At 45.8% G+C, this 70,767-nt stretch overlaps 5 protein-coding genes and 1 pseudogene across 7 annotated transcripts; 4 read left to right on the forward strand and 2 right to left on the reverse strand.

Annotated features, from left to right (window-relative positions):
- Positions 1–429: 429 nt before the first annotated feature.
- Positions 430–4,067, forward strand: LOC118278622 (uncharacterized; annotated as a pseudogene).
- Positions 4,068–5,210: 1,143 nt separating this feature from the next.
- Positions 5,211–20,373, reverse strand: LOC118278621 (bromodomain and WD repeat-containing protein 3). Its single transcript, XM_050703362.1, is given in 21 exon segments — positions 5,211–7,653; positions 8,469–8,828; positions 9,273–9,381; positions 10,642–10,772; positions 11,434–11,608; positions 12,004–12,813; positions 13,832–13,942; positions 13,945–14,301; positions 14,384–14,582; positions 14,666–14,758; positions 14,875–14,904; positions 14,991–15,286; positions 15,368–16,267; positions 16,341–16,424; positions 16,503–17,118; positions 17,120–17,256; positions 17,259–17,363; positions 19,739–19,798; positions 19,930–19,959; positions 20,035–20,093; positions 20,179–20,373. Coding segments are annotated over 21 exon segments (4,875 nt in total). The 5' UTR covers positions 20,216–20,373; the 3' UTR covers positions 5,211–7,477.
- Positions 20,374–20,645: 272 nt separating this feature from the next.
- LOC118278620 (E3 ubiquitin-protein ligase COP1) lies at positions 20,646–28,019 on the forward strand. Its single transcript, XM_035597915.2, has 4 exons — positions 20,646–20,973; positions 25,662–25,884; positions 25,966–26,574; positions 26,662–28,019. The coding sequence occupies exons 2-4, from the start codon at positions 25,675–25,677 to the stop codon at positions 27,988–27,990; spliced, it is 2,148 nt and encodes a 715-aa protein (XP_035453808.2). The 5' UTR covers positions 20,646–20,973; positions 25,662–25,674; the 3' UTR covers positions 27,991–28,019.
- Positions 28,020–29,349: 1,330 nt separating this feature from the next.
- Positions 29,350–36,385, forward strand: LOC118278851 (serine/arginine repetitive matrix protein 1). Of its 3 annotated transcripts, none has more exons than XM_050703546.1 (7): positions 29,350–29,889; positions 31,067–31,141; positions 31,390–31,612; positions 32,394–32,569; positions 33,251–33,504; positions 34,237–34,368; positions 34,910–36,385. In XM_050703546.1, the coding sequence occupies exons 1-7, from the start codon at positions 29,627–29,629 to the stop codon at positions 35,233–35,235; spliced, it is 1,449 nt and encodes a 482-aa protein (XP_050559503.1). In that variant the 5' UTR covers positions 29,350–29,626; the 3' UTR covers positions 35,236–36,385. The 3 variants fall into 3 exon arrangements, with proteins under 3 accessions (XP_050559503.1, XP_050559501.1, XP_050559500.1); XM_050703544.1 differs by having other exon boundaries at positions 29,352–29,889; positions 31,390–31,963; positions 33,251–33,614; positions 34,910–35,189; XM_050703543.1 differs by having other exon boundaries at positions 29,353–29,889; positions 31,390–31,963.
- Positions 36,386–53,764: 17,379 nt separating this feature from the next.
- Positions 53,765–55,994, reverse strand: LOC126912227 (uncharacterized). Its single transcript, XM_050703363.1, has 3 exons — positions 55,740–55,994; positions 55,554–55,629; positions 53,765–55,149 (listed from the first exon to the last, which is right to left on the reverse strand). The coding sequence occupies exons 1-3, from the start codon at positions 55,992–55,994 to the stop codon at positions 53,765–53,767; spliced, it is 1,716 nt and encodes a 571-aa protein (XP_050559320.1).
- Positions 55,995–60,394: 4,400 nt separating this feature from the next.
- Positions 60,395–61,411, forward strand: LOC118278773 (uncharacterized). Its single transcript, XM_035598116.2, has one exon. It carries the CDS (start codon positions 60,395–60,397, stop codon positions 61,409–61,411), a length of 1,017 nt encoding a protein of 338 aa, XP_035454009.2.
- The last annotated feature ends 9,356 nt before the right edge of the window (positions 61,412–70,767 follow it).

The following is a 70,767-nucleotide window of genomic DNA, read 5'->3' on the forward strand; positions in this document are numbered from 1 at the left end:
TTTTTTCAATGATCAGTATTACTTAACTACTAATAATTTTTAACTTACACAATGTGAGTAAATATAAGTTACATTTTAAATAAGTATTGTAAAGCCGGCAATGCACCTGTGACTCCTCTAGTGTTGCGGGTGTCCATGGGCGGCACTGATCGCTTACCATCAAGTGACTCGTTTGGTCGTTTGCCACCTATTCCATAAAAAAAATCACCCTTTCGCGAAAAAAGGTATAGTATTGTCATCATATTTAATACCGTTTCCCCTCATAAAACGGAAAAAAGTATTGACGATGTTCCTAATTGGGATCGAAAAAAGGTAGTGGCATTCATGAACGTAGAAAGCTAGATGGCGTAAAAAGTCCGACGCTTTTTAAGAAAAAAGCCTTGAGTTCAAATACTAACTGGTATTAATAAAAACTTTTAAATGACAGCACTGATAAAGTGACAACTGACAACTGACTGACAGAAATTGACAGAAGTTTGGTAACACACGTCATTGTTTTAATCGAACGGGTCACAAACTGAAAGAAACAAAACTTATTAGATATTTAAAATTATTCGACAACTCCTCAAGTAGCAGGTTAATTAATTATTTATTAGTTTAGAGCTCATTACACTGTCATTATTGCATTGACTCATCATTAATTGAACAATTTCTGCGGTACATGGTGCATCCTGTTGTGTGGGTGGTAAAATTATCGTGTTTTTGTGCAATTCCCAAGGTTTTGCTGACACTATGGATCCTCTGATGGAAGAAGAGATATTCGCGGAGGAGCAGACCAGCACCAGCCTGTTCAGCCCCGTCACCAACGGTAAATAAAGTTGTTCATTTGTTTACAAGATTTGCAACAAAATGTAGATTTTCCTCACTTTAAAAATGTTTGACAACTATTTTAACTGAGTTTATAACAGCTATAACTTTCTAGAACACGAAACTGCGGAAGGAAACATAGCTTATCTGTAATAAGATCCTGTATTTTGCTTTTCATAGTTTGTCCAGTGTCCCACTTAAATTATCTGTTCCACCACCTACAACACAATATTGTGTAGAATACTCAGCTCTCAGTAACTATAGTTAACAGTTAGCTCAGAATCAGAGGCTTACATCAATAAATAGACAATTAATATTATCCTGTCTATTGTACCAAAATTGTTAGTATTTAATGTTATCTCTCAGTATTGGATGTGGCACCAAGCATCCTCAACATGCGATAATGATATTCTAGAGTAACAATGAATACATAGTTACTGTGATTAACTTTTCTTAATCACCTTACAATATTTGTTGGGTTTTATGTGACTCATTTTGGGATCAGAGATTCATGCATTTATATTGAGATCAGAGTATTTTATTTACAAATAAAATAAATGATAACCATCACTTTAAGGCACTTGTCCCACCGGCAACGATTAACGAGTAACGAGTAGAGCTAGAACTAGAAAAGAGTTAGCGAGACGCGGGGAACGAGTGCATAGTTCCGATATTTGTGTAGCTCGGCTATAAGCGAGTGTGCGAGTGAGGCGGCCGATTACTCGCAATGAAAAATTACTACCTACTGGTTGTTCTCTGGCGTAAGTTCTAATCGCTTGGCGAGTGTCGCCGAGCGAGTGTTATCTTTCATAGGTCTTGTCGCTCAGCGACAAACTACTGAAGCGAGCACTCGCCGGCAGTGTGAACAGTCAGCGATCAACTGTTTGTACATGCATCTCTTTTGTTTACACAGAAACTATATCCATTGTACGTTTCTTGAGCGAGAAAATAGCCGATAGTTAGTCGTTTTCTCACCGTTGGTGGGACAACTGCCTAAATAGGACTAGCTATGACAGTCAATGATGATATACAACTATCTGATGCTTTCCCCCAGCATTCCAGTTCCTGGCAGCCCACGGGTGGTTTGTCCTGGGCGGCATCGCCGTGGCTGCGTACATCTACCACAAGCTGCGGCCGACGCTCGACAGATGGCGCCAGCAGCGAGAGGACGCTGAGTACCACAAGAGTGAGTGCACTGCTTTATTGTAGGGTCCTGTGTCTTGTGTCGCGCAGCAACAGCGCGTTCTAGATCACTGTCGAGCTCTCTGTCACTATTGTATGCTACTAAAATGCAATATCTTGTAACCTGATGGATATGTTACAATAATATAATCCTTATGGATATGCAATTTCGGATATGGATCAGACTTCAGGAATTTAAAGTAACATACAAATAAATAATCAAACGGTTTTATTTATAAATAGGTTTTCATTTCAGGTACATCAATCTATAAGTAACTTTTCATAACTTGTTTCATGCCTCATTTAGACTCCGCTGCTATTTGAAATTATCCCATTTATTTCAGTTTCGGGTACGGAAACCTGATATTTTTTTAGGAAATCCTAGTTTCGGTCACGGATGTGTCTTTAACATCCTTAAATATAATCTCCACAAAAATTCAAATAAATTATAATATATCTTTTAATGCCTGTAACTAAGAAATAAATTTTCCTTTAACGACTAATAAAGGTTTTATTGAAATATCAGAACTACATGGGATAAGAACTTATCCGACAAAGCATTGTTAACTTGTGTTAAAATTTAATCCAATTTGTTGTTTTTACACTAAAAATTATGAATAAAATAATGTTTAGAATAGACATCAGGCATTACTTTGTTACGGAAATCCTTCCTACAATACAAGATTTACAATACATTCGATCTTTTTAATAATAATATTAACATTTCGTTGTTTGCATCTTTGTTAATAAATAACTTGTGTAATTGCTGTCGACAGACCCGGACATATACATTACATGGCCCGCATGGAGGCGGTGCAGCGCGCGCGGGAGGCGCAGCAACAGAGGCTGCTCGCCGACTCACAGAGGGCGCTCGAACTGCAGAAGGAGGTGCGGTACTAGTTACTATAGCGTCATACGTTGTGGTTAACAAATAGCCACGTTAAGCATTAACTGAAATTTATCATGGTTTACTCGCGTACATTAATGGAGAAAAGTTCTACTCGTTTTAAAGTACATAGAGGGATTCTTCATGATGAGCAGCGTGCACAGACGCGGCGATGTCGCGCAGCCTACTTGAGTAGTTACTTTTCTCCATTAATGTATGTGAGTAAACCGTGATATTTACATAGTTACTTTAGTTTCACAGTAAGAATGTTATTGAACTGATACACCTAGTTTTGTCGGTTAATATTGAAGAGCATTACTTACAGGAGTGGGAACATTCCTTCACACATCTTCCTGTGTGATACGTAATATGTATATTATATTGTTTGTCTGTATGTACAGCGCGAGGAACGCAAGCGCGCGGAGTTGGCGGAGCGGCTGGAGAAGTATGGCACTGCCGCCGGGGGACACAGGCTCGGGGAGAGGAAGGATGAGAACGGTATGTATTAAATAATCATTTATTAGTTTGTTATAATAATCTAGTTGACCTGGTCAATAAGATACAAAGGTGCACATGACTGTAGCACGGGGTCTCGGGTCCGATTCCCGGGGCGGGAAAGGTATTACTTGAGCTTTTTTCGAACTTTCGAAAAATTTCTCAGTGGTAGAACGAAATTGAAATTGTGTCCAGTATATGGCAATAGACTCACCCCCTATTACATGGACTTATAACACAAATGGTGAAAAGTGGGTGTACATTGTACAGTGGCATTACATGCCGTAACGTGCACCTCTGCCTACCCCTTCGGGGATAAAAGGCGTGACGTTATAATAAAAAATATAAATATTTGTGTCTCTACGATCTAATGACGCAGGAGAATATACTTGGTATACTTGTAGTAATAAAATTTATTGTATGTTTGTATTCGCAGACTACTTGCCACTGAGCGGGGGAGCGTCCACGTCGTCGTACCGTCCCCCCAAGAAGTCCAAGTGTGGTGGGGGGGGCTGCGGACGATAACTGGGGGGAGTGGGGGACACTGCAATATGTAGGACTATACACATGATGCCATGCTGTTGTTGAATCTAATAAATTAATAAATAAATTAATATCTGCGAGTGTCGCGTGTATCGTGTACTCTGTACTTATGTTCTAATTTTATGTTTTATAAATATATGTATGTTGGGAGGTATCTGCTTGTTTTATTTCTACACCCCAGTGGAGTGTCATCTGCCCGTTTCCACTCACCTCTTTAAATACTGTTTATTTTTATCAAACAAATCATCGCTACAAGTATAGTCTCCCTCGGTCAGGATGTGATTGGTGGCCTGTTTTATAGAAAGAAAAATAATTTGTTCAGCACCAGGCATGATGCACCAAAAATATAACACAAGCAAAAGTAACAATAGCCACAATAAAATTCACTCTAGTTAGATCAATACAATTAAAGCATTTTAGGACGTTAAACAAAATGAATGGCGATTTTTGACATTACTTTTACTATTATACTCTATTGGAGACGAACTAGAAGGTTTGTAATCAAATCTGTTTATTATTACTCTGAAATGAACTATAATAGCTATACTTTAATATATAAAGCTGAAGAGTTAGTATATTTTTGAATGCGCTAATTTCCAAAACGACTGGTCTGATTTCAATCATTATTTTTGTGTTCATAATCATGAGGACATACATGAGCCGTATGCGTCCAAAGCTGAACATTAGAAAGCCCTACTGCCCCACTCGGCCGTTGGTTCGGTCTCGCAAAGAAACTCCGAGCATAGATAGCTCTTTCCTTTTTCACGTTTGATAGGTCGACGTTTGGCCGCTATCTCGCCAGATGGTAAGTGATGGTGGCCTACGATGGAGCACGTCTGCGCGCATCAACATTGATGAGCTATTTGGCACGCCATTAAATGTGTTTTGCCTTTCAAGCTGGTATTTAGCCGAGCCGTCCCAAATGTGAGAACAGTACTCCATACATGACCGAACCTGCGCTTGGTACAGGCTCAGCAGTTAGTTTCGGTGTAAGTACCGTCTTACCTTCGAGAGGATACCCAATCCTACCAGCCAGATGCGCCTTCGACTCTATATAAGGCACTTATGGACGACAAACTGTACAAAACGAAGTAAAGGGGTTAGACCAAGGTCGGTTTATTCATTCCTTCTTAAAAACTATATTCTAGAGGCTAGTAGATCAGTATAATTAAGGTATGGTATGACGGAGTTTCTCTCCAAAGATTGAAGATCAGTTTATTAATTTATCCGTAAGTGAATATAGTATGTTCAATAACCGGAGTCAATTAAAACGTACAAGATAAATAAAACTCGCAGATATCTTAGAAAATTATCTTTTTATTCTGTTTCAGTTTGGTATCATCCGCGCACGCGCGCCCCACACACACGCACTATATACACACACACACACACACAGCTCGGTACAAAGTCAACAGATACAAAACGACATCAATTCGCTGTTCTTACAAAATTGTCATACTTACAGTATCCACTAGTCACTACTTACTGCTAACTTAACTAATATATTCACACTGGCAACACCACCACAGACACGCGATGATGGCAACACTGTACAGGAGTCTGTGGTCGGTGGTGTTGCCAGCAATAAATAAACAAAGATCTATGGACACAATGTACAGTCGCTAGAGACACCTTGTGCGTTACATACAGACAGAATTACTTCACTATACATATATATGTTACTAGCTTGTAGTTTGATCGCACACACACAGGGCCGAGTGTTGCCAGCGCACATCATAGCTGTGACGTCACAGTACTGTATCAAAACGTCGCTCTTACAGAACTGGCCAACAAACAACAAGACGTTTGTAACACAATACCTGGTCACACCGAAACTGAACTATTATCCTTAAGTACATCAACATTTGGGCTGGCAACACTGTAACACTAGAGTATGATAGACGCGGGGTGTGACGATCACACGCTATCACATCACAGTGGCTCCTCGCGACTTGTTGTTATACAATTATGATAGATATATTGTCTACAGGTACAATCACGCGGAGTGTGGACACTCCTGCTTACACCACTTTGTGTTACACTACTTGATAAGTATCAGTGAGCTATTTGAACGCCATCTATATTCATATTAGACATTGAATCGGTTTAATAATATTATAAATGTGAAAGTTTATTTGTTTCGATGTTTGTCCGTCAAATACGCTGAAATTTATAGATTATTTTATTGTATCAAATGAAATCAATTACACCATTCATCTTGACAAAGTCTTAAATTAATTTTTCATTGATTTACAAACAAACAGTATGTAAATAAATCGAACTCATTATACACTTCTAAAAGGGGACTTAAATACAATTTTAACACAATTTAGTTTGGAGCTCATCTCACAACATATTCATTTATTTATTATTAGCCGCCACGCTAGAATTATCTCTAGTGACGTGTTGTAGCTACAAACAAACAAATTCGCACACAATTACTAGATCAAAATACAAATCTGTTTCGTGCGGGAATAAAACCCATTTGTAGACCCGTTGTGTAGTAGCAACATTTTATTTCTAGTCATTTTTCATTCACGATACATTGTATAATGTGGAATATTCTGGCGTTCAATACAATTATAATATTATACAATAACACAACCTATGCTTACACTTAGTTCGCGTGTAGTCGCCTCCATACCGACTACAGTACAATGATACAAAGTAATGATTTGTTCTAAACATTCATTGTTTACATTATAATATCGCTCACCTAGTCATATATTGGCACATCTGCAAAATGCGAAATTGACTTTATATGCTTTACTTGTTTAAAAGTACATATTAATCTATTTATTTCCATATTCATCGAGAGAGGTCGAAAGTGTCATTATACCATTATTGTAGTTTCCCCCCTCACGCACGTAAAACAACGGTTCATTAGTCAGTAAAGTAAAAACTAAACAAGTCAGGTAAACTATGGAAACCGTAAATGTGCCAATATATTGCTAGGTGTGCGAATATATTTGTATCAACAGTTGTGTATGGGTCATAGATTAATGAGGACATATAAACTCAGGAATATAATCCACTGCGGCAACATTTTAGCTCGAAAAATATTATACTTACTACTACTTATAATTATTAAATATTTACAATGTTTCACTAGTCAGTCAGTCAGTCGGTCGGTACAAAAATGATATTATTACATAACATTACTGGCAGTACTGCGGGGGCACGTTAGTGTAGCGAGCTATACTCACACTTATAGCTATATGATATAAAGGTGATATTTGTGTGTACAGACAATGTTTGGAAGGACCTTATAAGGAACTCAGTTATAAGGTACCAAGTATAGCTCGTGTGTACAACATCGCGCTCTGTTCCGCATGTAATAAGGTGGAGTTTCGTGTAACAAGTGCTTGGAACTAAGGCGATGTCAGTCTGTCCGTCAGTACCACTCGCTCGCTACACTAGCGCCCCCCGGCGTCTGTAGTCCTAGTCCATAATAAGCTCCTGGTTCACTTACAGTAGGTTGAGCTTGCAGTACAGTGTACAGTCCACGGTATCACATCACAGGTCCGGCCGCGGGTGCAGGGCGCCCCGGGCGCGGCGCCGGGCTCAGTCGTGCAGCAGGCCGCGCGCCTTGGCCGTCAGCTTGCGCACGCGCCCCCGCGACGAGATGGACAGCGCCCCCGGGGGCGCCGCGCTCCCCCCGCTGCCCGCGCCCCCGGAGCCGCCCGCCACGCCGGGGCCCGAGCCCTGCGACCCACTGGAGCCCTCGCCGGCGCCGTTATCTGTATAATATAGAAAAAAATCGTAAATGAGCTAAATCAACACAAATATTCAACTTGTAGGCGCTGAGTGATGTATATCATACTATACAATTGTCGTCTGAGATCGATCCAGATTCAATCACTGATTAGTCGAGTAATGATCCACCACTGTGGGACCAAATACTAGATTATTTACTATCCATTAACCGTGTTTTCAAGGCGGACGATATTAGAAGAATACGCTTTATGATATAACTAGCTTTCCGCCCGCGGCTTCGCCCACGTGTAATTCGGTTATATATAGCGTTTTTTAATGATCTCGACAGGGCTTTTTCTTCCACCTTCCGGTAGAGTATACTTTCAAGTTGGTCCCGTTGTTACCTAGTCAGGATCTGATGATGGTATTCCAGGGAAATCAAGGGCAAACCTCAAATTTACAGGCAATTACGTTTTTGACAATTTCATAGATCTGTTTAAGTATTTGCGTCTGATAGTCATCATCCCATGTGAATGAGCTGATGAAATTTATAGAACATATTTTACGATATATTTGGTAGAACAATGTCTTCTACAGTATGCGGACAACCTAGGTAAGTTACCGGGACTCTGCCGGCTGCGACTTGAAGTAGGCACAGAATGATCTTTAACGAGTAATATCTTGTGTCCCACAATGGTAGTGAAAGTCTCTTACTATATATAATTATACTCGATTATTACAGGCGTAGTGCGAACAATGTAATAAGAGTTGGACACCTCCCCCACACGCTGAGTGGAGAATAAGTGTTATGCGATGACCCCCTTCCCCTAAAACAAGTGGAGTGCTACAGAGTACTGACCGTGTCCGTTGGTATATGTGTGCGCGGGCGCGGTGTGGTAGTAGGCGGGGTGTCGGCCTGCGTGCGCGCGGCGCCGGTCCGCCAGCGTGGCGCGCGCCGCCCCCCTCCCCCCGCCGCCCGCGCGCTTCGAGATGGCGGCGGCCGCGTCGTCCGAGCTGTCCTCGTTGTACCGCGCCGTGCCTCTCGCGCGCCGCGTTCCGACGTGCCACGCTTGTAGCGGCGCCCCGGACGAGGACGAGCCGGAGCGGCGCCGCTTGCGGCCGCGCCGCGCCCGGCCGGACGACACCGAGCTGCCCGACCCGGAGCCCGACCACGAGGACGCCGCGCCCTCCTCCTCGTCCTCCTCTTCCACTTCCTCGTCTGTACACATATACAACGTCAACATCAAATCGTTTATTTCGGATTATAAATCAGATCGAAAAATTAAATCGTATTTCCCGTCAAAAATGACTATAATAGTCGAGCTATTTACAAACATAGAACTGTCATAAGTCATTTTTATCAAATCTCTCAGTCACACTATGCCATTTGTGCGAGATAGTTTTTCACATTTTTTTAACGTGACATTTTTAATTCGTAATAGGCTCCAACTATAATATAAACCTTATAAACATGTCCAAACACGCGTCTAACAATAGTTTCGAACTATAGAAAGGTTGATGTCAACGTTTACCCAAGACTTAATTTATATAGAAGAGCAATCACTGGCAACTTCCATCTCCTGAACATATCGCTAAATATCCACAAAAAATACCGGTATTAGCAATAAAACGTATATCGAAAAGAACAAAGCGAGCCACATACCGGACAGGCGGGCGCGACTAGTGGAGGGCCCCGGCTCCGCGCTCGCGCTGCTACTCTTGCTCTTCTTGCCCACGCCCTTACCTGCAACACACAGACGGACATTACTACACTACAATATATATGCTGGACTGGCTCGACCGGAGTGATACCACGGCCGAGCAGTACACCGACGTGAAACAACGCGTATTGTGTGAGTGAGGCTACTGTCCGAGCCCCCCCCCTTGTACCCAATTTCCAATTCCCCAACAACCCTTAAATTCCAAACCCCAAAAGGCCTACAACGCACTTGTAACGCAAACGTCAAAACGGCTAAAGGGGGCCATCTATAAATTACGTCACACGAATTTCATGATTTTTGACCTCTCCCTCGTCCTTATCACAATTGGTCACATTTGTGAAACCACCCCCTCTCTAGTGTGACGACACATTATATAATTTTACATCAGAAATATAAAATAGCATTTCCGAAATTTGTTTAATATCATTTTTTTTAGTAACATTAACATAACATGAAATTAGTTTTTTGAATAACAGTTCCAAGTTCTTTTTTTTAACAGGGATAGTAATAATTGAAACGTGACGTCACAATTTATGACCCCCCCACCCCCTCGTCACAGCAAGTCACCTTCGTCAACCCCCTCCCTCCCCCTTAACGTGTGACGTAATTAACGGATGGCTTCAAGGGACTTTGTAGTTTGCAACAGGGGTAGATTATAGCCTGGCAAACACGTAGGGCACTATCCTAGATATCCCCCCATACTCGCACTATCAAGCGCTTCGCTTCAAGACTTCGGTTGTGCAATTTAACTGCTAGGGAGTGGCCAACTCCGGACAGCCGGCGACTGTGTTTCCGGCTCCGTACAACCTACTCTTGTCTTCAAAGCCCGAGTGAATAGGTTGCAACTTACAGACAGACGTGCTACCATTGTAGGCCGCATCATTGCTGATACCATCAGGCGAGATAGCGGCCCAACGTCGAACCCATTAAAGCGTAAAAAAAGTGAGCGGGCGGCGCTGCGGGCAGAAGCAAGTAGAGTATTTAGGAAACTCGAGTAAAGTTCTCTAAGTAAAGCAGTATCCTGCGACCAGGCGAGGTGATCGTGTACTGGCGGGCTTTCTGCCCAAATGTTGTTCGTTGGGCTTCTATCCGTGTTCCATTCGCATGTACGTCACATGTGCGAATTTTAGGATATTTATGACGTCATCTGTTGAATGCTGGTCATAGTCTATGTGCGACATCTGTCACTTGTCAATGTGACGCCACAAGTACATACTCATTTTACTCTCCGATAAATGTGTAGCGGCGCGTCGCTGTCCGAATTTAGTTTAGTCGTCGGACTTTTTTTTTTTTTTGCTGTCTAGCATGCACCCGAATTTTTCGGGAGGTCGCCGCCAGCGTCTCCGACTCCGAGTCCGACGAGCTGCCGGAACTGGCCGAACTGGCCGAACTGGCGGAACTGGCCGACGACTCCGCCGCCGAGTGACCGTTCAGTAGCTCTTCTACAACACGAGCGCAGTACAATTTTATTGTAACTTTCGTGAGACATACTAAATTAATTATTTACTGGTGTTATCGGCTAATGGGGGAATATGGTCAAACGCAACTCAATTTTAAGACGCTCTCAAATGTAGCGGGCGGCGCCACGTATCAGTAGCTTTATAAAGTGACAGATGATAGCACGATATTTAACGCGCGCGTACAACTTAAAATTGAGTAGCGTTTGAGTATTCGGAGTTACTCACGCATTATTTGACGAAGAACTCGACTAGTTTCAAGCCGTGCTAGAGGCTGGCATATTCATGGGCACTGGCCATTCCGCGCAAACTAGTTGAGTTCTCCGTCAAACAGTAATTAATCAGCAAGTAGTTGTGACACGGATAGAAATTGAATGTAAACAATGAATCTATAGTAATATCATATTATAAAGCTGAAGAGTTTGTTTGTCTGATTGTAATGTTTGTGACGAACGCGCTAATCTCGGAATTACTGGTCCGATGCTGAATAATTCTTTTTGAGCAGCCTTCCGCGCAAATAGTGCATTTATCGAGGTCAGGCTATAGGTATAAAACATCACGCTATGACCAATAAGAGCGAGCAGTAGGTGTGCGCGGAAGTAACAGTTGTTACATATTGTTATATATGTAGTAAGCTGGTACTGACCTTCCTGGTCGCTGGAGGGGGGCGCGGTCCGCGCGGTGCGTGCGGGGCGCGCGGTGCGGGGGGCGCGGGCGGAGCGCTGTGGGCGGCGCGTACTCGCCCCGGCGCGCGCCCCCGGGCCCTGCCGCGCCCACAGCGCCTCGAACAGCGCGGACAGTCGCACCGTCATGGAGTATATCTGTAGGGGGGGGGGGGATGTTATATTATTATTGCTACTTCTAATGGCGGCCGGCGACTGATGTTCGAGACCGAGTCGCTCGCAGTGGATAATTTACACGATGCTTGAGAGATTTATATCACGAAGTATTTAGTGAAGGGTATGGGGTGAGCAGTGACAACACTTACAAGTGTTTTTTTTATTTTTTGTCAACTTGTTATGTAGTGTTGGATTATAATGTCAGCTGGTTACACGAACATGTCGAAAAGGGGCAAATGGCCTTGTTTACATATGTTTGGATATGTACTGCTGAATTCAACAATGAAACTGAAGCTGATGTACTCAATACTTCATGACACAAGTCTCACAAGTATTGTACAAGTATATTATAGTGTGGCTGTACACTAGCGACTGACCCGGCTGCGCTTGTTGGTGTTGTAGAGGCGGCTGTTGGAGAAGACGAGGCGCACGTCGGCCGCGAACTGGTCGGCGCCGCCGTACGCGCCGGCCAGCAGGCGCGCGCGCACCGTGCCCAGGTCCATGGGCGCCGCCACCACGCGCGCGTAGTCCGGCGCCGCGCCCGGCAGCACCGGCGACCGGAACGGCTCCGCGTCCGCAGACGCCAGCAGCTCGGCCAGCACGCGCCCGCACGCGTCGCGCCACCCGCCCGTACCGCCCGGACCGCCCGCACCGCCCGCCAGCGGCTCGTCGTCCGAGCTGCGGTAGCCGGCCGCCAGCTCGTGGTACTTGGCCAGCACGTCCACGTCGCGCCAGTGCGCGATGATGTGCAGTAACAGGTCGCTGACGAGGCGCGCCTGGCGCACGATGGCGGAGTGCGGCTGGTTGAAGCGCTCGGCGTTGGAGGCCAGGCAGCGCGCGTCCCACTGCGCGGCCGCGGCGCGCCGGTAGAACAGGTGCTCGAAGCGCGCGCGGATGGTGGCCAGGTCCACGGGGTACGGCACCACGCGCGCGTACAGCGGGTAGCGCGCCAGGTCCACGGGCGCCGCGAACGGCTCGGCCGCCGCCAGCGACATGACGGCGCCCACGTGCTGGGCCGCGGCCCTGCATGCTGCAGCCCGGTCCCCCCGCGGGGGCCACTCGTCGGGCGCGGCGCGGTACAGCGCGGCCTCCAGCTCGTGCGGCAGCACGGCCACGGCGCCGCCCGCCACGCCCGGCAGCCGCTCCGGGTCCAGCGGCTCCAGGTCCCACGGGGACAGACGCTCCACCTGCACAGTACAATGTATTCTTGGACCTCTCGGAAGCTTTCGACTCGAGGCTATATCCCAATACTATACTACATTCTTATCAAAACTAATTGGAAAACATACAAGATCAGATACTCGAGAAATATTTAAAAAATGGTAGGATGTGATACAATAAACGATCCAACTACACAGTAACTGACATACTATGAGTGCTGCAGTATGGAGTACCTCAGGGCCGCAGTCTGGGCCCTATATCACTACATAGTATAAAACAAAGTCGCTTTCTTTGTGCCTATGTCCCTTTGTACGCTTAAATCTTTAAAACTACGCAACGGATTTTGATGCGGTTTTTTTTAATAAATAGAGTGATTCAAGAGGAAGGTACAAAATGTTAACCCACTCATATTTAGGGCCATCCATAAATTACGTCATAGAGGGAGGGGATTGACAAAGTGTGACATTATTTGACGAGTTGGGGAAAGTGAGGGATCTTACCTTACTTTTGTGACGTCACATTTCTTAGGGAACTTTACTCGCTGTTCCCTAAAATGGTATAAAACAAAGTCGCTATCTCTGTCCCTATGTCCCTTTGTATGCTTAAATCTTTAAAACTACGCAACGGATTTTGATGCGGTTTTTTCAATAGATAGAGTAATTCAAGAGGGACGTTTACACATATACATTTTTAGGGATGAGCATTAAAAAAATTAAGGTTAGGGGTGGAGGGTTAATCTAACGTCTCTCCACATATCAGCAAGGGGGAGAGGGGGTCAAAAAGTTGTAAAAAAAAACCTGACGTGATTAATGGATGGCCTATAATAAATAAATCAAAACTACTAAATCGATTTTAATCAATTTTCAGTGAGTGACATAAACTGTATCATACGTTATACCCGTGCAAAGTCAGAGCAAGCTGCTATGTTTTTATATATAACGGTCACAGTTTTTCTGTCGTGTACTTGGTATCAACATTGTACCACGAAGCCAAAGACGAGTCGCTAGTGTTAGTATAAGTATGCTAGTGTAGAATGTAGCTCACCTCCCCGTTGTCCCAGCGCACGCGCAGCGAGAGGAACTGCTCGGCGGCGGCGGCGGCCCAGGCGGCGGCGGCGGGCGGCGGCAGGGCCGCGGCGCCGGCCGAGTCGGGGGCGCAGCACCCGCCGCGCTCTCCAGCACGGTGCCGGCCCACCAGCAGTCGTCGATCATGCAGCGGAAGCGGTCGCCGGGCCCCCAGCGGCGCGCCGCGGCCGCGTCGTACTGCTGGCGCAGCACGAGGAAGTCGATGACGTCGGGCATGTCGTGGTAGCGCACGGTGAGCCCGGGCCGCGGCGGCGCCAGCGCGCGCGCCAGGCGCAGGCAGGCCAGGCGCGGCGGCCGGATCACGTACTTGATGCCCACCACCTTGACCAGCTCGCACGCGTACAGCTCCGCGCCCTCCCACGGCTTGTCGCGCGCCGCCACGCGGTACACGTCCTTCTCCGACACCGCCTCGAAGTAGCGCTGGTGGCCCTGCTCGCATACAGTCATACATACAGTCAGACAGAGTCACTACACTACACTATATACATAGTAGAAACAATGTAACACCCACCAGGCGGAAGTAGAGGCACTCGTCCCCCATCTGCGGGTGGTAGGGCGCCTTGCGCGGCATGACGGCGGTGATCCAGTCGCCGGGCCGGTACGCGTCCGGCAGGTCGTCGGGCGGCGCCGGCGCGGGCCCCGCGGCGCCCGGCTCCGAGCTGGCGGCGGCGGCCGGCGCTCCGCGGGCGGCGCGCTTGGTCACCGAGGGGCTGTAACTGCAGGCCGTGGGGTGAGGCCCGGGCCGCCGGACGCGGGGGCCGCGGCCGGGGCCCGGCGCGGGGGGGCTACGTACCGGTTGGTGGGCAGGGGCCGCCGCCGCGCGCGCGCCGGGGGCGCCAGCGCCGCGCCCGCCTCCCAGTCCGAGTACTGCGACGACGACGACGAGCTGCAACACAACGACCATCACTGTTCACTACTACACTACTCGCTGCGTCATACTCCGCCCGCTAATATAATATAATACATATATATATACGCGGCCACACATCGCTCGACACCCACCTGTCGCTCTTGCTCCCCGAGTTGTGCGAGCTGCGACAAACGTCAACGAGTTAGTAACATACAGCACTACACAATGTATACCCGGGGCACCGGAGGAGTAAGGCGGCGCTAGTCACCTGGAGTCGGAGTCGGTGAGGTCGAGGCTGGAGTGCTGCGTGTCGGCGTCGGAGCGCTGCGAGCGCTGGGAGCGCGCGGCGCGGGGGGCGCGGGGGGCGCGCTGCACCCACTCGTCCGACGTGTCGCTGCACGACGCCGCCGACTCGGGCTCGGGCGGGTCGGGGGCGCGCGGCACCGTGCGCGGGGAGCGGGGCGCGGCCCGGGGGCGCCGCCCCGCGCGCCGCCGGGGGCCCGCGCCCTCGGGGGCCGTGCTGATCATGAGCGGCCGGCGGCGCATCTCCCGCCGGTACCACGCCTGCAGGTAGTATAACACGTCACACACAACCACTCGTGGTACATCAGTATATAGAGTACAGTAGACTGTAGTTGGGTGTACCTGCTCGAGCGCGTTGAGCTCGGCGGCGGCGCGGTGCAGGCGCTCGGTGACGGCGGGCGCCAGCGGCGCCACGATGGCGCGGGGCGCCAGCGGGGGCGCCTCGCCGCGCTGCCAGGAGCCGGCCGTGTAGCGCACCCCCTCCCCCCGCCACACGCCGCGCGGGGAGCGCGCCCCCGCCAGCGCCTCGATCATGGCGTCGATGCGCGAGCGCGGCGCCTCCGCCATGGGGATGAGCTGCGCCAGCGCCAGGTGCTCGCGGCCCGGCACGAGGCGCTGGAACTCGGGCGGGTGCGGCGCGCCCTCCACGTCCACCAGGAAGGGGGGCGGCAGCAGGTGCGGCGGCGTGTCGGTCTGCTCGTCGTGCGCGCCGCCCTGCGCGTCCACCACCACGGGCCGGTAGTCGGTGTGGAAGAACAGCTCGGGCGGCAGCGCGGCGTACAGGCGGTGGCCGCGGCCCAGCCCCAGCAGCAGCAGGTGGCCGTGCGAGTCCGTGGCCGCCACGCTGGCGCCGCCGCCCCACTTGGCGTCGAAGATGGCGCCGTCGCCGTGGCCCTCGATGCGGTTGTGGAAGGCGGCCAGCGGCTCGGGCTCGCGCGCGTCCCACACGAAGAGCTGGCCGTCGTGGCCCGCCGACAGGAACACGCCGGCCAGGAACGGGTGCGCCTCCAGCACGTAGGCCTCGTCCCTGTGCCCGCGCAGCACGCGCACGGGCGCGGCCGTGCGCGCGCACCACACGCGGATGCTGTGGTCCGACACGGCGGTGAGCACGAAGGCGTCGGAGCGGTCCCAGCACACCATGGTCATCTTCAGCCGCTTGCCGTCGCCCGCCTCGCTCTGCGGCTGCAGCAGCACGTGGCGCCACTGCGTGGCGTGCAGGGTCCACAGCGCGGCGCTCCCGTCCTGCGACACGACACACGACATACAGCTACACTACACCGACACACACGACACTACACTACAGTCCGGTACTCACCTTACTGCCGGAGACGAACCGCAGCCCGCGGTGTGCCCACGCGATGCTGTCCACCGCGTCGTCGTGCACCGGAGTCTCCAGCACCTGCACACACACACAGACCGTGTCACACTCACACTACTATAGAGAGTATACATGTACGATGTATGGTGGGGTACGCACCCGCTTGGGCCCGCCGGGCTCGTGCTCGACGGTGTAGATGCGCACGTGGTGGTCGGCGCTGCCGGCGGCCAGGAAGGCGCCGCCCGCGGACCAGGCGGCGCAGATCATGTGGCACACGCCGGGCCGCATGCGCTCCACGTACTGCACGGGCTGCGACAGGAAGTGGCCGTCCGGCGAGCACGTCCAGAACGCCACGGAGCAGTCCGTGGACGTGGAGGCCAGCCAGCGCACGTCGCGGCGCGCGGGCGGCGCCCAGTGCACCGACGTGATGGTCCCCGCGTGCGCCGCCAGCACGGCGCGCGGCTCGCCCGACGCCAGGCACCAGACGCGCACCAGCCGGTCCACGGACCCGCAGGCCAGCAGCGCGCCGTCCGCCGACACGCACACGTCCGTCACCTCGGCGCCCACCCCGCGCAGCGTGGCCAGCAGGCGCCCGTCCAGCGCGCTCCACACCTTCACCAGCATGTCGTCGGCGCCCGTCATCACGTAGCGGCCCGAGCAGTCCACCACCAGGCAGTACACGGCCGACAGGTGGCCCAGCGTGCGCCGCTGCAGCTGCAGCCCCGCCAGCAGGCGCGGCGGGAACAGCGCCGCGCCCCCGCGCCCCCGGCGCCGCGGCCGCGCCCTGCCCCAGCTCGCGCGCCACCAGGCGGCGCACCAGCGTGTGGTCGATGGTGTGGGACGCGTACCTTGGCCGGGGCCGCACCAGTGTCTCGCTGAGCAGCGACAGGCGCGCGGCGATGCGGGGCGCGGCGCCGGCCGGGCCCCCGCGGCCGGGCCGGGCGCCAGGCGCGCCAGGGCCACGGCCCGCTCGCACACCGACGCCAGCCGCCGCCATGACACGTCGGCGTGTTGCGATGCCTATGTGTTACACACACATACATAATATATTGCACTATAATGGATATTTCTACATGTAGTACCTACACATATTGTGACTAAGGTTCACCTTCTGTTTTGAGTTATGTTTTATACAGAAGCAAGTCCTACTTACTACTTCCGAAACTGTCCCTCTTTGATTCACCTAATCCTTAGATAATAGTAGCTATTGAAGCCCTCCTACACAAAAACGGGATTTTAATAAATGAAAGCTAATTCAGTATCAAAGTGCGCGCATGGCGGTAGTATTGACGAATGTGCCAAATTATTTAATTGTATAATGTATGGTTTGTTGTAAATCACTATATAGATACTTTGTATAACTAGCGACATTGTTTCTGACTACTGTATTAAGTAAATAAACAAATCCCGCTGTCAAACAGATGGACAAATGGTACATGATTGTGTTTTTACACTTAGTACATTTATGTAGGTACCTGCCTGGTAGATAACTGCTGTACATGTACAGGCTATTTTTAACTATGTAATTAGTATTATGATTAATTTTGAGTTGCATTACTTAATTTTACAATGCATCAAATGTAGGGGAGGTAGGGGAGGGATGGGCAGTCGGGAGACATGGGCACCCCCCTTTTATTCTGATCCTGACATAGGTTTTTCTTTTTCTTAATTTGGTAGTTTACTTTACCGTCTGGCAAAACTGTTCATCCATAGAATATCTGTTATTTCCGTCAGTTGTCAAATACAAACACATTTGAAGATTATGCGCTCGTAAAAGTAAATATTTTGTTGTGGATTCGGATCGTAATACAGAAAAAAGTAACGAAATGTATGTGTATTTTTTATTATATATCTATTGTATACTTACTAACTAATAAATTAAACTAAAATTCACGTTTCAATACCTATACAAAAAAAAATGCCGGTAAATTGTGTTGAAAATGTGTACAGAGGGAGCAATGGGCAGTCGGATGTGAGGGAGGTTTGGGCATGCCCAATGCTCTCTTCTTTATATTGCGTACAGGAGGTCTTTTGAAAATTATAATTGCCTGCTTTAATTACACTATTTGAACTATTTTAATTACAGAAAGATGCAGTTTAAATTAAAAAAGAAAGGTTTGCGACCAGAAATTTCCAAAGATTTGATATTACGAGTCATAGAAGAGGTATCAAAAGGATCAAAAATAAAAACGACAGCTGATAGATATAAATATACGCCTTTATGGGTTATAACTAATTTAAGATAAGTCGTGATATATTTTTTGTTGTTATTACGTTTATTTTTGGAGTCTATTATAAATGTTAAGTGTTTTACAGGCCATGCCCAAGCCTCCCACCGGGTGTGCCCATATCTCCCTACCATAGGGAGCCTTGGGCACTTTTGACTTAATTTTTTAATTACCTCCTAATTAGGAGACTGATTATTATTATAAGAAAGTTCTTTATAAGATATCTAGCCAAAAGTATGGAACAATAGGAAGTGGCAATAAATGTTGATTATCTACAAAATCTCGCGTTTTATGTACATATTAAATTGTGAAAAAGTGCCCATCCCTCCCCTACCTCCCTTATACAATGAGGTTCCATACACATAATCTCCAGAATCATCCTTCCCGTTCCCGTTGATTTCATTGTGTAACATTTCTTCTATCCAATGCTTCTGAGTTTTTTTTTATTTTATGTAAAATTTTTGACAATTGTGTAATTAATTCTTTGTTGTTGGAGTTTTTACTGTTATCATAATACATAGGTCGCTCAGTATTTGGCTTACAACTGCGGTTTACTATTAAACTTGTCAGTAAACAATACTTTTATAAAGCAAGTGATATTTACTAATGTCTATCAAAAACGTCTTAATACTGCCAGTGTTTATGTTAAACTCGATAAGTTAATTAGTGTCTCGTCAAAGAATCGTTTAAAAACTAATCAGTAGTATTTCATTGTGCAACAACGCTAATGTTCGCACAGCAGTTCAAACATGGCGGCAACACACGTCACGGCCGTTCGTGCGCGCTCGGCCGCCTTCGGCGCGGCGACTGCTAATCGCGACCGGGCGCCGCTGCACTCGGCCGACAGAGCGAGACAGAACATGCCATGTAGCCACGCGTGCGTGAGGCGAAACGAGATAGAAAGCATTCTAATTACGACACTGCTCCTTCCCGATAGTACATGATATAACATTTTTTTCGCAAATTAGCCAAAAACATCAATTTTATCACATAAACACCATAAAAATATTTTTGCCGTTATTCCACCGAATTTAGACGATCAAATTGATGCATATTACAAATTGAAATATTTTGTCGTTTTTCAACAATTTAATGTATTCCAATAAGTTAATCAGGCCACAAAACGTAAATAAACAAAGTTTGGGCGCTAAACTCCGCCAAACTCACCAGTTCATCGTACGACTGGGCGTGCTCGTGTCCCTCCCAGTCCAGTCGCCGAGGCAGCACCTGCAACACGGTGCGCTCTACAAAAACTTTTCACGCAACTTTCAGCGAGTTTGACAGCCGCAGCCACGTGCGTCCGCTACCAAAACAACAATATAAGCTCAAACCCGGCACTAGGAAAAGCTTTAACTCACCTCTATAGTCTCGAGCTCTTTTAGCAAAGTCTGCAAAAAAAACACTCACAGTTAGCTCGTGAATCTTATAAAACATCTCTCTGATCACATTCCGAGCCAATTTACCTTTGCAGTCTCTTTCAGGGGTCCGCCCGATAGAAATTTCGCTATCAGAAAGTAGAGCTCTGAAATCGGGAAAGCTAACATTACACGACCTCGCAAGACAGTCACTCTTATTTTCGAACTATATTTTCTAAGAACTACGCTTACCGGGAACGACCCTGAGCTCGTCGTTGGACTCCTCCATAACCCTAGTTTATAAATCGAGGGTTAAAATATCACTTCACATTACATTCAGAGTAAAAATCCAGCAAACATTTCACTTTACATTGTTGACGAACAGATAATGCAACCTTCTGTAATAATAGCAAAATGGCGTTTTAGCTGTCAGTCAAACAGTTCATAGTGAATCTAAGTCGGTCCAACAGTCTGCATTATGGTATTATTGTGAAATTCTATACTAGATGTCGCCACTTACTTATTTTACTTTTATTTTATAATAAAATTATGATTTTATAAGATGCTATTACATGGGTACAAATATCGTATTTCTTCTCTTTTTAATTTCTGCTTATGAGTTTAAAGAAACGACTTCCTTAGCGTTGTGCTTGGTCTTATTTGTCAGTCCTTGACCTCAGTCAGCCGGGTTTGACCTAAATATCCACATACTATTTTCTGCTGGCAACTTCATTCTGTCAGATGTCAAACTCGTCAAAGCAAAGTGTACTGATACGCGAGTGTTGTTATAAATCGAAGTAAAATGAATAAGATAGTGATTGCAAACGATGGGGCTTGGTGTTGACCCGCGTATACTGAATGAAACATTAAGTGTAAACTGTAGATTAAGCGGACAATACAAGTTGTACAGAACTTTGCCGCGGCCGAGCCGGGGCGGAGTCGCAAGCCAGCAGGCTCAGGTTCGGAGAGCAGCATCAGCCCGCGGGCGTCTCGTGCGCCCTAGCATGTCCCTCCGGTCATCGCCCTCGTGTCTACCATCAGTGATATGTAAGTGAGGCCACTCCCGCGGGATGTAGGTCACCTGTGTGTAATTGTGCATGTTTCGGTCACTGGGTATCGATTGTTGCGTATAAATAAACAGTCCGCGCGGGTCCTGTACCCGCACACCGCGCCTCGCCGGCTCGCTTCACGTGTCACTGCTCAGCATAACACTAAGTAAGGACACAGCAGTCAGTTGGGAAGTGTAAGCAACACAACATTTGCTGATAACACGCGCAACGCCGCCGGCAGCTCAGATACGTGGAGAGATAACTGTAGCAGTAGATAATATCCAGCCGGTGTGCACACACTGACATGCTGAGTGTGCACATAGCTGTGGATGTGGAGCTGCACAGTCAACTGTTTGTTAGATAGCTCTGTGAGAGTGAACAGTGTACACAACTGACCAGTCACAGCATATGCAGCTCTCCTCTCCAGCACACACTGCTAGTGACATGCTGTAAATGTGTTTACTGATGTTTACTTGTAATAAAGTATAATGTAGGTAGTTGTAATTTTATTTAATTACTAGCTACTTCTGCATGGTTTCACCCGTTCTGTTCGGCTCCTTTTGATCGTAGCATGATGTTTTATAGCTTATAACCTTCCTCGATAAATGGACTATCCAACACAAAAAAAAAAATCGGTTCAGTAATTCTGGAGATTAATACATTCAAAGAAACAAACTAAGCTTAAGTTTGCACATGACTTCACCCAAATTTGCATGGGCTTAAAAGTATCCTATTACCAGTGATAGGAATAGGTAGTGCCTACTAGCCTAAACTTCGAAGAAGAACAAAGACGGACAGACCACAGAAATTATGTTATTTGGAATAACATATTTACTTTGGAACAAAGAACAAAACAAAGACTGCGTTTCATAATTTTAAGAATTACAAGTCCTTTACAAAATGTTTTCCAACAAAAAAACAAAAATGTTGATTGGTATAACAACTGTGTTATATTATACTAGCTTTTGCCCGCGACTTCGTCCGCATGGTTGTGTTAGTGGTATAATCACGATGAAATGTAGCATTTATCCTATACTTAGCCTATCAATAAAATCAAAAATTATTTCGTTGTTATATTCCATAAAAAACATTCATGTAAGCATAACCTCAAGACAAACAGGGTTACTTTCGCATCAATAATATTAGTATGGTAGTAGGGATATTGGCGATTAAAATAAATAGGTAGGTACGAATCAAACGCGAGTGAAGCCACAGGCAACAGTATTAACAAAAATAACGAATTTTTAAGCAAACATTAATCTCCTCTATCAACCGTTCTACGCCTTCAATTAACAATGTATTTTTTTATTCTAGCCTATGTTCTTTCGTTTATCATAAAGTGTCTAAATACGAAATTTTTCTGTTACAGCTTTAAAAATTACAAATTTCTATATGAACATTCATCCCCCCTTTTTAACCATTCTCCCCTATTTTTTTACAGTAAAAAGTAGTTAGCTTATGTTGTTCCTCAGGGTCTACTGGTCTAGTCTATCTCTGTACACAGACAGACAGACAGAGTTACTTTCACATTTATAATATTAGTAAGGAAGTAAGGATTTAGTCGCAAACACTAACTTATAGCTGTAACTTATATTAATAAGAAATACAGTACTAAGGAAGTGTCCGTTTCTTTTCTCTGTTCTTCAAAGTTTAAGCTAATAAGCACTACCTATTCCTATCACTGCCTACCGCCCAAGCCAGCTCATACTCTGTCTGTCTAACAAATTTTATTGAAATGCCTTCAGTAGTTTCAGCATCATTGATAAACTAAATGACTAAATAAAACAAGAGGAGATTTTTATTCCACCACACCTGTAAATTTTGTTTATTTTTTATAACTACATTTTTGTTCCTAGAATTATTGTTCTCTTGTTTTCATCCTAAGTTCTCCCATTTTAACTTTTTTTTAATAATATTTTTTTTATGCCAAATAACGAAATAACGTGTTGTAAAGGCGTAAGCATCGTAACGTTTTACGAGACCCACTCCCACTCCTCCCAAGTTGCGTTACGTAATACTTGAACGCCCCCTTAACTAATCTTATTCTGAAGTCTCTCAACCAATCTAAGTTTCTGACACTAAGTTCAGACAGCTTCATACAAAGAGAACAATTGATCACAAGGTAAAAGTTCTGGATTGAGACGGTACTTCATTGTGTCTGTTTGTCAGTACTACAACAGCTTGTCACAGCAACAAGTTGTAGTCTGTAGTGTTATTTACATTAGGTACTTTTGTTCTTTTACATTTTCGTTTCATTCAGAACATACTACATACTACAATTTCTCAGTTGAGTACCAGTGGCGCAGCGTACCATGGTAGGGCCCTAAGGAAAAATTGAATTGTTCCTAAAGTTGCTACCAGAAACTAAGCATGCTTTACGCGAAAAAAAAAACCGATTGACTATTCGGACATTTTATTTATCTCGTCTTGGCAACATTTAACATGAAATGTTTTTGTGGGATTTCATTTCTTTTTGTAGGTTTTAATAAAGTTTCCCTAAGGCCTCTTTTCCATTACACGGTTGTTCAAACGTACGGTGTGTAAGCCGTACGGTTGAAAAAACGTGCTAGCTTGTACATGATACGGCAAAATCACCGCGCGAGACATTGGTAAGTACTGGCTAGTAGCGCTTTTTACTCGGGCTGTGTAGGACGTGCTGCGTCATGAATTTTCTTACGAAAAAAAGATTATAGTTGCTTATTACATATATAGGAAAAAGAAAATTAAAAAAAAGGGAAGTAAGGTTTTGGATACATCCGATTTTAGAAAAAAGGGAGGAATATGGCGCGTTTCATACACTTGTCAAGAATCAATTGAGAGAAGATGAAGACAAGTTTTACAATTATTTTAGAATGCAGAAAACTACATTCGACAACTTGCTCCAAAAATTATCCCAGGAACTAAAACATCAAGATACTTTTATGCGAGAGAGTATATCGCCCGCAGAAAGATTGGCTGTAACTCTGAGGTAAGTAGGTACAAAATTAAATGACATATTTTAGTTTAAAATTGTTTATTGCACACAAACAAAATTATTACATGTAATTGAATTTTAATAATTATTAATTTAAGAACAAGTAAATCAAAAAATACACTACGCTGAAAATGCTACTCAAGTGCGGTACTAAAATCGAATTCGTCTTCAATAGAAACTTGAGAATCTGCCGAGATACTTTCCGCATTTACACTATGTACAGATAATGTACAGATAATTGTGATTCGGGTCGGTAGTGGATTGGCTCTAAACCAGAACCGTGTCCAAAATCATGAGAAGACGTCTGTGGACGACTTATTCCATAGCCCGATCTAGCAGCTGTAGAATATCCATATGTTGACGATTGCGCATTTGAGGATGCTGTACCTACCACTTAAATATTTTTATAATTTATTTTTATAATCGTCGATGGTCTTATCCCATATTACAGGCCTTTCTTGAATCAACGTAATTAATAATTCTTGATTTATGTTCATTTTATAATAAAATCGCGAAACAGCGTATATAAGCGGTCACGAATCCGTGCGTACGTCCGGCACCGTCGACACACCCCGATAGACTGCCATACAACACTGGTGAAAATCACGCCGTGCGTAGACGCGGCGCCGTGCCTTGGCGCCACCGTGCATGTCGACAAGCTCATATAGTGATCCATACCACACTGACGACCGTGCCTACACGCGGCGAATTAACCGTAGATTTTCACGGCGAGAAACCGTGTAATGGAAAAGAGGCCTAAGAGTGATCGAATACCCGTACAGAAGCTGTGTCTGTCGCTGTGGTCTATCTCTGTTGTATGGATCTTACTGCCTTCGGTACATAATTACACATAAATTCAGTATGGGATAACATTAAACTCATTACGTGATACATTACAAAATGTACACAAATGATATTTGAGTACGCATCACATTATTGTGGTCTTTTTATGCAATTATCGTGATGAGCGATATCTCATCAAGCCCTCGGTGGCTGGGTATATATTTTTTTCTTTCTTATGCTCGTTTTTTTTCATGCCTTTTTTTTCATACCTTTTTTTTCATGGATGAGAACGATCTCATCCATGAAAAAAAAGGTAATTTAAAAACTAAAAAACCCGACTGCGTTTCTTTATAACAAGAAAATGAATGAAAAAAACCCTAAAACAAGAAAGTCATTGTAAAATTGAAGCAGTCGGGACCCATTCTAAACATTTAGTGAGGGTATATACTGCTGGGTTTCTAGACTTCTTTTTTCTCTCACAGTAAATACGAATCTAACGACCCCTATTAAGCTGAAATCCATCGAGTCGTTCAGGCTAGAGAGTGAGCAATATTCGAATTTGGCGCCAAAAATCCGCCATTTTGTTTTTTTATTATTTTGATGTATCCAGTGTCACTCTCACAGTAAATACGAATCTAACGACACCTCTCAAGCCAAAATCCATTAAGCCGTTTAGGCTGCAGAGCGTGCCAAACAATTATACATACATACATACTCTCGAAAAACATAACCCTCCTTCTGGCGCAGTCGGGTAAAAAATATTATATTATTGTTTCATTTTTAAAACAATTTTATTTGGCAGGATGTAGTATCCTAGATTCAATCAACTTTACACCACGTTTCATGTGTAGTTTATGGATCCAGTGCAAGTTATTGGAAGTATGTACAAGCGAATATATTCTTAATTAAAGTGTACTTGTTGCTTGCAGAGAGGTGTCCAATATGTCGGGCGTGACGGCGGGCGGGAGCGCCGGCGGGGCCGCGGGTGGGGGCGCGGGCGGGGGCGCGGCGCCGCTGGCCGCGCTGGGCGGGCTGGGCGGCTCGCTGGAGGACAAGGACTGCGACCTGCTGTGCCCCGTGTGCTTCGAGCTCATCGACGAGGCCTACGTCACGCGCTGCGGACACTCCTTCTGCTACGCCTGCATCAGCAAGGTCAGTAGTCGGTGCGCGGTGTGTCGGAGTGTGAGTATAGTTCTCTATAGAACGGAATGAAACATGTCGCGTCGTGTGCAGGCGGTGGAGCTCCACCGGCGGTGCCCCAAGTGCGGCGCCGCGCTGGCGTCGCGCGACCACATCTTCCCCAACTTCCTGCTGAACGAGGTGGTGGCGCGGCGCCGCGCCCCCGCGCCCGCGCCGGCCGGGGGCGCGGCGCCCAGCGTGCGCGCGCTGGTGGCGGCGGAGGCGCGGCGCCTGCCGCTGGCCGACGTGGACGCCATGCTGGAGCTGCTGGCGCGCCGCAAGCGGCTGCTGCAGGCGGAGAGTGCGGCCGCGCACCACCGCCTGCTGTACGAGTTCCTGGCGCAGCTGCACCGCACGCGCTCGCTGCAGCTGGAGGCGCTGGCGCGCGAGGCCGCGCTCGTGCGCCGCGACATGGCCACCGTCGCCGCCGTGCTGCGCCAGCTGCCGCCCGACCCCGAGCCCGCGCCCGCCGCGTCCGCCGCCAGCACCGTGTCCGACCCCGCCACCGCGCCCCCGCAGTCCTCCACACCCGCGCCCCTTGCGCCCCTCGCGCCCCCCGCCACAGAAGACGACGAGAGCTTCGCAGGCGGCTCCGCGCCCCCGGGGGACGCGCTGGCAGCTCGCTGGCGACGACTGCACGCACACTTTGATGACTTCGTACAGGTACACACACACACTACCATACAATACAGATACTGCTACCAGCTATGTAAATACAAGTACTAAGTACCATGTTGTTGTATGTTGCAGTGTTACTTCGCGCACCGCGCGGACGAGCTGTACTTCCCCGGGTCGTCGGCGCTCACCCCCGCGTCCCCCGCCTTCCCCGGCGACTGCAGCACGGCGCCCCCCGCGCCCCCGGCCGTCAGCCCGCCCGCGCCCTCCGCGCTGGACGCGGACCACGTGCCGCAGGCGCCCATGGAGCGCGCCCCCGGCGGCGACCAGCGCGCCCCCGACGCGCCTGTCCCGGAGCCCGAGCCCGCGCCCCCGCTGCCGCCGGAGCCGGACGCGGACGCGGACAGCCGCGCGGCGCTGCGCCCCCGCGGGCTGGACGCGTTCCGCGAGGACCTGGTGGCGTTCACGCGGTACCGCGCGCTGCGGCCGCTGGCCACGCTGTCGTACTGCAGCGACGCCATCAACTACTCCACCATCGTGTCCACCATCGAGTTCGACAAGGACGAGGAGTTCTTCGCCATCGCCGGCGTCACCAAGCGCATCAAGGTGTTCGAGTACGAGGCCGTGGTGCGCGACTGCGTCGACGTGCACTACCCGTGCGCCGAGATGCAGTGCTCGCACAAGATCTCGTGCGTGTCGTGGAACGCGTACCACAAGAACGTGCTGGCGTCGTCCGACTACGAGGGCACGGTGAGCGTGTGGGACGCGGGCACGGGCCAGCGCACGCGCGCGCTGCACGAGCACGACAAGCGCTGCTGGTCCGTGCACTTCAACCGCGCCGACGTGCGCCTGCTGGCCTCGGGCTCGGACGACGCGCGCGTCAAGCTGTGGGCGCTGAACGCGGAGCGCTCCGTGGCCACGCTGGAGGCCAAGTTCAACGTGTGCTGCGTGCGCTTCAACCCGCGCTCGTCGTGCCACCTGGCCTTCGGCTCGGCCGACCACTGCGTGCACTACTACGACCTGCGCGCGCCGCGCGCGCCGCTGGCCGTGTTCCGCGACCACCGCAAGGCCGTGTCCTACGTCAAGTTCCTGGACGCGCGCACGCTGGTGTCGGCGTCCACGGACTCCGCCCTCAAGCTGTGGCGCGTGGAGTCGCCGCGCTGCGTGCGCTCCTTCACGGGCCACGCCAACGAGAAGAACTTCGTGGGGCTGGCCACGGACGGGCGCTACGTGGCGTGCGGCTCGGAGAACAACGCGCTGTACGTGTACTACGCCGGCCTGTCGCGGCCGCTGCTGGTGTACCGGTTCGACGCCGTGCGCGGCTTCCTGGAGCGCGAGCGCCGCGACGAGGAGCCCTCGGAGTTCGTGTCGGCCGTCTGCTGGCGCCGCGCGCAGGGACCCGACTCCCATACACTGCTCGCCGCCAACTCGCAGGGCACCATCAAGGTGCTGGAGCTCGTCTAACTGCCGCAATACATACCTACTACTACTGCCGTCTGCGTTTCATTCACACACCCCCTCCCCCACCACTATGTTACTTTTTATGTAAGGTGTTCAAACCCCGGACCACCGAAGTTAATTCCATTTGAGAATATAAGTAAGTTTAAATAAACATTGACTCTATACTCAGCATAACGTACCACCAATTGACTGCACGGTTGGTGCGGTGGCTGGGCAACTGGCTGCCGCGCAACGGGTAGCGGGTTCGATTCCCGCACGGAGCAACTCTTTGTGTGATCCACAAATAGTTGTTTCGGGTCTGGGTGTAATGCATGTGAACTTGTATGTTTGTAAACGCACCCCGACACAGGAGAAAATCATAATGCGGGGCAACGTTTTTTAAAAATAAAAAAAAACCTACTACACTTCGTCAATGAAATCAATCGCTATCTCTTTCCATCTGTACCTAGAATTAACACGGAAATCAGCTGACTAGTTCATCACTACTAATTTACTGGTACTAGGTAGAAACAAAACAATACGTCGCCGGCAACAGCTTCTAGTACACACTAATCAATACAATATCTACGTGAGCATTTGTCTTAATTTTTTGCCATATTACCATCCCGTAGACTAGAAGCTATTGCCGTGCTGCCGTGCCGCCCGGATGTTAGTAGTGGTCAGTAATATATAACGCTAGTACTTATTGACAGACGTGCTCATCGTAGGGCGTGTCGTGTCGTGCAGCATCAGGCGAGATAACGGCTGAGATAGTGATTTTTTTTATGGAATCGGTGACAAACGAGTTACCTGATGGTAAGCGATCAGCGCCGCCCATGGACGGGTGTCCATGGGCTGAAGTGAAATACTGCCTCGATCTGTCAAGCACACCAAGCTTTTTCGAGGCTAATTTAGCCTTATCCTCCAGATGACCACGGAACTGGACACCGCTCGAAATGTTGATGCCAAGTATTCCAATATCGGCTGAGGCAGTCAAAGGGTATTGTTTTCATTGCAAAGACATTTAAATAGTGGTTTTGCTGATACGATGTTCGGACACGGTGATCGCTCCAGAGAGTATAATAAGTATAGGGGGGCCGTTTTCCAAAGAATATGATAACTACAAAGGAACATATTTTACTCCATTATGAGTGATCACACGCGTGATTTGCTTCCACACAAGCGCCCGGCAGTGCCAGCTCTTCAAAAAAGTTGCAAGTTATAAGTTGCGACAGATAGTACTGTAGGAAAAACTTCCTTGAATAAAATTAATTCTTTAGAATCTTTTCTTTCTTATCTCCCGTTTAGTTCTCTGCACTATGGTTTGGCCATAGCCAACAGACCATATTCCGTAGTGACAAATGAAAATGACAACACAACTGTCATCTGTCAAACGTGACGTTGACATTTAATGATTTGATGTGAATTGGAGTTTGTTTGGCGGCGGGAGTTATTTATCTGGCGATTCTGGCGTCATTTGGTTATTTCTGATTAATTCTGATAGTGAACGAGGACTTAGTGTCCGTGGCAGTGAGTGGCATCAGACGGCGAGTGCTTGTGGTGTACAGCGAGTGGCAGTGGCTCAGTACCAGCAGAGCTTAGTGTCAGAAGTGGAGCCGGCAGTCGGCGCCGGGCATGTAGCGGCCAGTGTTAGAGCTGAATGTGTGACGCGGGAGACTTGAGTGCGGCGGGCGCGACGGGCGCCATGACGGCGAAGTACTTCGTGTATGGGTCGGGGCGCTGGCGGGCGGTGGACCTGGAGTCAGGACGTGTGGCGGGCTGGCGGCGGCGCGCGCGCTTCGTGTACCTGCAGCGCGGCCGCCTGCAGCTGGCGCGGCGCGGCGCCGTGCTGCGCGCGCTGCGGGCGCTGGCCGCGGGCGCGCCCTCCGCCGCCGCCGACGGCCCGCGCCTGCCCACCCGCAGGTACTGGGCGCCAGAACTATACATCACTACCTATATCAAATTGTTTGATGTCTGCCTCACTGTGAATTCAATCCAATAACTAGCTAGTGACATGTACACCAGTTACAATATTTATTTATGCATTATACCTTCTGGGTCAGTGAATGCCTCACATCCTGAAGCGAGGTGCAGACTATGTGTCACTGAGTGTGTATGGAGCACATGCAATGGGACTCCAACCGTGACTACAGTTGTGCCATTACAAACCGTCATAAGTCATTTTGATCAGATCTCTCAGTGACAAGTTGTGCGGGATACTCACATTGCTTTGAAGTGACAGTTCTCATGTTTGTAATGGCACAACTAGAGCTGCGAGTGACCCGCTCTAACAAGTAGGAGACAGTTGGAGCAGTTACTATACATTATATCAATGTTCAAGATACTTTCAGTAATGTGTACAAATTACATATATCTTAAATTAACTAGTTAGTATTGTGAGGTGGCACACAAATGCTTAGTCGTGCATTTTACCCAGTTTATTTAATAGTCATAATTAGCTAAGCATTCAGTACACGATTAGTAGTTGTCGCATGTGCTCCTCACTCCTTTGTATCTTTTAAACCTTAGGTCCGATTATTATATATTAGGGCATCGGTAATCTGGAGAGGCAAAAACAAGACCCTGTCCGAATTATCCAGGCATCCGGATTATAGTATGTCATATTTAATGGTATTAAATCGCATATTTAACCTTTGTTTGTTAAATAATACTTTTACATTATTTACATTAAATCATAAACAAAAAAATGCACATGTTCAAAATTACAACCATGTAAGAAAAACAGTAAGTTAATAGTAAAGCATTTTAATTCTCCATGAAAAAGTGTTATATTCTTCTGCTTATAATTTTCACACATCATTTCAAACACCCGGTCTCTAAGACGACAGAGAATCATAATTTCATGGCTATCAAATTCGTTATCTTCAATACGAAGCGAAGTCAACTGCCCGGCCCGATTACAGCGATCACCGAACAAGCGGGTGTCCGGATTACCAAGCCCCTACTGTATTACATTAATGTCCGTATTAGCAGAAGTTTAATTTCTCCAGAACCTAAATCTCCACAAGTATACAACATGGGCTTGTACAAAATGTTTTCTCCTTGTATGCATAACAACGATAAGTCATGTTGTCCACAGTAAGGAGCCCCACAGGGAGCGCAGCCCTGCAGCGGCGCCGACCTGTTCCCACCACTGCTGCTCGCACTGCCGCAGGTAACTACCGCACTACATGCTCCGTGTACTGTGACTATATTTGCTAAACATACGGCTATACACGTAGATATGCTCAACCAGTATAAACTGACTGTTGAATATACGGAGAGAACCTATAAAGCGAGACCATGGTAAACTGGTTTTGTATAGTTCTATGTGTAGCCACCCTAACGTGTGGTGACATTGTTCAATATTAGAAGGCTTGTATAACAAATGTAGCGGTATGTGATATCACAACGATGTTACAGCGCGCCGCCGCGTGGTGGCGCTACCAGCGGGAGGCACATGGTGGTGGCGCTGCCCACGGTGGTGGTCGGGCCCCCCGCCGCCACGTCGCCGGTCCAACACACTCCCACTGTGACGTCACCGCCTACACCTGCTCCCGCAGTGACGTCACCCCGTAAGCCGGGGCCTCTTAGCTCGCACCGAAGGGCGGGGCCCGCCAGCTCGCCCCGTAAAGCAGGGCCTACTGTAAGTCCGTCACATAAAGCTAGTCTCGCTGTAAGCTCGCCAAGCAAGCCTGCCCCCGCTAGTAGCTCGCCACGTAAGCCTGGCCTCGCCGCGAGCTCTCCCCGTAAGGTCTCCCCGGCGGGCGGCGAGCGCGCCAAGTACCGCGAGCTGGTGATCTCGGACGCGGAGCTGGCGCTGGTGCGCGGGTACGTGTCGCGGCGGCGAGCCGGCGAGCTGGCGAGGTATGACGCGGACGAGAGGTTCCGGCTGGCCGTGCTGTACTCCTTCAACCCGGTGGTCCGCCTGCGGCCGCTGTCCGCCGCGGTACTGGACCGGTATACACGCGCCGCGGGCTCCGACACCGACGACAAGGTAACTTACTCACGGCACACCACCACACCACGCCACACGGACACACATGGTGGTAGGTAATAGACGCCGCCCGTGGACACCCGCAACACCAGAGGCGTATTTGAGGATTGTTGGAGAATCAGGATATTGGGGAGGGGGGGGGGGAGGTAATTGGACCTTTGGTAACGTCACCTCATTCACATGGCTGCATACAACGCTTCGGTAGTTCTACATCGGAGTGCTATGAGGCTGTGGTATCACTCCGGCCGGCCAGCATTGCCGCATGGCGAGCCCACACCAAAGTTATCTCCATCACCTACCACACGGAGCTCCACACACTGCGACACGGGCGACCTCTACTAATCCCCCTCAATCATTACACCATTTCTTCCAAATACAGTACCTATATCATTGTGCGCGGACGTGGTACGTTACAAGGGGCTTGTTGCAGGAGAACACAGCGGACAGCGACACGGCCCCTGCGGCCCCCGCGGGCCCCGCGCCGCGGCCCCAGCCGGCCAAGCGGCCCCCCGTGTCGGAGCGGGGGGGCCCCAGCAAGCGGCCCCGGCTGGCGGAGCGCACCAACCGGGCCGCCTCGCCCGGCCTCGGCCACGTCATCAGCAAGCGGTACTGTACTCTACTGTGTTTCTTTTCCTATCTCTGACTGAATATTGGTGTTACATTGTTCTCACATAGTTGAACCAACGAAACAATGTAACCAAGTATTGTATTGTGAACCTGATTGGAAAAGAGTAACCTATGGAGTTTCTTGCTCGTTCTTCTCCATAGGAATCTACACTTTGGAACGAGCAAATAGAACAACTAGAGGACTGACAGACAGATAGACAGTTTTAAATATTTAGTTTGATGTTCCTTCTTTTAGTTGAAGGTAATGATTTTGTCTTGGACTTGGTGATATTAGTATCAAGAGGTTGAATACATTTCTACTGTATTCTGTATATCACTGTATTCTGTACATCACTGTATTCTGTATATCACTGTATTCTGTATATCACTGTATTCTGTATATCACTGTATTCTGTATATCACTGTATTCTGTACATCACTGTATTTTGTATGTCACTGTATTTTGTATGTACTGGGGGTCTGGCGTATCTCGTGTAGTCTTGGCGACCTCTAGTATTGCTTCGCTCGCCTAGAGGCGTTACAGTCTTTTTGGGGGTTAGGAATTTAAGTGTTGTTGGGGAATCGGGGATTGGGAAGATTGGTAAGGGGTAACTGGGCCTTGAAATACCGTTGTTAAAGTTTATCGTCGTTGTCTCAGTGAGTAATGTAGTGCGTGCACAGGGCGGGCGCGCACAAGGAGTACTCGGCGCTGGAGGACCACGCCATCGTGGCGTGGCTGAGCGCGGGCGAGCGCGCCGCGCAGGTGAAGGGCAACGCCGTGTGGCGCGCGCTGCAGGCGGAGTACCCGCGCCTGGCGGGTCGCGCGCGCTCCTGGCACTCGCTGCGCAACCGCTACCTGCGCTACATCCTGCCCGCGCTGCCCGCGCTGCGCCTGCCGCCCGCGCTGCAGCAGCGCCTGCGGGCCGCCGCCGCCGGTACTGTATACTCTAGTAATACAACCGCTACCTGCGCTACATCCTGCCCGCGCTGCCCGCGCTGCGCCTGCCGCCCGCGCTGCAGCAGCGCCTGCGGGCCGCCGCCGCCGGTACTGTATACTCTAGTAATACAACCGCTACCTGCGCTACATCCTGCCCGCGCTGCCCGCGCTGCGCCTGCCGCCCGCGCTGCAGCAGCGCCTGCGGGCCGCCGCCGCCGGTACTGTATACTCTAGTAATACAACCGCTACCTGCGCTACATCCTGCCCGCGCTGCCCGCGCTGCGCCTGCCGCCCGCGCTGCAGCAGCGCCTGCGGGCCGCCGCCGCCGGTACTGTATACTCTAGTAATACAACCGCTACCTGCGCTACATCCTGCCCGCGCTGCCCGCGCTGCGCCTGCCGCCCGCGCTGCAGCAGCGCCTGCGGGCCGCCGCCGCCGGTACTGTATACTCTAGTAATACAACCGCTACCTGCGCTACATCCTGCCCGCGCTGCCCGCGCTGCGCCTGCCGCCCGCGCTGCAGCAGCGCCTGCAGTGGCCGCCGCCGCCGGTACTGTATACTCTAGTAATACAACCGCTACCTGCGCTACATCCTGCCCGCGCTGCCCGCGCTGCGCCTGCCGCCCGCGCTGCAGCAGCGCCTGCGGCCGCCGCCGCCGGTACAGACAAACTCTCCAGCTTTATATACGAGTATAGACGTACACTACAGCCGCTACCCGTCTCTGTGCAGGCTCCATCCGGTCCAAGCCGGCGCCGCGCCGCAACTCGCTGCTGCAGCAGTCGCCGGTGCGCAGCGCGGCCAACCGCGCCCCCCCGCGTCGCGCCGGGTCTCACACACCCACCCCCTCGCCGCCCGCCGCCAGTGAGTATTGTATAGTTACAGCTAACACTACACCTCACATGTTGATCGACTCGGTCGAGGCGTTTGACACATAATCCGTCGCTGTGAGCCAACAAGTGTGTGTGTGTGTGTGTGTATAGGAGCGTGTTACTGCAACATATGGGACGTGTAGGTGCCACCTACACAGTCCCCTACCCACCGCAGCCACGATATACGCGCGACATACGAGCACAACACATGGTGTTCCACAGGGCGGTGTACTCGGGCCAACGCTAGTTTTAGTGCACATTATGTCACGTAATGCCGCTGTACAATATACACCCACTTTTCAACATTTGTGTTATAAGTCCCATGTAATAGAGGGTGAGCATATTGCCATATAGCGTGTACGATTCCAGACTTCGTGCTACTACTGAGATATTTTCGTAAAACTGAAAAAGCCCAGTAATTCTTCGCCCGACACTTGCGATCCCTTGACTAACGAGGTAGTGTATGTTACTGTATAGTAGTGTGTTATGATGCCCCCCCTCCGTGCCCCGGTGTCCAGTGTGTTGTGTTGCAGGTCCGCGGCGCTCGCTGCGGCTGCGGGACACCAGCAGCACGCGGGCCAAGTCTCGCTCGCCCCCCGCGCCCTCGCCCCCGCCCCCGGCCGCGCGCCCCCGCCCCTCGCGTGCCCCGCGCTACTCGGAGCTGACCCGCCAGTTCGCGGCGCGCCACCGCCCCCCCACCATCGACTCCGACTCCAGCTCCAGCAGCTCCAGCAGCTCCAGCAGCTCGAGCCAGTCGAGCAAGTCGAGCCAGTCGAGCTCCAAGAGCACAGAGATGCCTGCGCCTGCGCCGCGCTCGACGCCGAAGCGAGCGACGCGCAAACTGTACAACCCCCACTAGGCGCCCCTCGTGTGCTGGGTGCCGGGTACCCGCGCTGTGTGTATCCAAGTGATCTTGTTTTTATATTTCCAAAGGAATGTATGCCTTATATTGTAGAAATAAAGTCGAATTTGGTTCGTGCCCCTGTGTATGTAACTGTCGCCGTCCCATCGAGCTGCGTCACGTCACACGTGGACGTTGAAATGTGTGTCTTATCGAGTAGACAATAAAGTTGCTTTTGCAGCGCTTCTGTATTGTTAGGAGCGGTTCCTGAACTATCGATGGGTCGGCGAAGGATCGTTGGGCGTAATAATTTAGTTTTTTTATTAATTGTGAGCCGCGACATATCGGCCGCAGACTATGTAGAGGCAAATGTCTTCCTTTTTGTCCTGCCAAAGGAATGTACGCGTTATGGCTTAGAGATAAGGTTCAATTTGTTATGTTTTTAATTGTACGCGCAACAACCGCGCTACTGTTGTACCCGCTTTTTACCAACCTCTCTTAGATTTTAAGAAGCCCTTAAGCTGAAATAGGTGTCTCATGCCTGTATTTTGATTTTGTCTAAAGCCTCGTACTCATGGTAAACATTTTGCTTAGCAACAGTTGATCAACGTTGTTGATGAATAGCGAGAATGCTGCTGGAAACTTTGTTTAAACTAATATAAACTGATGTTTTCGCTCGCCGGGCGTCAACTCCGCAACACAAGTGTTGCCCGCAACATGTTTATGCAACCATGTTGCTAAACAAAATGTTTACCATGAGTACAAGGCTTAACTTGTAAGTTACCAGTTGCTACCAGCGGCATCCCCCGCGTCCCCTACGTGGAATATAATGTATCCTACCACCCAGTAGAACAGTCAGCTCATATATATCTTGTCAGTATACTATACTAAATGTCGTCAAAATCCGTTCAGTAGTTTCAGAGTGATTGATGGACAAACAAACCTTCACATTTATAATATTATTGTGACATGTAACAGTACAAGTAAGGTTAGTTGAGGCGGTCCCTCGCGCGGAGTGAGCGATGTATGTAGCGCCTCGGTCGGAGATACTGCCACGAGTGTGTCACGTTGTCTGTGTGTCGCGCTGTATATATATATGTGTATGTATATGTATGTAGTAATGTACGCAGCGCGACACCGCAGGTTGCAATAAACTATGTCATACAAGTACCAGTGTTTCATTTCCCCCACTACATAGTACATATACAACATAAAACATGGATACCTTGTTTTAGGCCTCACACGACATGCTATTTTTATGTAATAAGCCGGTAAATGAGTAGATCACCTGATGGTAAGCAATCGCATGTACACTCGAAACATTAGAGGCGTTACAAGTACGTGGGCGGCTTTTTGGGGTGTTATGAATTTACGGAAACCTCACTCACACAACGCTGTGGTTGTTTCACGTCGGTGTACTGCTCGGCCGTGGTATCACTCCGGTCGAGCTGGCCCGGCAGTGCCGAAGCATGGCAAGCCCACACTTGTACGTATATAATATAAATGTACTCTAGATGCTGTAAATGTACAACGACAACATGTCAACAAGTGAGAGTACGGTCATATTACAAATGAGACTTTAGGTGTCCGGCAATGGAAGATAAATAAACCAGATAGTCACTGAATTCTCGTGTATTGTCACTAAAGTGTACAGGTACTTACCGAGTGTCCGCGCGTTCTGTGGCTACATACTTATGTACTTACACTGTTACAATACAGTGTGTGTTCCATCCATGCACTGCCCGATCCGTACAGGAACATTACGAGTACGCGTCAATATTTGTTTGTATTCTACAAATAGGTATAAATAATTACTGGTTAAGACGAACTTCACAACTTTGCGATGCATTTTCAGCGAGATATCGGCAATAACTTATATTTCACTTATTATGTAGTCTTATTAGCACTTAATATATTGTTACTTTCAAGAAGCAAGACGATCAAATGAAATTCCTACCTTTTTAGGAATCACAATATTTATTTATTTCTACCGAGAAACAATCCGTCTCATCGACCAACTTTCGAATTAATTATTTCCCGCCATTTTTAAACATGACATTTTGACGTTCCATTTCAGATAACAATTATTTTAAACAATTTATATAATCTATGAAATTATTAAAGAGGTTTAATATATATTATTGTTTATTCCTATGAGTAGAACTTAATAATTAAAAACTATTATTTTTATGTTATAATTAAATTCTACATCACATCCGTTTGGTATTACTAGTGGTTGTTAACAATATACATCCAGGATTTTTTATATATTTTTACAATAACAAATTCATTTATTTTTGAATTTGTTATTTACCAAAAGGTCTATACAACGGAAAGTTTAAGAGATCACGTTTCAATGGCGCGGCCACGTTCAATACTTATAACTTCTTAACTAGAGCAAGAGCATTGACAAAATTAAGCTTTTGGGAATCAACTTTTACAAATTATTGCAAAATCTTGGCAAAGTTTTTTATATATTAAATGGCCAAGGCCGCGCAGTCGAAACGGATACAGTGTGCTCCGTGTTTGAAGACTTACGATTTACACAAGTACCAAAAATAAAAAATAAAATATCGGAATTCAGCGAGTAGGCGGACGGTTTATGTCGACTCGTAGCCCCGATTCGTTAAATGTTATCAGGCAGTAACGTTTTACGAATTGAAAAAACATTTTGTGCATTTGTGCTTATTCCATAGACCCGAGGTGATGGCGTGCGCGGGTGTCGGCGCGCGCCTCCGAGACGATGCACGGGGTAGTCCAAACTTACCTACCCCGTGCAAGAGATGAGGTCAGGACGGACCTGGCCGGCGTGTGATGTGGGGCTGCGGAAGAATCTGGACTCCCGCGCCCCCCACGATCACGTGCTGTGTAGACACCGGGGGGTTTTAGCCGGTAAGAGTCCGGCATACCCCTCCCCCTTTCCCCGGGCGGAGGAAGTCCACGAGGATTTCCCCCCGACAAAAAAAAAATAGGTTAGGTAAGGTTAGGTTAGCAAAGAGAGGAAAAAAGAAGAAAACGGTCCCGAAAATCACCCCGGCTGCACCTGCAGCAAATAAGGCTCCCGCCACCTCCTCACACGTCGTTGCATATCAACAAAAGTTGCATCTGAACAGTAGTTATTTCGTCTAAACATTCGTAGTTAAGTCTGAAAAGTGAAAGTTGCGACTACACAGTCGCAGATGCAACTGAAAAGTCGTAGTTACGATTGAACAGTCGTTGCATATCAACAAAAGTTGCATCTGAACAGTAGTTATTTCGTCAAAACATTCGTAGTTAAGACTGAAAAGTCAAAGTTGCGACTGAACAGCCGGAGTTGCGACTAAACAGTCGCAGTTGCGACTATACAATCGCAGATGCGAATAAAAAGTCGGAGCTACGATTGAACAGTCGTTGCATATCAACAAAAGTTGCATCTGGACAGTAGTTATTTCGTCTAAACATTCGTAGTTAAGACTGAACAGACAAAGTTGCGACTGAACAGCCGGAGTTGCGACTACACAGTCGCAGTTGCGATTGAAAAGTCGTTGCATATCAACAAAAGTTGCATCTGAACAGTAGTTATTTCGTCTACACATTCGTAGTTAAGTCTGAAAAGTCAAAGTTGCGACTGAACAGCCGGAGTTGCGACTAAACAGTCGAAGTTGCGACTACACAGTCGCAGTTGCGACTACACAGTCGCAGATGCGACAACACAGTCGCAGATGCGACTAAAAAGTCGGAGCTGCGATTGAACAGTCGTTGCATATCAACAAAAGTTGCATCTGAACAGTAGTTATTTCGTCTAAACATTCGTAGTTAAGACAGAAAAGTCAAAGTTGCGACTAAACAGTCGCAGTTGCGACTAAAAAATCGCATATGCGACTACACAGTCGCAGTTGCGATTGAAAAGTCGTTGCATATCAACAAAAGTTGCATCTGAACAGTAGTTATTTCGTCTAAACATTCGTAGTTAAGTCTGAAAAGTCAAAGTTGCGACTGAACAGTCGCAGTTGCGACTACACAGTCGCAGATGCGACTGAAAAGTCGTAGCTGCGATTGAACAGTCGTTGCATATCAACAAAAGTTGCATCTGAACAGTAGTTATTTCGTCTAAACATTCGTAGTTAGACTGAAAAGTCGGAGCTGCGATTGAACAGCCGGAGTTGCGACTTAACAGTCGCAGTTGCGACTATACAATCGCAGATGCGAATAAAAAGTCGGAGCTACGATTGAACAGTCGTTGCATATCAACAACAGTTGCATCTGAACAGTAGTTATTTCGTCTAAACATTCGTAGTTGGACTGAAAAGTCAAAGTTGCGACTGAACAGTCGCAGTTGCGACTACACAGTCGCAGATGCGACTGAAAAGTCGTAGCTGCGATTGAACAGTCGTTGCATATCAACAAAAGTTGCATCTGAACAGTAGTTATTTCGTCTAAACATTCGTAGTTAGACTGAAAAGTCAAATTTGCGACTGAATAGTCGCAGTTGCGACTACACAGTCGCAGATGCGACTGAAAGTCGGAGCTGCGATTGAACAGTCGTTGCATATCAACAACAGTTGCATCTGAACAGTAGTTATTTCGTCTAAACATTCGTAGTTAGACTGAAAAGTCAAAGTTGCGACTGAACAGTCGCAGTTGCGACTACACAGTCGCAGATGCGACTGAAAAGTCGGAGCTGCGATTGAACAGTCGTTGCATATCAATAAAAGTTGCATCTGAACAGTAGTTATTTCTTCTAAACATTCGTAGTTAAGAATGAAAAGTCAAAGCTGCGACTGAACAGTCGCAGTTGCGACTACACAGTCGCAGATGCGACTACACAGTCGCAGTTGCGACAACACAGTCGCAGTTACGATTGAACAGTCGTTGCATATCAACAACAGTTGCATCTGAACAGTAGTTATTTCGTCTAAACATTCGTAGTTAGACTGAAAAGTCAAAGTTGCGACTGAACAGTCGCAGTTGCGACTACACAGTCGCAGATGCGACTGAAAAGTCGGAGCTGCGATTGAACAGTCGTTGCATATCAACAACAAGTTGCATCTGAACAGTAGTTATTTCGTCTAAACATTCGTAGTTAGACTGAAAAGTCAAAGTTGCGACTGAACAGTCGCAGTTGCGACTACACAGTCGCAGATGCGACTGAAAAGTCGGAGCTGCGATTGAACAGTCGTTGCATATCAACAACAAGTTGCATCTGAACAGTAGTTATTTCGTCTAAACATTCGTAGTTAGACTGAAAAGTCAAAGTTTATTTATTTATTTATATTTATTTATATATTCGGGGATATAGTTGTGGTGCTTCGGGGATATAGTTCAAAGTGGTTTTCTATGCCTTCAGGAGTACCACAGGGATTCATTTTGAGACCACTTTTATTTACGATATTTATTTCCGATGTAAAACTATGCTTCCGACATTCCTATGTACTGCTTTACGCAGATGATATGAAAATACACAAAGTTGTTCGGGACTTAGGAGACATCAAATGCCTTCATTCTGATCTCGAACGGTTTGAGGAATACTGTAGGCTTAATAAGTTAGTAACTCAACGTGTCTAAATGCTTTCACATAACAGTCGCGAAAGACAGTAATAGGTTCCGGATTCAAACTTTACCAACAGCACATTAATAAAGTTACAAGCATAAGAGATTTAGGAATTGTACAGGACAGTAAGCTCTTATTTGATCAACACATAGACGTTATTGTGAAGAAAGCGGCGAAAGCGTTAGGATTCATAATAAGAAATACTGCTGACTTCCGTACTCTTAAGCCAGTTAAGATTTTATACTGTTCATTTGTACGCAGCCACTTGGAGTATGCCTCACAGGTTTGGAACCCTCAGTACGAGGTTTACACGTCTCGTATTGAGGGAATCCAAAAGAAATTCTTAAGATATCTTGATTTTAAAGCAAAACTATGGTCTGAAGATTACATACATCGTTGTAAAAGGTATCATTGCGACTACCATTGGAAACCAGGCGTCAGATTAATGATACATGTTTTCTGTTAAATATTGCAAATGGTACAGTTGATTGTTCCGATCTTTTAGCCAACTTAGCGCTGAAAACAAATCTGCTCGGTTTCCGTCAAGACCACTCTTATATACACGACAACGACAAAGTACAGACGTAACGCATTTTTATCAAGAGCAGCTCGGAGCTTCAACGTAATACCTCACAATTTAAATATAGATCTGTTTTGCACAAGTGCAGTTGCACAGCAAGGCGTTTACTGGCCAGATCCTTTTTCGAGGACTGAATTGCTTAACTTTTCATTTTCATTAGTCTTATGTTTATCTTTGTTTTTGTTTTGTGGTCTAATGTGGGAGCTTGTTATTAGCAATAAGTTAAACCTATAGTTAGTATCTAAATAAGTTATTAGTCTGTAAGCCTTCCTTAAAATAAATTAAATAAATAAAATAAATCTAAACATTCGTAGTTAGACTGAAAAGTCAAAGTTGCGACTGAACAGTCGCAGTTGCGACTACACAGTCGCAGATGCGACTGAAAAGTCGGAGCTGCGATTGAACAGTCGTTGCATATCAACAACAAGTTGCATCTGAACAGTAGTTATTTCGTCTAAACATTCGTAGTTAGACTGAAAAGTCAAAGTTGCGACTGAACAGTCGCAGTTGCGACTACACAGTCGCAGATGCGACTACACAGTCGCAGTTGCGACAACACAGTCGCAGTTACGATTGAACAGTCGTTGCATATCAACAACAGTTGCATCTGAACAGTAGTTATTTCGTCTAAACATTCGTAGTTAGACTGAAAAGTCAAAGTTGCGACTGAACAGTCGCAGTTGCGACTACACAGTCGCAGATGCGAGTGAAAAGTCGGAGCTGCGATTGAACAGTCGTTGCATATCAACAACAGTTGCATCTGAACAGTAGTTATTTCGTCTAAAAATTCGTAGTTGGACTGAAAAGTCAAAGTTGCGACTGAACAGTCGCAGTTGCGACTACACAGTCGCAGATGCGACTGAAAAGTCGTAGCTGCGATTGAACAGTCGTTGCATATCAAAAAAAGTTGCATCTGAACAGTAGTTATTTCGTCTAAACATTCGTAGTTAGACTGAAAAGTCAAAGTTGCGACTGAACAGTCGCAGTTGCGACTACACAGTCGCAGATGCGACTGAAAGTCGGAGCTGCGATTGAACAGTCGTTGCATATCAACAACAGTTGCATCTGAACAGTAGTTATTTCGTCTAAACATTCGTAGTTAAGACTGAAAAGTCAAAGTTGCGACTGAACAGTCGCAGTTGCGACTACACAGTCGCAGATGCGACTGAAAAGTCGGAGCTGCGATTGAACAGTCGTTGCATATCAATAAAAGTTGCATCTGAACAGTAGTTATTTCTTCTAAACATTCGTAGTTAAGAATGAAAAGTCAAAGCTGCGACTGAACAGTCGCAGTTGCGACTACACAGTCGCAGATGCGACTACACAGTCGCAGATGCGACTAAAAAGTCGGAGCTGCGATTGAACAGTCGTTGCATATCAACAAAAGTTGCATCTGAACAGTAGTTATTTCGTCTAAACATTCGTAGTTAGACTGAAAAGTCAAAGTTGCGACTGAACAGTCGCAGTTGCGACTACACAGTCGCAGATGCGACTGAAAAGTCGGAGCTGCGATTGAACAGTCGTTGCATATCAACAACAGTTGCATCTGAACAGTAGTTATTTCGTCTAAACATTCGTAGTTAAGACTGAAAAGTCAAAGTTGCGACTGAACAGTCGCAGTTGCAACTACACAGTGGCAGTTGCGACTACACAGTCGCAGATGCGACTGAAAAGTCGGAGCTGCGATTGAACAGTCGTTGCATATCAATAAAAGTTGCATCTGAACAGTAGTTATTTCGTCTAAACATTCGTAGTTAGACTGAAAAGTCAAAGTTGCGACTGAACAGTCGCAGTTGCGACTACACAGTCGCAGATGCGACTGAAAAGTCGGAGCTGCGATTGAACAGTCGTTGCATATCAACAAAAGTTGCATCTGAACAGTAGTTATTTCGTCTAAACATTCGTAGTTAGACTGAAAAGTCAAAGTTGCGACTGAACAGTCGCAGTTGCGACTACACAGTCGCAGATGCGACTGAAAAGTCGGAGCTGCGATTGAACAGTCGTTGCATATCAACAAAAGTTGCATCTGAACAGTAGTTATTTCGTCTAAACATTCGTAGTTAAGACTGAAAAGTCAAAGTTGCGACTGAACAGTCGTTGCATATCAACAAAAGTTGCATCTGAACAGTAGTTATTTCGTCTAAACATTCGTAGTTAGAATGAAAAGTCGAAGTCGTTGCGACTGAATAGTCGCAGTTGCGACTACACAGTCGCAGATGCGACTGAAAAGTCGGAGCTGCGATTGAACAGTCGTTGCATATCAACAACAGTTGCATCTGAACAGTAGTTATTTCGTCTAAACATTCGTAGTTAGACTGAAAAGTCAAAGTTGCGACTGAACAGTCGCAGTTGCGACTACACAGTCGCAGATGCGACTGAAAAGTCGGAGCTGCGATTGAACAGTCGTTGCATATCAACAAAAGTTGCATCTGAACAGTAGTTATTTCTTCTAAACATTCGTAGTTAAGAATGAAAAGTCAAAGTTGCGACTGAACAGTCGCAGTTGCGACTACACAGTCGCAGATGCGACTACACAGTCGCAGATGCGACTAAAAAGTCGGAGCTGCGATTGAACAGTCGTTGCATATCAACAAAAGTTGCATCTGAACAGTAGTTATTTCGTCTAAACATTCGTAGTTAGACTGAAAAGTCAAAGTTGCGACTGAACAGTCGCAGTTGCGACTACACAGTCGCAGATGCGACTGAAAAGTCGGAGCTGCGATTGAACAGTCGTTGCATATCAACAACAGTTGCATCTGAACAGTAGTTATTTCGTCTAAACATTCGTAGTTAGACTGAAAAGTCAAAGTTGCGACTGAACAGTCGCAGTTGCGACTACACAGTCGCAGATGCGACTGAAAAGTCGGAGCTGCGATTGAACAGTCGTTGCATATCAACAAAAGTTGCATCTGAACAGTAGTTATTTCGTCTAAACATTCGTAGTTAGACTGAAAAGTCAAAGTTGCGACTGAACAGTCGCAGTTGCGACTACACAGTCGCAGATGCGACTGAAAGTCGGAGCTGCGATTGAACAGTCGTTGCATATCAACAACAGTTGCATCTGAACAGTAGTTATTTCGTCTAAACATTCGTAGTTAGACTGAAAAGTCAAAGTTGCGACTGAACAGTCGCAGTTGCGACTACACAGTCGCAGATGCGACTGAAAAGTCGGAGCTGCGATTGAACAGTCGTTGCATATCAACAAAAGTTGCATCTGAACAGTAGTTATTTCTTCTAAACATTCGTAGTTAAGAATGAAAAGTCAAAGTTGCGACTGAACAGTCGCAGTTGCGACTACACAGTCGCAGATGCGACTACACAGTCGCAGATGCGACTAAAAAGTCGGAGCTGCGATTGAACAGTCGTTGCATATCAACAAAAGTTGCATCTGAACAGTAGTTATTTCGTCTAAACATTCGTAGTTAGACTGAAAAGTCAAAGTTGCGACTGAACAGTCGCAGTTGCGACTACACAGTCGCAGATGCGACTGAAAAGTCGGAGCTGCGATTGAACAGTCGTTGCATATCAACAACAGTTGCATCTGAACAGTAGTTATTTCGTCTAAACATTCGTAGTTAAGACTGAAAAGTCAAAGTTGCGACTGTACAGTCGCAGTTGCGACTACACAGTGGCAGTTGCGACTACACAGTCGCAGATGCGACTGAAAAGTCGGAGCTGCGATTGAACAGTCGTTGCATATCAACAACAGTTGCATCCGAACAGTAGTTATTTCGTCTAAACATTCGTAGTTAGACTGAAAAGTCAAAGTTGCGACTGAACAGTCGCAGTTGCGACTACACAGTCGCAGATGCGACTGAAAAGTCGGAGCTGCGATTGAACAGTCGTTGCATATCAACAAAAGTTGCATCTGAACAGTAGTTATTTCGTCTAAACATTCGTAGTTAGACTGAAAAGTCAAAGTTGCGACTGAACAGTCGCAGTTGCGACTACACAGTCGCAGATGCGACTGAAAAGTCGGAGCTGCGATTGAACAGTCGTTGCATATCAACAACAGTTGCATCTGAACAGTAGTTATTTCGTCTAAACATTCGTAGTTAAGACTGAAAAGTCAAAGTTGCGACTGTACAGTCGTTGCATATCAACAAAAGTTGCATCTGAACAGTAGTTATTTCGTCTAAACATTCGTAGTTAGACTGAAAAGTCAAAGTTGCGACTGAACAGTCGCAGTTGCGACTACACAGTCGCAGATGCGACTGAAAAGTCGGAGCTGCGATTGAACAGTCGTTGCATATCAACAACAGTTGCATCTGAACAGTAGTTATTTCGTCTAAACATTCGTAGTTAGACTGAAAAGTCAAAGTTGCGACTGAACAGTCGCAGTTGCGACTACACAGTCGCAGATGCGACTGAAAAGTCGGAGCTGCGATTGAACAGTCGTTGCATATCAACAAAAGTTGCATCTGAACAGTAGTTATTTCTTCTAAACATTCGTAGTTAAGAATGAAAAGTCAAAGCTGCGACTGAACAGTCGCAGTTGCGACTACACAGTCGCAGATGCGACTACACAGTCGCAGATGCGACTAAAAAGTCGGAGCTGCGATTGAACAGTCGTTGCATATCAACAAAAGTTGCATCTGAACAGTAGTTATTTCGTCTAAACATTCGTAGTTAGACTGAAAAGTCAAAGTTGCGACTGAACAGTCGCAGTTGCGACTACACAGTCGCAGATGCGACTGAAAAGTCGGAGCTGCGATTGAACAGTCGTTGCATATCAACAACAGTTGCATCTGAACAGTAGTTATTTCGTCTAAACATTCGTAGTTAAGACTGAAAAGTCAAAGTTGCGACTGTACAGTCGCAGTTGCGACTACACAGTGGCAGTTGCGACTACACAGTCGCAGATGCGACTGAAAAGTCGGAGCTGCGATTGAACAGTCGTTGCATATCAACAAAAGTTGCATCTGAACAGTAGTTATTTCGTCTAAACATTCGTAGTTAGACTGAAAAGTCAAAGTTGCGACTGAACAGTCGCAGTTGCGACTACACAGTCGCAGATGCGACTGAAAAGTCGGAGCTGCGATTGAACAGTCGTTGCATATCAACAAAAGTTGCATCTGAACAGTAGTTATTTCGTCTAAACATTCGTAGTTAGACTGAAAAGTCAAAGTTGCGACTGAACAGTCGCAGTTGCGACTACACAGTCGCAGATGCGACTGAAAAGTCGGAGCTGCGATTGAACAGTCGTTGCATATCAACAACAGTTGCATCTGAACAGTAGTTATTTCGTCTAAACATTCGTAGTTAGACTGAAAAGTCAAAGTTGCGACTGAACAGTCGCAGTTGCGACTACACAGTCGCAGATGCGACTGAAAAGTCGGAGCTGCGATTGAACAGTCGTTGCATATCAACAAAAGTTGCATCTGAACAGTAGTTATTTCGTCTAAACATTCGTAGTTAGACTGAAAAGTCAAAGTTGCGACTGAACAGTCGCAGTTGCGACTACACAGTCGCAGATGCGACTGAAAAGTCGGAGCTGCGATTGAACAGTCGTTGCATATCAACAAAAGTTGCATCTGAACAGTAGTTATTTCGTCTAAACATTCGTAGTTAGACTGAAAAGTCAAAGTTGCGACTGAACAGTCGCAGTTGCGACTACACAGTCGCAGATGCGACTGAAAAGTCGGAGCTGCGATTGAACAGTCGTTGCATATCAACAAAAGTTGCATCTGAACAGTAGTTATTTCGTCTAAACATTCGTAGTTAGACTGAAAAGTCAAAGTTGCGACTGAACAGTTGCAGTTGCGACTACACAGTCGCAGTTGCGACTGAAAAGTCGGAGCTGCGATTGAACAGTCGTTGCATATCAACAAAAGTTGCATCTGAACAGTAGTTATTTCGTCTAAACATTCGTAGTTAAGACTGAAAAGTCAAAGTTGCGACTGAACAGTCGCAGTTGCGACTACACAGTCGCAGATGCGACTACACAGTCGCAGATGCGACTGAAAAGTCGGAGCTGCGATTGAACAGTCGTTGCATATCAACAACAGTTGCATCTGAACAGTAGTTATTTCGTCTAAACATTCGTAGTTAAGACTGAAAAGTCAAAGTTGCGACTGAACAGTCGCAGTTGCGACTACACAGTCGCAGTTGCGACTACACAGTCGCAGATGCGACTGAAAAGTCGGAGCTGCGATTGAACAGTCGTTGCATATCAACAAAAGTTGCATCTGAACAGTAGTTATTTCGTCTAAACATTCGTAGTTAGACTGAAAAGTCAAAGTTGCGACTGAACAGTCGCAGTTGCGACTACACAGTCGCAGATGCGACTGAAAAGTCGGAGCTGCGATTGAACAGTCGTTGCATATCAACAAAAGTTGCATCTGAACAGTAGTTATTTCTTCTAAACATTCGTAGTTAAGAATGAAAAGTCAAAGTTGCGACTGAACAGTCGCAGTTGCGACTACACAGTCGCAGATGCGACTACACAGTCGCAGATGCGACTAAAAAGTCGGAGCTGCGATTGAACAGTCGTTGCATATCAACAAAAGTTGCATCAGAACAGTAGTTATTTCGTCTAAACATTCGTAGTTAGACTGAAAAGTCAAAGTTGCGACTGAACAGTCGCAGTTGCGACTACACAGTCGCAGATGCGACTGAAAAGTCGGAGCTGCGATTGAACAGTCGTTGCATATCAACAAAAGTTGCATCTGAACAGTAGTTATTTCGTCTAAACATTCGTAGTTAGACTGAAAAGTCAAAGTTGCGACTGAACAGTCGCAGTTGCGACTACACAGTCGCAGATGCGACTGAAAAGTCGGAGCTGCGATTGAACAGTCGTTGCATATCAACAAAAGTTGCATCTGAACAGTAGTTATTTCGTCTAAACATTCGTAGTTAGACTGAAAAGTCAAAGTTGCGACTGAACAGTCGCAGTTGCGACTACACAGTCGCAGATGCGACTGAAAAGTCGGAGCTGCGATTGAACAGTCGTTGCATATCAACAAAAGTTGCATCTGAACAGTAGTTATTTCGTCTAAACATTCGTAGTTAAGACGGAAAAGTCAAAGTTGCGACTGAACAGTCGCAGTTGCGACTACACAGTCGCAGTTGCAACTACAGAGTCACAGTTGCGACTACAGAGTCGCAGTTGCGATTGAACAGTCGTTGCATATCAACAAAAGTTGCATCTGAACAGTAGTTATTTCGTCTAAACATTCGTAGTTAGACTGAAAAGTCAAAGTTGCGACTGAACAGTCGCAGTTGCGACTGAAAAGTCGGAGCTGCGATTGAACAGTCGTTGCATATCAACAACAGTTGCATCTGAACAGTAGTTATTTCGTCTAAACATTCGTAGTTAGACTGAAAAGTCAAAGTTGCGACTGAACAGTCGCAGTTGCGACTACACAGTCGCAGATGCGACTGAAAAGTCGGAGCTGCGATTGAACAGTCGTTGCATATCAACAAAAGTTGCATCTGAACAGTAGTTATTTCGTCTAAACATTCGTAGTTAGACTGAAAAGTCAAAGTTGCGACTGAACAGTCGCAGTTGCGACTACACAGTCGCAGATGCGACTACACAGTCGCAGATGCGACTAAAAAGTCGGAGCTGCGATTGAACAGTCGTTGCATATCAACAAAAGTTGCATCTGAACAGTAGTTATTTCGTCTAAACATTCGTAGTTAGACTGAAAAGTCAAAGTTGCGACTGAACAGTCGCAGTTGCGACTACACAGTCGCAGATGCGACTGAAAAGTCGGAGCTGCGATTGAACAGTCGTTGCATATCAAAAGTTGCATCTGAACAGTAGTTATTTCGTCTAAACATTCGTAGTTAAGACTGAAAAGTCAAAGTTGCGACTGAACAGTCGCAGTTGCGACTACACAGTCGCAGTTGCGACTGAAAAGTCGTAGCTGCGATTGAACAGTCGTTGCATATCAACAAAAGTTGCATTTGAACAGTAGTTATTTCGTCTAAACATTCGTAGTTAAGACGGAAAAGTCAATGTTGCGACTGAACAGTCGCAGTTGCGACTACACAGTCGCAGTTGCGACTACACAGTCGCAGTTGCGTCAGAAAAATCGTAGCTGCGTTTGAACAGTCGTTGCATATCAACAAAAGTTGCATTTGAACAGTAGTTATTTCATCTAAACATTCGTAGTTAAACTGAAAAGTCAAAGTTGCGACTGAACAGTCGCAGTTGCGACTACACAGTCGCAGATGCGACTGAAAAGTCGGAGCTGCGATTGAACAGTCGTTGCATATCAACAAAAGTTGCATCTGAACAGTAGTTATTTCGTCTAAACATTCGTAGTTAGACTGAAAAGTCAAAGTTGCGACTGAACAGTCGCAGTTGCGACTACACAGTCGCAGATGCGACTGAAAAGTCGGAGCTGCGATTGAACAGTCGTTGCATATCAACAACAGTTGCATCTGAACAGTAGTTATTTCGTCTAAACATTCGTAGTTAGACTGAAAAGTCAAAGTTGCGACTGAACAGTCGCAGTTGCGACTACACAGTCGCAGATGCGACTGAAAAGTCGGAGCTGCGATTGAACAGTCGTTGCATATCAACAACAAGTTGCATCTGAACAGTAGTTATTTCGTCTAAACATTCGTAGTTAGACTGAAAAGTCAAAGTTGCGACTGAACAGTCGCAGTTGCGACTACACAGTCGCAGATGCGACTACACAGTCGCAGTTGCGACAACACAGTCGCAGTTACGATTGAACAGTCGTTGCATATCAACAAAAGTTGCATCTGAACAGTAGTTATTTCGTCTAAACATTCGTAGTTAGACTGAAAAGTCAAAGTTGCGACTGAACAGTCGCAGTTGCGACTACACAGTCGCAGATGCGACTGAAAAGTCGGAGCTGCGATTGAACAGTCGTTGCATATCAACAAAAGTTGCATCTGAACAGTAGTTATTTCGTCTAAACATTCGTAGTTAGACTGAAAAGTCAAAGTTGCGACTGAACAGTCGCAGTTGCGACTACACAGTCGCAGATGCGACTGAAAAGTCGGAGCTGCGATTGAACAGTCGTTGCATATCAATAAAAGTTGCATCTGAACAGTAGTTATTTCGTCTAAACATTCGTAGTTAGACTGAAAAGTCAAAGTTGCGACTGAACAGTCGCAGTTGCGACTACACAGTCGCAGATGCGACTGAAAAGTCGGAGCTGCGATTGAACAGTCGTTGCATATCAATAAAAGTTGCTGAACAGTAGTTATTTCTTCTAAACATTCGTAGTTAAGACTGTTCAATCGCAGCTCCGACTTTTTAGTCGCATCTGCGACTGTGTAGTCGCATCTGCGACTGTGTAGTCGCAACTGCGACTGTTCAGTCGCAGCTTTGACTTTTCATTCTTAACTACGAATGTTTAGAAGAAATAACTACTGTTCAGATGCAACTTTTATTGATATGCAACGACTGTTCAATCGCAGCTCCGACTTTTCAGTCGCATCTGCGACTGTGTAGTCGCATCTGCGACTGTGTAGTCGCAACTGCGACTGTTCAGTCGCAGCTTTGACTTTTCAGTCTAACTACGAATGTTTAGACGAAATAACTACTGTTCAGATGCAACTTTTATTGATATGCAACGACTGTTCAATCGCAGCTCCGACTTTTCAGTCGCATCTGCGACTGTGTAGTCGCAACTGCCACTGTGTAGTCGCAACTGCGACTGTACAGTCGCAACTTTGACTTTTCAGTCTTAACTACGAATGTTTAGACGAAATAACTACTGTTCGGATGCAACTGTTGTTGATATGCAACGACTGTTCAATCGCAGCTCCGACTTTTCAGTCGCATCTGCGACTGTGTAGTCGCAACTGCGACTGTTCAGTCGCAACTTTGACTTTTCAGTCTAACTACGAATGTTTAGACGAAATAACTACTGTTCTGATGCAACTTTTGTTGATATGCAACGACTGTTCAATCGCAGCTCCGACTTTTTAGTCGCATCTGCGACTGTGTAGTCGCATCTGCGACTGTGTAGTCGCAACTGCGACTGTTCAGTCACAGCTTTGACTTTTCATTCTTAACTACGAATGTTTAGAAGAAATAACTACTGTTCAGATGCAACTTTTATTGATATGCAACGACTGTTCAATCGCAGCTCCGACTTTTCAGTCGCATCTGCGACTGTGTAGTCGCAACTGCGACTGTTCAGTCGCAACTTTGACTTTTCAGTCTTAACTACGAATGTTTAGACGAAATAACTACTGTTCAGATGCAACTGTTGTTGATAAACAGTTTCGTGGCCCAACAGGCTGTGACATACGGACGGACGGACGGACGGACGGACAGACATTTATTTCCGAAACTGTCTATCTATGGATAGGTCTTTAAAAAAAACATTAAGGTTTCTAAAACCACTTTTCGTCAAAATCAATCGTTTGAAAGTTAGACGCTTCCAAAGTGGAAAAATGTGTGTGGGGACACACGAATCTATAATAGAAACGGTAATACTTATAGAAAAACTTATAAGGACCATTTTGTAGAGACTTTAGAGATCTACAAATTTGGTCTGCGGTATTTTTTTGAAAAAACTTACGGTTTTTGTGAAAAACTCAAAAAACCTAAAATGTTGTACTTTGACCTCGAATAACTTTTGAAGCACATATGGGATCGATGGGGACTTTTAAATTTTTAATCTTTATAGTAAAATAAAGGTCTGTACCAAAATTCAGCTCTGTCGGAATTTTTGTTATTTCAATATCGTATAATGACCGGACTATTTAATTCTTTTTTGTTATGCCATGTACCTGGTTCTTTTGTTTATAACTATTGTTGTTATTTTGTGTGTTTTGCTGCCTGATAAAGATAAAGATAAAGATAAAGATAAAGATAAAGATAAAGATAAAGATAAAGATAAAGATAAAGATAAAGATAAAGATAAAGATAAAGATAAAGATAAAGATAAAGATAAAGATAAAGATAAAGATAAAGATAAAGATAAAGATAAAGATAAAGATAAAGATAAAGATAAAGATAAAGATAAAGATAAAGATAAAGATAAAGATAAAGATAAAGATAAAGATAAAGATAAAGATAAAGATAAAGATAAAGATAAAGATAAAGATAAAGATAAAGATAAAGATAAAGATAAAGATAAAGATAAAGATAAAGATAAAGATAAAGATAAAGATAAAGATAAAGATAAAGATAAAGATAAAGATAAAGATAAAGATAAAGATAAAGATAAAGATAAAGATAAAGATAAAGATAAAGATAAAGATAAAGATAAAGATAAAGATAAAGATAAAGATAAAGATAAAGATAAAGATAAAGATAAAGATAAAGATAAAGATAAAGATAAAGATAAAGATAAAGATAAAGATAAAGATAAAGATAAAGATAAAGATAAAGATAAAGATAAAGATAAAGATAAAGATAAAGATAAAGATAAAGATAAAGATAAAGATAAAGATAAAGATAAAGATAAAGATAAAGATAAAGATAAAGATAAAGATAAAGATAAAGATAAAGATAAAGATAAAGATAAAGATAAAGATAAAGATAAAGATTTAGATTTAGATTTAGGTTAGGTTAGGTTAGGTTAGGTTAGGTTAGGTTAGGTTAGGTTAGGTTAGGTTAGGTTTTTTTTTTTTTTTTTTTTTTTTTTTTTTTTTTTTTTTATACAGCAGGAGGGAAAATCCTCATGGAGACTCACACCTCCCCACTAGTAGAGAGGTGTGAGTACTGCCGGACTCTTACCGGCTAAAAACCCTCCTGCTGTTTCCGAAACCCCTGACATGGTCAAGGCCTGTGTTTACATAGATAACATTTTTAACATTTCTTTCTTTACAAAGTGTAGAGTAAGTAACAAAGTAGTTTCTTTCTTAACAATTGATATTAAATTACTAGTGTTATTTGAGTATATTATAATTATTTGTTATCACAATCAGAATCTGTCTTAAGTACATTTTTTGCTATGTTTTGTTTTTTGCAATTACTTGACTGATGACATGTTTACAAAAGTCAAGTACTATATTTCTCGTCTTGGCCTTCTTCATATGCTCGTGAATGTCTTGTGGACTAAACTTTTCTCCCTCCAGGCGCTGTTCGACCTCATGTCTGGCACGCGCGTACACCGGACACGCGAATATCACGTGCGGGACAGTCTCCTCCACGGCGGAGTCGCAGAGACACGATGGATTCCCCCGAAGCTTGAAACGATACAAGTATTCGGAGAATCCACCGTGCCCGGTGAACAGCTGGGTGGTGATGCTGCTGGTTTCAATCTTCCTTACAGTGCTATACGCCGCGGCCGCACTGGGGAAGAATATCTTGGTGATTGAGGCGGTGTCACCGGATTTATACCTCGCGTCCCACTCGCTGATCGTGTCCATACGGATTCTCCCTTTGACGAATGAGACGGGGCATCGGTCATAGTCCGGCCTCCTCTTCGATCGCAGCGCTGCTTCCTTCGCCAGGTAATCGGCCCTTTCATTTCCCTCCAAACCTGCGTGGGCTTTTATCCAGAACAAGGAAACTCTCTTATTCTGGGAGGCGCAGTGGCGGAGAGCATTTCTTGTTTCCACTGCCAGCGGATGGGGGAGGTTGGGTTGGCGACAGTTTGCAGCGCCGCCATCGAGTCACTGAATATGCCGAACGTAGTTTTTTCGCTGTTGAGCACCTCCCCAGCTGCTCTCTGTAGTGCCAACAGTTCCGCCTGGTACACGGTGCAGTAGGACGGCAGTACAAGTTTTTTCGACTTAATTTCGGTGGCACTATCCCACAAAGATAGCGCCGCGCCGACTTTGCCCTCGATTTTGCTGCCGTCCGTGAAGATTCTCACGTCGTAATTAAAGGCGTGGTTATTATATTGTTCCTCGTCTACCAGGCTACTGAACTCTACAGTTGTCTGTTCGGCTGGGTGGGGGAAGTCCATCGCACTTGTCATTGTTTCTATGTCCCGGTCCCCTAATGCTGAATGGGGCAATCCCCTCTTTGCTTCGTACAGTGAAGCAGCTTCACGCACTCGAAGATCGAGGGGGAGTATCCCCGCCAGCAAGAGGGCCGAGTGCAGGGAGACCGTGCGATGGGCTCTGCAGAGCTTCTGAGCGAAGCCTCTTTGTACCACGTTCAGCTGTTTTCTTATCCCCAGTTTGTTCACGGCTGGCGCCCATGCACTCGCGGCGTACAGCACTATAGGTTCGACAACGGCGGTGTAGATCGAACGCACGACCTCTGGGTGCAGTCCCCAACTCACACGTGCAGATCTGGCAAGGTGCTTGTAAATAGCAATTGCTTTTTTACATGCGCCGGCAACGTGAGAGTTGAAGGTGAGGCCGGCGTCTATCGTCAGTCCCAGTATCTTCACTTCCTTCGACATTCCAATGTCGATCCCGCCCATGGCCAGGCGAGGAGTGTCATACTTTAGCTTGCGTGTAATCACCATGGCACTGGTTTTGTGTGGCGCAAATTTGAGCTTATTTTTGACACCCCACGCGCGCACATGCTCGAGAGCGGCATTGGCCTGTTGCTCTATCTCCAAGGCTGTGCCACCGTCGAATAGCATCACCACATCGTCCGCGAAGGCTTGGCAGTAATTGCCTCTAGCCTCCAGCTGCTTCAAGAGCGGGTCCAGAAGAAGGTTCCACAGGATGGGACCACCAATCGAGCCTTGGACGCACCCTTTCGAGGTTTTGCGTCTATTCTCCGCTCCCGCATACCTGACTATTACCTCCCTGTCACTCAGGTAGCTATCTATTACTCGCCTTAAGTTGATCGGACACTTTTCCTCTGCCAAACGGACTTTGATCGCCGGCCACCATGCGCTGTCGAAGGCTCCCTCTATATCCAATGACACAAGAACGATAATTTTCTTACTCTCCAGCTTGGCGCGGATATTCTTCACTAAGGTGAAGAGGAGTCCTCAGTGCTTCTTTGGGGCATGAATCCGTATTGGCGAGTACTAATCCTCGGCAATAGGTGGAACTTAAGACGAGCAACCAGCATCTTTTCGAATACTTTTCCCAAGACAGGCAGGAGCCCAATCGGCCTGTAAGACTTGGGTACGGTATAATTGTCTTTGCCTGGCTTTCTCAGCACAACCACCGTTGCCTCCTTCCAGATTTTCGGGAAGTGTTGGTAGGCCAAGCATCGATTTATGAGTGACAAGAAGTAGCCAGGGTTGCAATTTATGGCCCGAGAGCAAATGTCTGCGGTGAAGCCGTCGGCTCCCGGTGCTTTCTTCGGGTTGAACGACGATATCGACCTCCGGAGCTCGCTTAAGGTAAACGGTGGGTCATGCTGCTCACCATCACCACACGCGTTTACTAATTTTGCCAGTTGTCGAGTTCGGCAATGGTCTGAGTCGTCGTCGTCCTCACGATCCTCCGGGTAAAATGTTTCGGCCAGTAATTCCACCGAACCCCCGCATCCAGAACTCGATCTTCTTTGTGCAGGAGCACATCTTCTTCTCTTTTTTCTGTCATCCTCATTACCCGGTAGATTCCCTCCCAGACCCCCTCCCTGCTCTGCTTCCCGCAAAACTCCTTCCAGCTCTCCGTCTGTGCATTTTTGACCGCCTTCATATAATTTTCTTTTAGTTCCAGGTACAGGCTGACGACCAACGCTCTCCGCACCGGCGCTGCGTTCCTGATCCTGCGTCTGCTGGTGGCTACGCGCTTCTTCATCTCGGCGAGCTCCTCAGTCCACCACGGAATGGTGAGTCTCTTTTTAGTCTTCTTTATTGGCATGGTTTCCGAACATACTGAAGTGATGGCTTTTGTGTATTTATTTATTTCCTGATCTATTTCCCTAATGCTGTTTAAATCTATACATATAATAAAATCGTAGAAAAGTGCTGTCTGTACATTGAAAATAAAAATAAAAAAAATAGCAGGGGTTATTGTTATGTCGATGTCGAACCCAAAAATGTAATTAACTTTTTTTTTGTCTGTTTGTCTGTTTGTCTGTTTGTCTGTTTGTCTGTTTGTCTGTTCGTCTGTGCGCGCTAATCTCAGAAACGGCTGATCCGAGTTGGATGCGGTTTTCACGAATATATTGTGGGATGCTTAAATTTACATTTAGTGTTTGTTTCATTTCAATCGGTTCATAAATAAAAAAGTTATGTCAAATTAAAGAATCACGTCGAACATTCTATGCTTATACCATTAATCTCCGCAACTATTTGACGGATTTGGTTGAAATTTGGTACAGATATAGTTTAGAACCTTAGAAAGGACATAGATATATTTTTATTTCAAAAATCAAAAAATAAAATAAAAATAAAATAAAAATAAAATAAAAATAAAATAAAAATAAAATAAAAATAAAATAAAAATAAAATAAAAATAAAATTAAAATAAAATTAAAATAAAATTAAAATAAAATAAAAATAAAATAAAAATAAAATTAAAATAAAATTAAAATAAAATTAAAATAAAATTAAAATAAAATAAAAATAAAATAAAAATAAAATAAAAATAAAATAAAAATAAAATAAAAATAAAATAAAAATAAAATAAAAATAAAATAAAAATAAAATAAAATAAAAATAAAAATAAAATAAAAATAAAAATAAAAATGAAAATAAAAATAAAAATAAAAATAAAAATAAAAATAAAAATAAAAATAAAAATAAAAATAAAAATAAAATAAAAATAAAAATAAAATAAAATAAAATAAAATAAAATAAAATAAAATAAAATAAAATAAAATAAAATAAAATAAAATAAAATAAAATAAAATAAAATAAAATAAAATAAAATAAAATAAAATAAAATAAAATAAAATAAAATAAAATAAAATAAAATAAAATAAAATAAAATAAAATAAAATAAAATAAAATAAAATAAAATAAAATAAAATAAAATAAAATAAAATAAAATAAAATAAAATAAAATAAAATAAAATAAAATAAAATAAAATAAAATAAAATAAAATAAAATAAAATAAAATAAAATAAAATAAAATAAAATAAAATAAAATAAAATAAAATAAAATAAAATAAAATAAAATAAAATAAAATAAAATAAAATAAAATAAAATAAAATAAAATAAAATAAAATAAAATAAAATAAAATAAAATAAAATAAAATAAAATAAAATAAAATAAAATAAAATAAAATAAAATAAAATAAAATAAAATAAAATAAAATAAAATAAAATAAAATAAAATAAAATAAAATAAAATAAAATAAAATAAAATAAAATAAAATAAAATAAAATAAAATAAAATAAAATAAAATAAAATAAAATAAAATAAAATAAAATAAAATAAAATAAAATAAAATAAAATAAAATAAAATAAAATAAAATAAAATAAAATAAAATAAAATAAAATAAAAATAAAAATAAAAATAAAAATAAAAATAAAAATAAAAATAAAAATAAAAATAAAAATAAAAATAAAAATAAAAATAAAAATAAAAATAAAAATAAAAATAAAAATAAAAATAAAAATAAAAATAAAAATAAAAATAAAAATAAAAATAAAAATAAAAATAAAAATAAAAATAAAAATAAAAATAAAAATAAAAATAAAAATAAAAATAAAAATAAAAATAAAAATAAAAATAAAAATAAAAATAAAAATAAAAATAAAAATAAAAATAAAAATAAAAATAAAAATAAAAATAAAAATAAAAATAAAAATAAAAATAAAAATAAAAATAAAAATAAAAATAAAAATAAAAATAAAAATAAAAATAAAAATAAAAATAAAATTAAAAATAAAAATAAAAATAAAAATAAAAATAAAAATAAAAATAAAAATAAAAATAAAAATAAAAATAAAAAAAATAAAAATAAAAATAAAAATAAAAATAAAATAAAAATAAAATAAAAATAAAATAAAAATAAAATAAAAATAAAATAAAAATAAAACAAAAATAAAATAAAATAAAAATAAAATAAAAAAATAAAATAAAAAATAAATTTATTCCGGACATACAGCGCCATCTATTGTTCAATTTCGTACTTATAGTACGGAATTGAACAATGTCGGGCTGTTCCTATACTCCGTAGATAGATGGCGTTGATCGCGCAATGGTGTAATTACAATTGTTCAGTTCATGTTATTGTTTTAATTTATTGGAAATTTGTTTTTACAAAATAGTAAAAAGCAATGAAAAATATAACATAATACAACTTTTAGTACAAAGAAAACGCTCTAACGGAGTATAGATAATTCTATGTCGATCGTTACACGACTTCGGTTCATGTTATTGTTTTAATTCATCGAAAAAAAGTTAACAAATAGTAAAAAGGTATGAAAAAAATTATATCAATATAATTAAACTTTTAGTACAAAGAAAATGCCCGAACGGAGTATAAATAAATAATCCAAGTTGTCTTTATCCTCGATAGATGGCGTTGGGATCGAAATAGATTGCGCTATGGTTTTGTTACAATTATTTGGTTGGGTATCGGCCGAGCGCTTCGGTACTATTGTAGAAAATGTGTATTATCAGTCGTATGATTATTTGTCTGTAGTGGTCCTGCTGTTTCATATATTCTAAATTGGTTTCGTTGTATTTGTCAATTAATAAGTTTATTTGTTGGGTTTTCCTGGTTTTCTGGTTTAACTTTTTAACGTAGGTTTAGTTTGATATCGATTATTAGTAGTTACTGTAGTTAGTTTTTTTAATAAAATTGTAAGTCTAATTTATAAATTAATTAGATTAGATTTAAGTCGTTTCTTTTAAATTATTTAGTTTAAGCTTGGTTATTATAGCATAAAGGATAGGTTCTAATATAATTTCTTTTTTAATTGTTATAAATTCGTAATTCGTAGCTTTCTTTAGTTTTAAGTTAGTTTAAGTCCGTTTTTAAACTATTTTTTCAATGCCCTAAGTGAGTATACATCTATTAAAATCAAACGCAGAGCTCATTATGTTGATTTTTGAAGAGTTCCCTGGAATATCTTCCACATCTCATTTTTGAAGAGATCCCGCGAGATCGGGAACTCATCATCATCATCATCAGCCTATAGCTATGGGAACTATGTGGTTAAAACCAAAAATTTGCCGGAAGTCACTATTCCACGCGAACGAAGTCGCGGGCAAAAGCTAGTTTTTAATATTATCTTCATTTAATTGTTTTTCTATCATCACTTGAGTCAGCTTTTCACGAAATTGGCTCCATTTTGCTTTTCGACTGTTGTAAATCCTGGTGGTTCTTTGTATGTCGGTGCCAGTCGACTTTTTCAGACTGATCTCAAACACCACGCCGTTGTGGTCGGAACTCGTGAGGTTCTCCCGCACGTGCCATCCGTTGACTAGGTTCAGCAGGTCAGTAGAGCAGGCCGTTACGTCCACGTGGCTGCTGTACCTGACTCCTCCCTGATGGTATCGAAGGTCGGGCAGTCGCCCCGGTTGAGGATCTGCAAATCCATCTCGTCCAAGGTACTACTCCACTGCTCACCTCTCTTGTCTTCATTGGGGCTACCCCACCAGGTACTCTTGGCATTGGCATCTCCACCCACGATGAGGTTTCTGAAACTGGCATATTGTGTTACGCATTTTATATGCGCCAGGTATGGCTCCAAAGGCAGGTCGGGCTCGAAGTAGTATGAGACCAGCGTGATCCTCCAGGCTCTCGTATGAATTCCCACCACCACAATATTGTGTGTGGTGAGTTGCGGGTACTGCACTACGTCCAGTGTCTGGTCAAAAACGATGATCGCGGCCTTGACGGTCCCTTCTTCAGTTTGAGATGCCTGGTAGACTCTTACGCCCTGGTAACATTTTACCCTTTTAGTCCCGCCGATGTAGGGTTCCTGCAATAATGCGACGGCAGCGTTTTCTTTGCCAGCTTCAAGGAGGAGTTCGTGGGTTGCCAGTTGGCTTCGCTGGAGATTAGCCTGTATTAGGAGTGACGTCACGGACGCCGGTAACAGCTGACTTGTTTATGTCACCTCGAGTCGAATAAATAAAACAACAAGTGTTTACATATAAATCTTTATTCGCAAAGTGATTAATAATAGTTAACTCACAGCATATATTGTGGATAGCAGCAGTGTTCTATTATAATTAAACTTACAACTAATCTTAAATAAATCTCGGTGTCACAGTGCAAAATCTACCCGAATCCAAAAAAAAAAAAAATAGTGATTTTTAGTGATTTAAATAAACTCCATCCGAAATACCTAGATATGGCTAAGTGCGGGGGATGTGGGCAGTTTATTGCTGCATCAGCGAGCGTTCGGTGTAGCAAGTGCGCGGGCTGCTACCACCGCGCCTGTGTGGGTGTTCCGCCGACGGCGACCCCTTCTCCTACATGGTTGTGTCCCGGTTGCAAGGCGACACTGCCTAGGACGGATAATTCCGCAACACCGGTTAAAGGTGCGGCAGCGGATTACTCCGACTCACATAGTCTGCCCACCGTCGCTCCCTCCGCTAGTCTGGATCTGGCGCAGGAAATTCGTGCCTTCAGGGAAGAGTTAAGTGGACTCAGGGCGGATATACGCCAGCTGCGGCAGGAGAATGCTGAGTTCCGGGCTGCTAACGAAGGCTATAATGGGCGGATGGGAGCGGTGGAGGGCAGGCTAGATAACATCGAGCAGCGGTTTGAGGCGACGGATGCTCCTTCTTACGACCACCTCGAGAAGACGATCGCTGATTTAAAGGTACAGCTAAATGAGCGGGATCAGGACCTATTATTGAATGACGTCATCGTGTCGGGCATTCCGGAGTCGAAGGCCGAGAATCCGGCTCACATAATTAAAGCAGTGTCACTGAAGCTCGGGATCGACCTCGACGATAGGGACATTGTAAACGTCGAGCGCCTGGGCAAGGTACGCCGTAACCTCACCACCAGCTCATCCCAGAACGACATAGCGGAGCGCCCGCGGCCGCGCGCAATCGCGGTGCGCCTATCTCGCCGTGTAGTGCGAGATCAACTACTACACGCGGCACGCGTGCGCCGCGGTCTTACCACTGCGGACCTCAACTTACACGGACAGCCTAAGAGGGTGTACGTGAATGAGCACCTTACTCGCTCTAACGCGAGACTGTTTCATCTGGCTCGTGAGGCTGGGCAGCGCTCGCGCTACAAGTACGTGTGGACAAGAGAGGGACGCATCTACGCGCGGAAGGAGGACGGGGTCTCGGCTGTGCGCATTCGCTCGGACGCCGATATTAAAGAAATTTTTGGGGACGGAAAAGTTTGATTTTTGTGGGTATAAATAAATTTTTCTCTAATGTTTACTATTTCATTTATGCCACAAAGATTTTTTTCTTATGTACCTTGCTACTTGTTTACGGTTTAGTGCTTGTCTCAATGTTACTATTGTTTTGTTATTATGTTTTTCTATACTTTAACTTAGGGATCGCAGCGACGTATGTATCGATTGAGGTTGGTATTCTTTGCAGTGACGGGAGGTCTTTTGGTTTCAGTGCACATGAATCGCGACACAATATTTATGTATTCCTTTACTCCTATTTATACATTTATCCCAATCTTATAGGTAATAGCCTTATAATACTAATCCTATTTATATTTAAATACGAATATCACACGGTAATACTACTATATGTTTTGAACTCATTTATCTTTGCTTTATTATCACTTTAATATGACTTGGAAAGAGTTTAAAGTTGGTTTTCTTAACGCCGGGTCGCTGGGTACAAACCATGACGAGTAACTATATTACAACCTATCCTCTATGCTATAATAACCAAGCTTAAACTAAATAATTTAAAAGAAACGACTTAAATCTTTGTGGCCGTTAAATAGTTTAACCAAAAAACCAGGAAAACCGTGGAGCGTCATGATGTTGACATTATGGCCGTGAATGAGACATGGCTACTAAAAGTTTAATTATAGGGCGGGGGAGGAGGGGCGCGCGCCTTCGGTTCCCGGCTACCGTCTGCGGCATGTCCCGCGTCCGCTGAGCGTGCGCGGTGGCCGCGGCGGCGGCGTCGGATTTTATATTAGATGTGGAATGAATGTGCGGGCGCATTCCCACCCTACCGACCCTGCACATGAATCGGTCGAACAGATGTGGCTCGTGCTGGGTGTAAACGGTACTAAGGTTGCCATTGGTACAGCCTATCGACCACCGTGGTTGGATGTCGACACGTTTCTCGACTCTTTGACCGTGTCTATAAATTCGCTGCCGTTTTGCGACTACACTGTGTTGCTGGGTGATTTTAATATAAATTATGCAAGTGCCTCGCCGCGTGACTGCAACTTAAATAAACTACATACATTTTTAAACCACTTTAACTTTAATCAGTTAGTGACATCCCCTACACACTTCTCGACCAACAACTCGAGTCTTATAGACTTAGTGTGTACAGACGCAAAAGTTACCGACGTCAAAGTATACCCAATAGAAGCGCTCGGTGCTCATGCATTTATAACTTCTACGTTCCGTATTAAAAGGGAAAAAATTCAGCCTCGAGTGATAACATATAGGGGACTAAAGAGCATTAACTTTGAAAATTTCAAGGACGCCCTAGAAGCAATCGACTGGCGTGGCGTGGTTTCTTCCGATGACGTGGATTACATGGTGTACTGTTTGACGAACGAATTGCTTTGTTTGTTTGACACATTTGCACCTCGTAAGACGGTTAGGATAAAGGATAGATCTTATCCGTGGATCACGGACAACATTAAATTTATGATGAAACTCAGAGACAAAGCCCATAAGGAATTCCGCAACAAAAACACATTAGTCCACAAAAAGCAGTATTATGTCGACTTAAAGAATTTAGTAAATAAATCAATTTATTTTGAAAAAGTAGCTTATTTCAAATCTAATATTAATAATAATATCTCGCATCCTAAATTGCTTTGGAAGAATTTAAAATCTACCTTGCTTCCCCAAAAATGTTGTGCAGAGCTACCCACACATCTTAAAGACCCAGACAGAATAAATAGTCATTTTTTAAACGTACCCGGCGATACAATTACTTCCTTGTCGACTTGCACCTACTACGAATTTCATAGGTTTTCCGATTGCGTTTTCACTCTCAAAACAATGGATGAGACTAAAGTTCTAAAAGTAATAACCAGCCTAAAATCAAATGCCGAAGGTAGCGATCAGATAGCACTAAATATGTTTATATTAACGATACCACAAACCCTGACTGTACTGACGCGTATTATAAATACGTCTATCGTTACCGCTAATTTTCCAGACGCCTGGAAATTAGCAAAAGTGCGTCCTCTACCAAAGGTAAACAATCCCTGTGATTTTAAGGATTTGAGACCGATAAGTATTTTACCCTTGATGTCCAAGGTCTTGGAAAGGGTGGTGGGTGAGCAGATGTCCAAATACATCGAGGACAGCGGCGTTCTGCCGGATGTACAGTCTGGTTTTCGGAGGGGGCGTAGTACGGCAACAGCATTGTTGGATGTCACCGACAATATACTGGGCGCGCAGGATGAGGGCATGTGCACTATACTAGTCCTATTGGACTTTTCCAGGGCATTTGACTCAATTAACTTATCCCTTTTAATCTCTAAAATGGCGTACTACGGATTTGACATACCAACAATAAAATGGTTTGATAGCTATCTCAGGAACCGTACCCAACTAGTTGAGATTCGCGATACCGATGGCTCTGTCTTGGCTTCAGAAGTGAAACCTGTGACGAAGGGGGTGCCCCAGGGATCTATATTAGGGCCTACCCTATTCTTATTATATTGTGCTGACATCGTCAAAGTAATAAGAAAGTGCAGGTATCATATTTACGCAGACGACATTCAGATTTACTTGTCCTTTAGGCCTGAGGAGTACGCGAATGCCGTGAATTTTATAAATGAAGACCTGGACAGGATAGTGGACTGGTCAAGCAGTAATTGCCTCATCTTAAATCCGTCTAAAACTAAATTCTTGCTGTTCGGAACAAAAACGCAACTTAACAAGATTCCGTCTAGCAGTGCCGACGTTCTCCTGAGAGGCCAAATCATTGAGCGTGTAAGCGAGGCGCGGAATTTGGGACTACTGATGGATGAAGGTCTTAGGTTCGAGTCCCACATATCTAATTGTGTTAGAAACTGTTTTTATCGTTTGAAGGTACTCTATAGAATGCGGCCGTATCTAAGTGAGGAGTTGCGTGTGCAGTTGGTTGAGTCACTGGTGTTATCCAGACTAAACTACGCGGACGTGGTCATTGGGCCTAGACTGCTTTCACGGACTGAGCGACTGATACAGAGGGTTCAAAATGCTTGCGCACGTTTTTGTTTTAAAATTCCACCAAGGACACACATAACACCTTATCTAAATAAAAACGGTCTCTTAAAGATGAAGTCGCGACGTAAACACCACCTGGCATGTCTCCTCTTTGGTGTGATTAAGTATAAGTGTCCGGCGTACCTCTACTCGAAGCTGTCGTGGGTGAATGCTCACCGGCAGCGGGAGGGTAGACGGTGTGCGCAGCAGCTGGCCATACCGCAACACAGATCGGCTGCTTTTCGAGGTAGTTTCCGGTATGCAGCGTCCAAGTGTTGGAACAACATACCTCCGCCAATTAGGGACCTGCAAAGCATTTATAGTTTCAGAAGAAAGCTAAAGGTTTTTTTAACAAGCTCACAAATCGACAGTGAATCAATAAATATTGATCTGTCCTTTATTTAAATTGACTTTATTTTATTTTATTTTATTTATTTAGTTTTGTAGGTTCACATGAGTATGACATATTTTTTTTTTATCTTAACTTATTTATAATCTGACATTTTCTTATTATTAAAATCTAAAAATCTAAATACCATGTATGAGTGCTATGTAGCAGCAATGCGGGATACAATAAGTCTGGTAAACTTACCTTCGAGTCCCATGTTGTCTGCGGTAGTTGTTGGTGGATTGCCGTCCTGTGCCACCCTTGTATTTTCTTGTATTTTTTTATACCTTTCACGCTCGCTCTTCCGCGCACTGTTATCTAGACATGTACCTACATAGTCTAGATAATTTATTCGTTTCCATGGGGTAATGACAAAGCGACCACTTTTACGGGTAGGAGTCAAATGAGTGTCGTGCTGCGGGGTGACCTTACGATCACACACCTACCCACAATATTATGTTTTTCTTTTATTATGTTCTTTTTAATTGTTATCATTTATTTCTATTTATTTATAGATGTATTTTAAAATATATGTATGTATGTTTATTTTAATATTCTCATTTTTATGTTTATTTATTCTGTTAATTTATTTTACTATATTACTTGTGTATTGTTTTGTGCGTTGTCTCCGTCCGTGGGTCACTGCAAGGGGTGCCAACTGAAAATCAGTGCTGGGTACTTTCGGTGCCCAGCTCATACTGAGGTGGCAACCCTTTTGGCTTGGGCACGTTGCCACCTTGTTTTTTTTTCTTTTATCTGTTGTGTGTTTGTATGTGTTTTTTTTTTTCTATATAATTAAGTAGTGCATTTTTTTTGTGTTTTTTTAAATGTATTAATTAATTTTACCATTTTTTTTTCTTCTATTTTGTGTTTTGTTTTGGTGCATCGTGCCCGGTGCCGAATAAATGATTTTTCTTTCTTTCTTTCTTTCTTTATTATTTTATACCGGTGAGTGTTCTCCGAGGAGCCCTTAGCAATAGGCCGTGGAAGCTCTAGCCAACGCGTCCCATTTCCGGCGGATAGGGCAATCAGTGCTGAAGGCGTTGTGGGCGCAGGAGCTTGCTTTCGCTCTTATGCAATTGATGCAGGAAGGCCCCTCACCAAGCTGTTTATCCGGGCATTCCGCGCTGTGGTGCAGCCCACCACAATGGCTACAGAGGTCTGCTGGTTCTTTGCAAAACCTCTTGCTATGCCCGTAGCTCAGGCAGCGAGTGCACTGCACCAAAGGGGATTGGTCTTCGACCCGTACTATTTGCAGGTCGACTCGGAGCCTTCCCGCTTCCATTGCCCTTCTCCAGACAATCGGTGTGACGCTAAGTACAATGTGTCCGGTGTGTGGATTTCGAGCCTTTCTTCGATATTTCACGGACATCCTTGCTTCCTCGTCCTTGAGGCCACGGAAGACCTCCCGATTTTGGTTTCGGAGGGCCAAGAGAATCTCCGCGTCACTATGAACCTGGAGGACATCTCTCATAAGTATGAGCGGATCCTTGTTGGACACTTCCTCGACAACGAGATTGGCGCCCACAGTCTGCAGTTTTTCCCTCAGCCTTGACCTCTCTTCCTTGCTGCTGCATCCCATAATAATTTTCCGGTCCCTAGCTTTCCTCACTCTCTCCACTTTTACCCAACCTTCTTTTGCATCGACTGCCTTTCTGACTTTCTCCATTATTTCGTCACCTGTTTCTGTCTCTTCCGTGGACGAGACAACCACGGAATGCAACGTCGCGCGTTCCAGCAGGCGACTTCCCGTGTCGCGGTCGCGCGCCACCACGCCCGCGTAGCTGTCCCGCTCTCGCGTGACCCGGTCGGCTTCGAGAGCATCCTTCAGTCTGGCCATTTCATCAGCGTTTTTACTAAGGTGTAATTTATGTTCTTCCAGACCGAGAGCCAATTCGTGGCATTTTGCAGCCAATGCGTCGATAGCCGCGGTGTTAGTAGTCGACGCCGGTTCAGGCGCTTGATACGGTGCGGGCTGGGGCGCAGTTTCAGTCTGCTGCTTTCGTGCCTTTTCCGCATCGCAGACCAGTCCGTAAAGTTTGGTTACTGCCTGGTCAATGCCGTTTTTCAGGTCAGTCCTTATATTTCTAGAGTCAGAAAGGCAGCTTTTGGCTCTTTGTAGCCATAGCTTCGCGTCTTTGACACGGTCACCAGACTCCACAGTTGAATGATGTGGGCTTGAGTCTCGGGGGGTAGTCGGTTTTTTACCAACTATTTTAGTTTCCGATGGCGAAACCACCGTCCGAACCGGTCTGGGCAGAATCACCCGGCGCGGGGACGGCTTTCCAGAAGCTCCGTCTTTTCCCGTTTTAGGTTGAGAGGTGGGAAGCGGGTCACTACGTCCCGCCTCCCACTCCCCAACACTGCGCCTAACGTTTGTCGGGGCGGGGTCCACCCTTCCCGGACCAGACGGGGAACCATCTGTACTCTGGGACCTCGCCGTCTTGGCGGTTGGGGTCCTGACACTCACAAACATACTGGCTCAGGGGCTTCGTCGTCGCAATAAGATAAAAATGCAATCCCTGTAGAGGGGGGATTGTATTGTCAAAACCAAAAGGTCAATAAATTAAGAAAATAAAATAAAATTAAAACGTTTCAAATTCTCAGGATCTTGTCAGGTGTACGGGTGTATAAATCGCAATAATTTACAAAATACAGCTTAATTTGCTCGGTCAAGAAAACATAAAACATAAAACCAGGTCAAAGTCAGGAAGCGGTTAGGTTAGGTTAGGTTAGGTTAGGTTTACCCAGGTACAGGGGGCACTGCCTGGGTGGACCGTTTATTTCCCCCATACTCGTGGGACTTGTATGGATTTAAATCAAACACCACCAACAGAAGAGGAGGAGAGGGCAGGTGAGCTCAGCTCGCCTGCAGCTGCAGCGGAGCTGCATGCAGAAAGCGGCGAAAATCGCTCGCGTAGGACGTCTTCCACCAGGAAGCGTCCAGTTAATAAGTCATCCGACGAGGAAGGCCTGCCGGCTCCTAAGTTGCCGACCTCGAGGAGGGGACGACGGCAAACAAGAGAGGCGAGTGCTTCGCAGCCGCGGAGGGATAGGCACGGGCGTTTCGTGCGCTCCGATACCCCGGCGGCTAGCGAGGTAGAGAGTGACATTGGGGTCACTATAGAGGACCCATGTGATGGCGGTGAAAGCACTGCCTCACTGGGGAGCTCAAAGGCGGATCTCAATGCCGCCAAAAGGGAGCAGCGCAAAGCCGTCGCGGCCGACGAAGTGTCGGAAATGGCCCGACGCGCTCGCGAGCGGCGAGCCGCTTTGGCAGCGGAAGGGGAGAGCCATCTGCGGTGGCCTTGAGCCAGTTGGCTCTTGATGGGGTGGACTTGGTCCTAAAGGTTGCCACCAAGTCCGGCAGCCTGAAGGGCACATTCACCCGTGGGTTAAAAGAGGCTGCCGCAGATATCAAGGAGGCGGTTGCCCTCCTCCTCAATAGGACGACCTCTGACGAGGTCGCCAAGTTACGGGAGGAAAACAGTCGCCTCCGTAACGACCTTGACGACCTTCGGCGGCAAGTCGCTGAGTTAAGCTCTCAGCAGCGACCCACGGCTGATGATGCCGTACCTGCTCCTGCACCGCCGCCGCAACCCAATAGCCTTCGCACCGACGAAGAGGTCGAGCGCATTGTCCGGCTCTGCATGCTCCAGTGCGGGAGCATGGTCAATGCTCGGCTGGAAGCGATCTCTCGTCGTCTTCCAGCCGAAACCCTCCGCCCTCCTCTAGCCGCCGATGCGCGGAGGACTGAGGAGCGGCCGAGACCAGGGCCTCCAGTAGAGAAGCCGGCGGAAGGAGCCCCTCTGCGCGGCCAGCCCACGTCTGCCGGGTCCAAGGGCGAGACTTGGGCGAAAGTCGTGGGCCGCAAGAAAGCCCGCAAGGCCGTCAAAAAGGCCGCAGCAGCCGCACGCGTCCCCGGTAGGACCGCTAAAGCGGCTGCGCAGCCTGCACAGCAGACTACCAGAGGCGGACGCAAAGGACCAAAGATACGTGCCCCGCGCTCCGAGGCTGTTACGCTTACGCTACAGCCGGGGGCCGCGGAGCGTGGCGTAACGTACCAGTCCGTTATTGCCGAGGCCAAGGCCAAGATCAAACTACCCGATCTTGGCCTCGAGTCCGTCACCCTCAGACAGGCTGCCACGGGTGCGCGGCTGTTCAAGGTGCCAGGTGCTGTAAGCGACAGTGCCAAAAAGGCGGACGCTCTGGCCGCCAAAATTAGGGAGGTCCTCAATCCGGAGGACGTCCGGGTCTCCAGGCCAATGAAAACCGCAGAGCTGCGGATTGCTGGTTTGGACGACTCCGTGACCACCGAGGAGGTGGTGGCGGCCGCTGCCCGAAGTGGTGAGTGTCCGCCAGACAATGTGCGGGCCGGCGATATACGCGCTGACGCCTCTGGACTCGGCGTGGTCTGGATTCGGTGCCCCGTGGCGTCAGCGAAGAAAATCGCTGAAAGTGGCAGGTTGCTGATTGGCTGGGTTGCAGCGCGGGTAAAACTGCTGCAGCCCCGGGCTCTGCAGTGCTTCCGGTGCCTGGAGAAGGGGCACGTCCGGGCAAAATGCACCGCCGAGATCGACCGTAGTGATCTTTGCTATCGCTGCGGTCAGCCCGGCCACAAAGCGACCCAGTGTTCCGCAGCGCTCAACTGCAGCCTTTGCTCGGCTGCAGGGAAACCGGCGGGACACAAAGTGGGCGGAGGGGCCTGTGGTGCACCCGCCACCAACAAGGCCCAAACGAGGAGAAAAAGAACAAGAAGAGGAGCTCTAAGCCTGCCGGGGAAACCTCGCCACCCCCGCAGGCCAGTAACTCCGCGGCCGACTCCCGGTCCAGGACTGTTGCCGAGGGAATGGACTGTCAATAATGGCACAACTCCATTTCCTCCAGGGCAACATCAACCACTGTGCCAGAGCTCAGGACCTCCTAGTCCAGAGCATTGCAGAGTGGTCGATTGACGTCGCTGTGGTCGCCGAGCCATACTTCATCCCTGCCCGTGACAACTGGTTGGGATGCGCTGATGGTTTGGTGGCCATTATTGGCGGGACTCTGATCGACCCGTCTCGTGGCCGCGGCTGGGTTGCTGCGGTCTCGGGCGGCATCGCCATTGTGGGGGCGTATTTCTCCCCCAACAAGAGTCTCGCCGACTTCGAGAGTTTCCTTGTCGAGCTGGGCGCCGTCGTAGGTCGCCATCACCCTCGTCCCGTTCTGGTACTGGGTGATCTCAACGCCAAGTCATCGGCATGGGGATCTCCAGTCACTGACCCCCGGGGCGAGGTGCTAGAAGAGTGGGCGATCACGACTGGTTTGGTCGTCCTGAATCGGGGTTCGGAATATACCTGCGTGCGGCAGCGGGGCGGGTCGATAGTGGACGTCTCGTTTGCTAGCCCCTCTGCCGCCGGCCGAGTCCGCGACTGGCGTGTCGCTGTGGAGGTGGAGACGCTATCGGACCACCGATACATCCGGTTCGACGTCTCTGCCCGGACCGCGAGCGGCCGCCAATCAACAGCCCCGATTAACGACGGCCCGCGCTGGGCGCTCAAGCGCATCGACAGGGAAATACTCGAAGAAGCTGCCTTAGTCCAGTCCTGGAACTGGGAGTCGACGACGACCGGCCCCGTCGACGTCGAGGCGATGGCACTGCGATTTCGCGGGGCGATGACGCAAATTTGTGACGCGTCCATGCCCCGCGTCCGCCCACAGTCCGCAAGGCGCCAGGTGTACTGGTGGACGGACGAGATCGCGCAATTGCGCGTAGCGTGTGTCGCGGTTCGCCGCCGGTACACCCGATACCGGAGACGACGACGACGGGATCCCGTCGAGGAGGACGCGCTGTACCAAGCGTACCGCACGTCCAAGGAGACTCTGTGGCGGGCCATCGCCGACTCAAAGTCGCGTGCCAGGGAGGAGCTGCTTGGGTCCCTAGATAGGGATCCGTGGGGACGCCCCTACCGCTGGG

Source organism: Spodoptera frugiperda, chromosome 24 (assembly GCF_023101765.2).
Source record: "Spodoptera frugiperda isolate SF20-4 chromosome 24, AGI-APGP_CSIRO_Sfru_2.0, whole genome shotgun sequence".
Classification (NCBI taxonomy): domain Eukaryota; kingdom Metazoa; phylum Arthropoda; class Insecta; order Lepidoptera; family Noctuidae; genus Spodoptera; species Spodoptera frugiperda.

What these genes read in the sequence shown, in the direction of transcription:
- LOC118278620 (XM_035597915.2), top strand. Translation starts at nt 25,675, where the DNA reads ATGTCGGGCGTGACGGCGGGCGGGAGCGCCGGCGGGGCCGCGGGTGGG. An exon ending in GCTACGCCTGCATCAGCAAG is followed by an intron (nt 25,885 to 25,965) that starts GTCAGTAGTCGG and finishes CGTCGTGTGCAG; the next exon opens with GCGGTGGAGCTCCACCGGCG. An exon ending in ACTTTGATGACTTCGTACAG is followed by an intron (nt 26,575 to 26,661) that starts GTACACACACAC and finishes TGTATGTTGCAG; the next exon opens with TGTTACTTCGCGCACCGCGC.
- LOC118278851 (XM_050703543.1), top strand. Translation starts at nt 29,627, where the DNA reads ATGTGTGACGCGGGAGACTTGAGTGCGGCGGGCGCGACGGGCGCCATG. An exon ending in TGCTGCTCGCACTGCCGCAG is followed by an intron (nt 31,142 to 31,389) that starts GTAACTACCGCA and finishes ACGATGTTACAG; the next exon opens with CGCGCCGCCGCGTGGTGGCG. An exon ending in GGCCACGTCATCAGCAAGCG is followed by an intron (nt 32,570 to 33,250) that starts GTACTGTACTCT and finishes GTGCGTGCACAG; the next exon opens with GGCGGGCGCGCACAAGGAGT.
- LOC126912227 (XM_050703363.1), bottom strand. Translation starts at nt 55,994, where the DNA reads ATGCCAATAAAGAAGACTAAAAAGAGACTCACCATTCCGTGGTGGACT. An exon ending in TCTGGGAGGGAATCTACCGG is followed by an intron (nt 55,630 to 55,739) that starts GTAATGAGGATG and finishes TTTTACCCGGAG; the next exon opens with GATCGTGAGGACGACGACGA. An exon ending in AGTAAACGCGTGTGGTGATG is followed by an intron (nt 55,150 to 55,553) that starts GTGAGCAGCATG and finishes TCTTCACCTTAG; the next exon opens with TGAAGAATATCCGCGCCAAG.
- LOC118278773 (XM_035598116.2), top strand. Translation starts at nt 60,395, where the DNA reads ATGGCTAAGTGCGGGGGATGTGGGCAGTTTATTGCTGCATCAGCGAGC.